The sequence below is a fragment of the Coregonus clupeaformis genome, chromosome 26 (genome assembly GCF_020615455.1).
Source record: "Coregonus clupeaformis isolate EN_2021a chromosome 26, ASM2061545v1, whole genome shotgun sequence".
In the NCBI taxonomy this organism is placed as follows: domain Eukaryota; kingdom Metazoa; phylum Chordata; class Actinopteri; order Salmoniformes; family Salmonidae; genus Coregonus; species Coregonus clupeaformis.
This window is the reverse complement of record NC_059217.1, coordinates 48,252,343-48,324,431: the sequence shown is the minus strand read 5'-3', so window position 1 is coordinate 48,324,431 and position 72,089 is coordinate 48,252,343. Positions and strand designations below refer to the sequence as shown.

Below are 72,089 nucleotides of genomic sequence, written 5' to 3'. Positions count from 1 at the left end.
AGACTGGTAATAGTGGAGCTATAGATTGTCATAGTGATGACAGACAGACTGGTAATAGCGGAGCTATAGCTTGTCATATTGGTGACAAACTGGTAATAGTGGAGCTATAGCTTGTCATAGTGATGACAGACTGGTAATAGTGGAGCTATAGCTTGTCATAGTGATGACAGACAGACTGGTAATAGTGGAGCTATAGCTTGTCATAGTGATGACAGACAGACTGGTAATAGTGGAGCTATAGCTTGTCATAGTGATGACAGACTGGTAATAGTGGAGCTATAGCTTGTCATAGTGATGACATACTGGTAATAGTGGAGCTATAGCTTGTCGTAGTGGTGACATACTGGTAATAGTGGGGCTATAGATTGTCATAGTGGTGACAGACTGGTAATAGTGGAGCTATAGCTTGTCATAGTGATGACAGACAGACTGGTAATAGTGGAGCTATAGATTGACATAGTGGTGACAGACTGGTAATAGTGGAGCTATAGCTTGTCATTGTGATGACAGACAGACTGGTAATAGTGGGGCTATAGATTGTCATAGTGATGACAGACTGGTAATAGTGGAGCTATAGCTTGTCATAGTGATGACAGACTGGTAATAGTGGAGCTATAGATTTTCATAGTGATGACAGACAGACTGGTAATAGTGAAGCTATAGATTGTCATAGTGATGACAGACTGGTAATAGTGGAGCTATAGATTGTCATAGTGATGACAGACTGGTAATAGTGGAGCTATTGCTTGTCAGACTGGTAATAGTGGAGCTATAGCTTGTCATAGTGATGACAGACTGGTAATAGTGGTGGTTATAGATTGTCATAGTGATGACAGACTGGTAATAGTGGAGCTATAGATTTTCATAGTGATGACAGACTGGTAATAGTGGAGCTATAGCTTGTCATAGTAGTGACAGACAGACTGGTAATAGTGGTGGTTATAGATTGTCATAGTGATGACAGACTGGTAATAGTGGAGCTATAGCTTGTCATAGTGGTGACAGACTGGTAATAGTGGAGCTATAGATTGTCATAGTGATGACAGACTGGTAATAGTGGTGGTTATAGCTTGTCATAGTGATGACAGACTGGTAATAGTGGAGCTATAGCTTGTCATAGTGATGACAGACTGGTAATAGTGGAGCTATAACTTGTCATAGTGGTGACAGACTGGTAAAAGTGGTGGTTATAGATTGTCATAGTGATGACAGACTGGTAATAGTGGAGCTATAACTTGTCATAGTGATGACAGACAGACTGATAATAGTGGAGCTATAGCTTGTCATAGTGATGACAGACTAGTAATAGTGGAGCTATATTTTGTCATAGTGATGACAGACTGGTAATAGTGGAGCTATAGATTTTCATAGTGATGACAGACTGGTAATAGTGGAGCTATAGCTTGTCATAGTAGTGACAGACAGACTGGTAATAGTGGTGGTTATAGATTGTCATAGTGATGACAGACTGGTAATAGTGGAGCTATAGCTTGTCATAGTGGTGACAGACTGGTAATAGTGGAGCTATACCTTGTCATAGTGGTGACAGACTGGTAATAGTGGAGCTATATATTGTCATAGTGATGACAGACTGGTAATAGTGGTGGTTATAGCTTGTCATAGTGATGACAGACTGGTAATAGTGGAGCTATAGATTGTCATAGTGATGACAGACAGACTGGTAATAGCGGAGCTATAGCTTGTCATATTGGTGACAGACTGGTAATAGTGGAGCTATAGCTTGTCATAGTGATGACAGACTGGTAATAGTGGAGCTATAGCTTGTCATAGTGATGACAGACAGACTGGTAATAGTGTAGCTATAGCTTGTCATAGTGATGACAGACAGACTGGTAATAGTGGAGCTATAGCTTGTCATAGTGATGACAGACTGGTAATAGTGGAGCTATAGCTTGTCATAGTGATGACATACTGGTAATAGTGGAGCTATAGCTTGTCGTAGTGGTGACATACTGGTAATAGTGGGGCTATAGATTGTCATAGTGGTGACAGACTGGTAATAGTGGAGCTATAGCTTGTCATAGTGATGACAGACAGACTGGTAATAGTGGAGCTATAGATTGACATAGTGGTGACAGACTGGTAATAGTGGAGCTATAGCTTGTCATTGTGATGACAGACAGACTGGTAATAGTGGGGCTATAGATTGTCATAGTGATGACAGACTGGTAATAGTGGAGCTATAGCTTGTCATAGTGATGACAGACTGGTAATAGTGGAGCTATAGATTTTCATAGTGATGACAGACAGACTGGTAATAGTGAAGCTATAGATTGTCATAGTGATGACAGACTGGTAATAGTGGAGCTATAGATTGTCATAGTGATGACAGACTGGTAATAGTGGAGCTATTGCTTGTCAGACTGGTAATAGTGGAGCTATAGCTTGTCATAGTGATGACAGACTGGTAATAGTGGTGGTTATAGATTGTCATAGTGATGACAGACTGGTAATAGTGGTGGCCATAGATTGTCATAGTGGTGACAGACTGGTAATAGTGGAGCTATAACTTGTCATAGTGGTGACAGACTGGTAAAAGTGGTGGTTATAGATTGTCATAGTGGTGACAGACTGGTAATAGTGGAGCTATAGATTGTCATAGTGATGACAGACTGGTAATAGTGGAGCTATTGCTTGTCAGACTGGTAATAGTGGAGCTATAGCTTGTCATAGTGATGACAGACTGGTAATAGTGGTGGTTATAGATTGTCATAGTGATGACAGACTGGTAATAGTGGTGGCCATAGATTGTCATAGTGGTGACAGACTGGTAATAGTGGAGCTATAACTTGTCATAGTGGTGACAGACTGGTAAAAGTGGTGGTTATAGATTGTCATAGTGGTGACAGACTGGTAATAGTGGAGCTATAGATTGTCATAGTGATGACAGACTGGTAATAGTGGAGCTATTGCTTGTCAGACTGGTAATAGTGGAGCTATAGCTTGTCATAGTGATGACAGACTGGTTATAGTGGTGGTTATAGATTGTCATAGTGATGACAGACTGGTAATAGTGGTGGCCATAGATTGTCATAGTGGTGACAGACAGACTGGTAATAGTGGAGCTATAGCTTGTCATAGTGGTGACAGACAGACTGGTAATAGTGGAGCTATATCTTGTCATAGTGGTGACAGACTGGTAATAGTGGAGCTATAGATTGTCATAGTGGTGACAGACTGGTAATAGTGGAGCTATAGCTTGTCATAGTGGTGACAGACAGACTGGTAATAGTGGAGCTATAGCTTGTCATAGTGGTGACAGACTGGTAATAGTGGAGCTATAGATTGTCATAGTGGTGACAGACTGGTAATAGTGGAGCTATAGATTGTCATACTGATGACAGACAGACTGGTAATAGTGGGATTATAGCTTGTCATAGTGATGACAGACTGGTAATAGTGGAGCTATAGCTTGTCATAGTGATGACAGACTGGTAATAGTGGGGCTATAGCTTGTCATAGTGATGACAGACTGGTAGTAGTGGTGGTTATAGCTTGTCATAGTGATGACAGACAGACTGGTAATAGTGGAGCTATAGATTGTCATAGTGATGACAGACTGGTAATAGTGGAGATATAGCTTGTCATAGTGATGACAGACTGGTAATAGTGGAGCTATAGCTTGTCATAGTGATGACAGACTGGTAATAGTGGAGCTATAGATTTTCATAGTGATGACAGACAGACTGGTAATAGTGGAGATATAGCTTGTCATAGTGGTGACAGACTGGTAATAGTGGAGCTATAGCTTGTCATAGTGATGACAGACTGGTAATAGTGGAGCTATAGATTGTCATAGTGATGACAGACTGGTAATAGTGGAGCTATAGATTGTCATAGTGATGACAGACTGGTAATAGTGGAGCTATAGCTTGTCATAGTCATGACAGACTGGTAATAGTGGTGGTTATAGATTGTCATAGTGATGACATACTGGTAATAGTGGAGCTATAGCTTGTCATAGTGATGACAGACTGGTAATAGTGGTGGTTATAGCTTGTCATAGTGGTGACAGATTGGTAATAGTGGAGCTATAGCTTGTCATAGTGATGACAGACTGGTAATAGTGGAGCTATAGCTTGTCATAGTAATGACAGACTGGTAATAGTGGAGCTATAGCTTGTCATAGTGATGACAGACTGGTAATAGTGGAGCTATAGATTGTCATACTGATGACAGACACACTGGTAATAGTGGGATTATAGCTTGTCATAGTGATGACAGACTGGTAATAGTGGAGCTATAGCTTGTCATAGTGATGACAGACTGGTAATAGTGGGGCTATAGCTTGTCATATTGATGACAGACTGGTAGTAGTGGTGGTTATAGCTTGTCATAGTGATGACAGACAGACTGGTAATAGTGGAGCTATAGATTGTCATAGTGATGACAGACTGGTAATAGTGGAGCTATAGATTGTCATAGTGATGACAGACAGACTGGTAATAGTGGAGCTATAGCTTGTCATAGTGATGACAGACAGACTGGTAATAGTGGAGCTATAGCTTGTCATAGTGATGACAGACAGACTGGTAATAGTGGAGCTATAGATTGTCATAGTGATGACAGACTGGTAATAGTGGAGCTATAGCTTGTCATAGTGGTGACAGACTGGTAATAGTGGAGCTATAGCTTGTCATAGTGATGACAGACTGGTAATAGTGGTGGTTATAGCTTGTCATAGTGGTGACAGACAGACTGATAATGGTGGGGGAATATGGATTTATATATAGGCTGCAGTTTATGGATTGATGTGGTGTGAGACTGCCATCTACTGGTCAATTGTTAGAGCAATTCAAATTGTAGAGTGAAGGTATCGGCAGACTATTAAGATGCACCTTGCGGTCTAGTCTTCCTCCTCCCTCTCCTCTCTTTTATGCGAGGGTGGCTATCACGACCCAGGGTTGCCATGTTCATGATTTTCCTGATAATTGGGCTGCTTTGAAAATTATGTTGCAGTCGAAAATGTATTGGTCGTGAGGGATACTTTTCACTGTGACCTGTTCCTGCTGACTATCGGGCAGTGTGGCAGGCTGTTGATGAGGGAGGGAGTGGTGGTGGGGAGGGAGGGAGGAGGAGGAGGAGGGCCGGAGGGGTGTGTATGTGTTGAGCACAGCCATTGGTGTTGAGAGAGTGCTGCAGTAGGCAGTCATGACAAGTGATGTGACAACAACAAACTAATTAACTAGAACTAGCTAGCTTCAGACTCAACAAACAAATTAACTAGAACTAGCTAACTACAGACTCAACAATAATTAACTAGAACTAGCTAACTACAGACTCAGCAAACGAATTCACTAGAACTAGCTAACTACATACTTCCCCCACTTCCTGCCCTCCAGGACATATACAGCACCTGGTGACACAGGAAGGCCAAGAAGATCATCAAGGACCTCAGCCGTCCGAGCCAAGGCCTGTTTACCCCGCTACCATCTAGAAGGCGGAGACAGTACAGGTGCATCAAAGCTGGGACCGAGAGACTGAAAAAACAACTTCTATCTCCAGGCCATCAGATTGCTAAACAGTCATCACTAGTCGGCCTCCACCCAGTACTCTGCCCTGAACTTAGTCACTGTTACTAGCAGGCTACCATCTGGTACTCTACCCTGCACCTTAGAGACTGCTGCCCTATGTACTGTGGGGATCTATTTTCTTACAACTAGATGTGATGCCTAGCTTAGAAAGAATACATGAATGATTAAACATAATAGGTTTGTGCTGTACTGATATAGATTGTTTAACATAACAAGCTGTGATTAATGTGAGGAACCTTTTAGGGGGTAGGCTGAGACAGGCTTGTGACTCACACACACACTGCCTCTTTGTTAAACTGCTCAAGGACATGTGTTCTGCTACAATGAAGAAGAACAAACTATGTCTGAGGTTGCTGACTAGAGACAAGTTGTAAAGATAACAACTAATGCCTGGCAACAGTGAAGCGCCAAGGGGCTGGGACCAGCCTGTGCGCCATCGATAGGTTGGGTAAGTTTAAACCACACCCAGCCTCTACTCTGACAGGCCCAGCAGGGAGCGGGAACTATCTCTGACAGAGTATTTAAAGAAGAACTTATAACAATGGCTCAGTTCTCTGTCTGCCCTGCGTGGTGTTTCAGTGGGCCCGTATAGACGAACATCATATTTACCATTCAAGTGTTTGCATTAATTAAAATACTAGTCTATTTTAGAAGACGTGTATTGACCTCTTTTTGTTCCTAATACCAGATTTGAATTGACGCAACTTGAATGTTTACATACGGTTTTACCCACTTCATATGCATATACTGTATTCTAGAGAGAAAATGTTTGCCGTTTTTTTTATATGATAACTGATGATATATGGGCCCCAGCCCGGTCTGTAATACAAGTTTAGACAGCTGGTCTGTAATACAACTTTAGATAGCTGGCCGCTAGAATAATTTATCAATCTAAAAAAATGTTAGCTGACATGGGCTAATTGAGGTGACTGCTGATGCATAAACAAATTTCGAAATTGCACCTTGTGTATTCTATTATTCTAACTCTCAACAGGAAGTTGAAACCCGACTGAGTCCCCAACCCCCTCCCCCCCCCAAAAAAAATAAATAATAATAATGTATTTATTGGTGGGTGAAATTATCGCTACACCCGCAATAACATCTGCACAATATGTGTACGCGACCAATACATTTTGATATACAGTAATTCTTGTTTGCTCGTTCATTGTATCCTGACCGCCCCCTAGTCCTACCAATCATTACTAGAGACAACACAGAGAGAAACTGAGAAATAGTCATCCAACAGTTTCAGAGAGCAGGAGAGAGGATCGAACGGATGTGCTTTCTCTCTGGGTATATAGACAGGGCTCGAAATCAAGGGCGTCCAGTCGTCCCGGGGACGATAATTTTTTTATAAATGTCTGGGACGGTTTAAACAGACTCTGGGACAGTTCTGGGACGATAGGTCCGAAATTCATACAACTACTGTACATGAAAAATAAAAAAATAAAAAAGCAATGAGGCTAATGCACTACATCAGAACGTTTAGCTTAAAATGTTGCTAAACTATTATTTATTCACATTATTAGCGCAGCAATGCGCGCACGGCAGTATATGCACGAATGTTCCAAAATTCAATTAGCGGGAACTAAAGAGCACAACGCACATGCCAGCGGTTTCCTGTGACAGAAATGAAAATATCTGTTAGCAATGTAGAAAGAGGGGACATCTAAAGATGCAACAACTAGCATGGGGTTGCTAATATGACTAGGATTGTGTCTTTGTCTGATGGACAATGAAAGAAAGTTGATTTGAAAACCAATAGAACATAGAAATTCTGGTTTCAAAGGCATAAGGACGTTTTTATAAACAATTCCATCAACATTTCTATGGTCCGATTTTGGCTATAGGCTTCTTTAAAACAGGGTAAGACATGCCTCACAAAATGACATAAAAACTCCAGGTTTTAAACAGCTAAGTTTATGGTTAAATAGTCTCAGAATGCCGACTGCCTCCGCTCAGATTGTAAGGTGGGTGATGTGTGCCGTGCATAACAGGTCTATCTCTACACTCTCGTGACCATTTGATCTGAACGAACCGTGCCTCGAGTAAGTCAACAGAATCAAGCCTTCAGACCTTAATGTTAATTATCCTACATTATAATTGTCAAACATGACTGGCGTTTAGCCTATATTTAAAATAAAGTCTCATTAAAGTTTTTCTGGAGCCTTCCTCATGTCAGCATCGATGTGGGCATGAGACGGTGTAGCCAATGTGCATTTAACTTTGGCTACACTTTTACATGTAGGCTAATTATTTATGTAGATTTCTGCAAAACAGATTTCAATATTATTCCAATGTTAGCCTTTTTAGAGACCATTTTTTAAAACGTGAATGTCTGGCTCTGTTGACAGCCCCATTTCTCTAGTTCAGCAGTAAGATACTCTTATTAGCCTTTGAAACATAAAAAAAAAGCTATTTTAATTTGGGACGATTCATCTTCAGTTTGGGGTGGTTTTAATTGCACTTCGGGATGATTCTGGGAAGGTGATGAAAACAGTTAGTCTCGAGCCTAGCTGACTCAACTCAACGATTTATGATGGAATAGAGTGGCGACTGTGGGCGGACTGGAGTTCCGACGTCAAATAAAATGACATTTCTATCAAAAACTACTGATTTCAGCATCCAAAGAATAGCCCACAATTGTGTAAAAACGTTTAGTTTAATCAGCTATCTCGAGGCCTCTACATAGTAAGTGTGACACCCTTAAGGTTATGGTATCACATTGTATGTAGAAAACATGTTTTAGATATTGTTGTTGGAATCCACTCTTATTTTGGGCGAGTCCTCTAAGGATTTCTATTGGAAATTGTTTATGCCCTGTTCCCCTCTACATTTTAGTCATTTAGCGGACGCTCTTAACCAGAGCGACTTACAGTTACAAACGCCATGCTCTATCAACTGAGCTACACGGGACTACACTAGAAAAAACGCCTGTGACACCTTTAACAGTTTTCTCCTGTCTCCCTTCTATTTATTCTGCTTAACAGGTACAGTGCCTTGCAAAAGTATTCATCCCCCTTGGTGTTTGTCCTATTTTGTTGCATTACAACCTGTAATTTAAATGGATTTTTGTTTGGATTTCATGTAATGGACATACACAAAATAGTCCAAATTGGTGAAGTGGAATGAAAAAAATAACTTGTTTCAAAAAATAAAATAAAAAAAGAATGGAAAAGGGGTAAGTGCATACAGTTGAAGTCAGAAGTTTACATACACCTTAGCCAAAAAAAAATCTCATTTTGTCTGTCATAGTTGACATGTACCTATGATTAAAATTACAGGCCTCTCTCATCTTTTTAAGTGGGAGAACTTGCACAATTGGTGACTGACTAAATACTTTTTTTCCCCACTGTATTTGTACAGTTGAAGTCGGAAGTTTACGTACACCTTAGCCAAACACATTTAAACTCAGTTTTTCACAATTCCTGACATTTAATCCTAGTAGAAATTCCCTGTCTAAGGTCAGTTAGGATCACCACTTTATTTTAAGAATGTGAAATGTCAGAATAATAGTAGAGAGAATGATTTATTTCAGCTTTTATTTCTTTCATCACATACATACACTCAATTAGTATTTGGTAGCATTGCCTTTCAATTGTTTAACTTGGGTCAAACGTTTCAGGTAGCCTTCCACAAGCTTCGCACAATAAGTTGGGTGAATTTTGGCCCATTCCTCCTGACAGAGCTGGTGTAACTGAGTCAGGTTTGTAGGCCTCCTTGCTCGCACACGCTTTTTCAGTTCTGCCAACAAATGTTCTATAGGATTGAGGTCAGGGCTTTGTGATGGCCACTCCAATACCTTGACTTTGTTGTCCTTAAGCCATTTTGCCACAACTTTGGAAGTATGCTTGGGGTCATTGTCCATTTGGAAGACCCATTTGCGACCAAGCTTTAACTTCCTGACTGATGTCTTGAGATGTTGCTTCAATATATCCACATCATTTTACTTCCTCATGATGCCATCTATTTTGTGAAGTGCACCAGTCCCTCCTGCAGCAAAGCACCCCCACAGCATGATGCTGCCACCTCCGTGCTTCACGGTTGGGATGGTGTTCTTCGGCTTGCAAGTCCCCCCTTTTTCCTCCAAACATAACGATGGTCATTATGGCCAAACAGTTCTATTTTTGTTTCATCAGACCAGAGGACATTTCTCAAAAAAGTACGATCTTTGTCCCCATGTGCAGTTGCAAACCGTAGTCTGGCTTTTTTATGGCGGTTTTGGAGCAGTGGCTTCTTCCTTGCTGAGCGGCCTTTCAGGTTATGTCAATATATGACTTGTTTTACTGTGGATATAGATACTTTTGTACCTGTTTCCTCCAGCATCTTCGCAAGGTCCTTTGCTGTTGTTCTGGGATTGATTTTTACTTTTCGCACCAAAGTACGTTAATCTCTAACAGACAGAACGCGTCTCCTTCCTGAGCGGTATAACGGCTGCGTGGTCCCACGGTGTTTATACTTGCATACTATTGTTTGTACAGATGAACGTGGTACCTTCAGGCGTTTGGAAATTGCTCCCAAGGATGAACCAGACTTGTGGAGGTCTACAATGTTTATTCTGAGGTCTTGGCTGATTTCTTTAGATTTTTCCATGATGTCAAGCAAAGATGCACTGAGTTTGAAGGTAGGCCTTGAAATACATCCACAGATACACCTCCAATTGACTCAAATGATGTCAATTAGCCTATCAGAAGCTTCTAAAGCGATGACATAATTTTCTGGAATTTTCCAAGCTGTTTAAAGGCACAGTCTGAAATAATCTGTCTGTAAACAATTGTTAGAAAAATTACTTGTGTCATGCACAAAGTAGATGTCCTAACCGACTTGCCAAAACGATAGTTTGTTAACAATACATTTGTGGAGTGGTTGAAAAACAAGTTTTAATGACTCCAACCTAAGTGTATGTAAACTTCCGACTTCAACTGTATGTATTCACCCCCTTTGCTATGAAGCCCCTAAATAAGATCTGGTGCAACCAATTACCTTCAGAAGTCACATAATTAGTTAAATAAAGTCCACCTGTGTGCAATCTAAGTGTCACATGATCTGTCACATGATCTCAGTATATATACACCTGTTCTGAAAGGCCCCAGAGTCTGCAACATCACTAAGCAAGGGGCACCACCAAGCAAGCGGCACCATGAAGACCAAGGATCTCTCCAAACAGGTCAGGGACAAAGTTGTGGAGAAGTACAGACCAGGGTTGGGTTATAAAAAAAGATCAGAAACTTTGAACATCCCACGGAGCACCATTAAACCATTATAAAAAAATTGAAAGAATATGGCACCACAACAAACCTGCCAAGAGAGGGCGGCCCACCAAAACTCACGGACCAGGCAAGGAGGGCATTAATCAGAGAGGCAACAAAGAGACCAAAGATAACCCTGAAGGAGCTGCAAAGCTCCACAGCCGAGATTGGAGTATCTGTCCATAGGACCACTTTAAGCCGTACAATCCACAGAGCTGGGCTTTACGGAAGAGTGACCAGAAAAAAGCCATTGCTTAAAGAAAAAAATAAGCAAACACGTTTGGTGTTCGCCAAAAGGCATGTGGGAGACTCCCCAAACATATGGAAGAAGGTACTCTGGTCAGATGAGACTAAAATTGAGCTTTTTGGCCATCAAGGAAAATGCTATGTCTGGCGCAAACCCAACACCTCTCATCACCCTGAGAACACCGTCCCCACAGTGAAGCATGGTGGTGGCAGCATCATGCTGTGGGGATGTTTTTCACCTGCAGGGACTGGGAAACTGGTCAGAATTGAAGGAATGATGGATGGTTCTTGAGGAAAACCTGTTTCAGTCTTCCAGAGATTTGAGACTGGGACGGAGGTTCACCTTCCAGCAGGACAATGAGCATACTGCCTTACGGGGGCTGTTAGCTCCTCACTCGCTTTGATGAGCATGTGACTGTGCAGGCACTGTGCCGCCAGGGCGCCTTCACAGACCCGTGGTGCGTGTCCCCAGTGCGGTAAGGCCTGTGCCTGCTCCTCGCACCAAACCAGTGGTGCGTGTCTCCAGTCCGGTATGGCCTGTGCCTGCTCCTCGCACCAAACTAATGGTGTGTGTCTCCAGTCCGGCACGGCCCGTGCCTGCTCCTCGCACCAAACCAGTGGTGCGTGTCTCTAGTCCGGCACGGCCCGTGCCTGCTCCTTGCACCAGACCAGTGGTGCGTGTTCCCAGCCCGGTGCGGCCCGTGCCTGCTCCTCGCACCAGACTAGTGGTGCGTGTCCCCAGGAGGTTCACCTTCCAGCAGGATAATTACCCTAAGCATACTGCTAAAGCCACACTTGAGTGGTTTAAGGGGAAATATTTAAATGTCTTGGAATGGCTTAGTCAAAGCCCAGAACTCAGTTCAATTGAGAATCTGTGGCATGACTTAAAGATTGCTGTACACCAGCGGAACCCATCCATCTTGAAGGAGCTGGAGCAGTTTCGCCTTGAAGAATGGGCAAAAATCCCAGTGGCTAGATGTGCCAAGCTTATTGCTGCAATTGCTGCAAAAGGTGGCTCTACAAAGTATTGACTTTGGGGGTGGGGGGGTGAATAGTTATGCACGCTCAAGTTTTCTGTCTTATTTCTTGTTTGTTTCACAATAAAAAAGATGTTGCATCTTCAAAGTGGTGGGCATGTTGTGTAAATCAAATGATACAAAGCCCCAAAAAAAACAATTTTTAATTCCAGGTTGTAAGGCAACAAAATAGGAAAAATGCCAAGGGGGGTGAATACTTTCGCAAGATCACATTATCTACAGGAAATGTTAGAGTCGAAATGGTTATCTGAGAGATACTTACTGTGACACTCTGGCTCCACGGACCTTGATATTTGAGCCAGGGTTGTTTAGTTTCATTGTTTGGGTGTATTTCTATGTTGGGGATTTCTGGTTGTGCATTTTCTATGTTTGGTTAATTGTTCTTGATTAGTCGTATGACTCCCAATCGGAGGTAACGAGTGTCAGCTGTCGGCTCGTTATCTCTGATTGGGAGCCATATTTATACTGTGTGAGTTCACTTTGTGTTGTGGGTTATTGTTTCTTTGTTGCTGTTAGTAGTATTCAGTATAGAACTTCACGGATCGTCATTTGTTGTTTTCTTCGTGGTTGCTTTAAGTTAATAAAGTCATCATGTTCACTCGCAACGCTGCGCATTGGTCTCCTCCTTCAGACGAGCGTGACAGAATAACCCACCAAAAAAGGACCAAGCAGCGCGTCCAGGAGCAAGGGGTCTGGACACAGGAGTTATGGATGCCTCCTAAGGACTTTTGGACATGGGAGGAGATTCGGGCTGGAAAGGGTCCTTGGGCACAACCGGAGGAACATCATCGCCCTCGTGAAGAGCTGGAGGCAGCTGCAGCCGAGAGGAGGTGGTCTGAGGAGGAATATCACCGCCCTCGTGAAGAGCTGGAGGCAGCTGCAGCCGAGAGGAGGTGGTATGAAGAGGAAGCGGAGTCGAGGCTGGAAGCCCGTGGTTACTCCCAAAAAATTTTTTTGGGGGGCACATGGCTTAGGGCGCCTGGGCAGCAGGAGGCTGCCACAGGGAGAAAAGGAGAGAAGGCTATCGGATTACGGGAGCCATTGGCGAGTAGAGGGAGGGAAGTTGTTGTGGCACGGCATGAGAGACTGAAGTGTGTTCCCAGTCTGGTCCGGTCCGTTCTTGATCCCCAGTTAAGGCCAGTGGTGGGTGTTCCCGTGCACGGTCCGGCCTGTTCCTACTCCACGCACCAGGTCCACGATGTGCGTCGCCAGCCGGCCTGAACTGGCCGTCTGCCCAACGGCGCCTGAACTGCCCGTCTGCCCAACGCCCGTCTGAACTGCCCGTCTGCCCAACGCCGTCTGAACTGCCCGTCTGCCCAACGGCGCCTGAACTGCCCGGCTGCCCAACGCCGTCTGAACTGCCCGTCTGCCCAACGCCGTCTGAACTGTCCGTCTGCCCAACGCCGTCTGAACTGTCCGTCTGCCCAACGCCGTCTGAACTGCCCGTCTGTACTAAGCCTGCAAAGCCGCCCGTCTGCCATGAGCCTTCAGAGCCGTCCGCCAGACCGGAGCCGCTAGAGCTCTCCGCCAGACAGGATCAGCCAGAGCCTTCCGCCAGACAGGATCAGCCAGAGCCTTCCGCCAGACGGGATCAGCCAGAGCCTTCCGCCAGACAGGAGCAGCCAGAGCCTTCCGCCAGACAGGAGCAGCCAGAGCCTTCCGCCAGACAGGAGCAGCCAGAGCCTTCCGTCAGACCGGATCAGCCAGAGCCTTCCGCCAGACAGGATCAGCCAGAGCCTTCCGCCAGCCATGAGCAGCCAGACCCGTCAGCCAGCCATGAGCAGCCAGATCCGTCAGCCAGCTATGAGCGCCAGATCCGTCAGCCAGCCAGGATCCGCCAGAGCCGTCCTGCCAGGATCCGCCAGAGCCGTCCAGCCAGGATCCGCCAGAGCTGTCCAGCCAGGATCCGCCAGAACCGTCTAGCCAGGATCCGCCAGAGCCGTCCAGCAAGGATCCGCCAGAGCCGTCCAGCCAGGATCCGCCAGAGCCGTCCAGCCAGGATCCGCCAGAGCCGTCCAGCCAGGATCCGCCAGAGCCGTCCAGCCAGGATCCGCCAGAGCCGTCCAGCCTGGATCCGCCAGAGCCGTCCCGCCAGGATCCGCCAGAGCCGTCCCCGCCAGGATCCGCCAGAGCCGTCCCGCCAGGATCCGCCAGAGCCAGCCAGCCAGGATCCGCCATCTAGTCAGGTACTGCCCCTTAGTCCGGTACTGCCCCGTAGTCCGGTGCCGCCCTTAATCCAGTGGGGTTTAGTTGGGGGTGGTCATGAGGAAGGGAATACGGAAGCGGATAGTGACTAAGGTGGGGTGGGGACCACGACCTGGGCCAGAGCCGCCACCAGGGACAGACGCCCACCCAGACCCTCCCCGAGACTGTATGCTGGTGCGCCCGGAGGTCGCACCTTTAGGGGGTAATGTGACACTCTGGCTCCACGGACCTTGATATTTGAGCCAGGGTTGTTTAGTTTCATTGTTTGGGTGTATTTCTATGTTGGGGATTTCTGGTTGTGCATTTTCTATGTTTGGTTAATTGTTCTTGATTAGTCGTATGACTCCCAATCGGAGGTAACGAGTGTCAGCTGTCGGCTCGTTATCTCTGATTGGGAGCCATATTTATACTGTGTGAGTTCACTTTGTGTTGTGGGTTATTGTTTCTTTGTTGCTGTTAGTAGTATTCAGTATAGAACTTCACGGATCGTCATTTGTTGTTTTCTTCGTGGTTGCTTTAAGTTAATAAAGTCATCATGTTCACTCGCAACGCTGCGCATTGGTCTCCTCCTTCAGACGAGCGTGACACTTACCTTTCATGTGGAAATTGTCAAGTTTAAATGTATAAATTGATTGAGTGAAAACTGTTAGCGATCTAAGCAGAAATGAATGGGATTGCGTCTATGCTAGACTAGACAACAGAATAACATTAGACAAAATGGCGCCTGCTAATATTCTGGTTTGAACGTTTTGATCTTTAGCTCCTCTAAGATAGTATTGTGGTTTCTTTTCTACTTCATTTATATTGTAAAGGCCCTGACATCTCCCCACCCAAGTGTGATATATTACAAAGTTGTACTTTTAGAGAAATATATAACGCTAATGCTAAGCTAACGACGCTAATGCTAGCCTGATAAGCCTATATGGGTTGTTATTAGCTTAGCGACTAGCTGGTTAAAAACAGGCTTCCTTATTCTTGTATTCATTTCTATTTAAATGTAACGCATGTATGTTAACTTTTATCTGAGGTTATGATACACATTTTTTAAATACAAGTCAATGTATTAGTAGGACTATTTTAAATACAGAGGTTGTATTATATTTCTGCACTTTTTTTTCTCATGAGTTTCTAAAGGGAAGTTGAATGTATTTCATTGTGGATTCTCATATATGTGAATTTGAATTAGAATATTGGAATAGTAATTTGTACACACTTTTTGAACTCTTTTAACTTTATATAGTAAAGAAAACATGATTGAGTGCTTTATCAAACTAAAGGAGAATAAACACTAAAGGAACTTTAACAGTTTCCTCCTGTCCCTTTTATTTTTTATGTTTAACAGAAATACAACATTATCTGTACATTAGTCCCTGGGACCTGTAACAGATTTTTGGGGGGGCTCGTCCGGGGTCAGCGCCACATGGAGGACGTCTGATCCAGCGATATATGAACCTCGGGGCAATCGGCCTCAGACGAACACAGCGAGGGGCTACGGATGTGTCTAGACAGCGGCAGGTCCAGCGTGTAACTTGTACAAACAGATTGAAGAGGGAGTGAAAGAGAACCACAGTGAAAGTGAGATCATCAGAGGTGTGTTCCGCATTATAAAACCATGCCACTTCAAAAGACATGCAAAGATGATATGACTGTCGCAGAGCTGAAAATAGAAAAGTTTCCTCCAGGCCCACCTAAGAGAGAAGAGCAGCACTGAACTCTGGGCCTGGCATCACGACCATGACACACAGCAGTTTCTCTACAGCAGTGGTCGCCACCTGATCGATCTTCAAGGCAGTCCTAGTTGATCACCAAACATTTCTGTAGAAAAGCCAACGATAAAAACTTGCGCTCCTTTAAAAAAAAATATATTTTCGTGTTGCGTTGGTGGCGGTAGGTGCACTTGATTCAGAAGCCTTGCGCACCCGGTAAGCAAAGTGTTCAAATTTTGAACCATTTCATTTGACTGAAAAGACAAAGTCCTCCTACCCCGGCGGACCTGGAGATCTGTGGCTAACTCGATTCTGCCTACTGCACTAGCCAATCTGATAGCTCAAATCACCGTGCCTACAGCTTCCACTATTAAAACAATGACCAGAGAGAGACTGTCAAAGAATACAGGGAAGCGCTACTGTTTTTATGAGGGAGTTAATGTTTACGTTTTCATTCAGCAATGTCAACACTGTTTTTATTCAACACTATTACAAAAACATAAAAAACGGGCTTCTCCATACTTCCACTCTTGCTGCAGCTGCAACGAAAGCCCAGCGTTTTTTATTATTATTAGCAGCTTGTCGTGTCTATTTTAATATCGAGGAATATTTCACTTTCTCTGGTCATAGGAACAACGTGAGTTTGTGCATGAAGCGGATGCAATGCGACTTGAGTTTTGCTATCAGGTGGAAGACAGTGCCCCCTCTCTCTGGTCAGTCTCACCTGAGATTGACGTGTTGTTGAAAACAACTGGGAACTCGGAAATCTCCGACTTCCGACTTCAGTGTGTTCAAGACAACTGGGAACTGGGATCGGACTGGGAAAAATAGGTTTGAATGGTCATCCAACTCGGAATTCCAAGTTGCGTTCCCAGTTGTCTTGAAAGCGCAATAACGATCAGATGGAGGTACCATCAGCCCAGTAAAATAAAAAAGCAAATTATTTAAATTTATGCTCAGCTGTGCCTCGGAAGTGCTACACCCACTGATCTATTTTGTTATCAAAGCTCAAGTTCTGAAGTATAATATGGTCTGAGAAGAACATTATTGTCAGGCCAGGCATATAGTCAACAGCAACAGTCCCAGCCACAGTTTCAGAGACAGCAACAGTCCCAGACACAGTTTCAGAGACAGCAACAGTCCCAGACACAGTTTCAGAGACAGCAACAGTCCCAGATACAGTTTCAGAGACTGCAACAGTCCCAGCCACAGTTTCAGAGACTGCAACAGTCCCAGCCACAGTTTCAGAGACAGCAACAGTCCCAGCCACAGTTTCAGAGACAGCAACAGTCCCAACGACAGTTTCAGAGACAGCAACAGTCCCAGACACAGTTTCAGAGACAGCAACAGTCCCAATGACAGTTTCAGAGACAGCAACAGTCCCAGCCACAGTTTCAGAGACAGCAACAGTCCCAGCAACAGTTTCAGAGACAGCAACAGTCCCAGCCACAGTTTCAGAGACAGCAACAGTCCCAACGACAGTTTCAGAGACAGCAACAGTCCCAGACACAGTTTCAGAGACAGCAACAGTCCCAGCGACAGTTTCAGAGACAGCAACAGTCCCAGCGACAGTTTCAGAGACAGCAACAGTCCCAGCGACAGTTTCAGAGACAGCAACAGTCCCAGCCACAGTTTCAGAGACTGTCACAGTCCCAGCCACAGTTTCAGAGACTGCCACAGTCCCAGACAGAGCTAAAGAGAAGAGAGGCAATCCCGCTGTCCAAAGTGTGAAGAACAGGGCCTCACTATGTGCTAGCCATTGTTTGCTCTGTGGAGAAGACGGGCACTGAGCTGTGGGTTGCCAGAAGAAGCCCAAGTTTCAGGGAAACAGAGGGATAACCAGTGACTCGCCCCCACACAAAGAGCCCAGTCTGGAAGGTACCCTTCCTCGTGAGCAACATAGACTGGTGGAGGCCCATTGTAGGGTTCAACGTTGTCCAAGAGCTGATCAGGGGGGAAGAAAGAGTGAAACCCAGATCCTGTACACCATGGCCAGCCTTCTCAGTGCAGCAATGGAGAACGTTAACACCCATGGTAACCTCATCTAGGCCCAGAATATTCCCGATGAGCCAGCTCTGGTGAAAGTAGGGTTACAGGATGTTGTCATTCGCCCTGGCCATGTCGCTCACGTTCCGACGTCAAGATGACGTCTTCCTCAGAGTGACCTGACCACTGCAGCCTAGTGGGCCCATTGAGACACAACAATGTCAAAAAAATAATAATCATAATATGTTTAAAGGTAAATGGCAAATTATAGCACAACATAATAAAAATAAATAGTGTGTCTGGTTAATCAATAGGCCATGTCAAAATGGTGGTCCTCTGTAGCTCAATTGGTAGAGCATGGCTCTTGTAATGCCAGGGTAGTGGGTTCGATCCCCAGGACCACCCATACGTAAAAATGTATGCACACATGACTGTAAGTCGCTTTGGATAAAAGCGTCTGCTAAATGGCTTATTATTATTAAAATGTACATAGGTGATATTTGGGTGTCTGTGAATACGGAGGCAGTTGGATGTTGGTGAAGGTATATGTTGGTGAAGGTGGATATTGGTGAAGGGCTGATGGAGATCCACAACTCTGAAAACCCCTATGTTAAAGTTCCTACTGACAACCACACCATCTACAACATCACCCTGCCTCGAAGAACAGTCATGGGGAGTGTCCATCACCAAGATAACTGACACAGACCGAGCAGAGTACCAGGAGGCCATTGTGGAAATCAACAGCATGGACTCGCTGTAATGTGTCATTAGCACAGCCAAGCTGAACGCAGTGGGCCACAGATGGGTTGGAGAACTCGCTGACTTCTGCTTTGACATCAGATACAGACCAGGCAAAGTCAATGTCGACGTAGACACTCTCGTTGTCCCCTTAACATCATGAAGTACGTGGCTAAATGCACCGAAGAGCTGCCAGGTGACGTGCAACATGGGAAGGGAGCCAAGCAGCAAAAAATGAAAGATGTGGCTTGGATCGCAGCCCTCAATATCTCAAGAGAACACCACCACAGCGAACCCCTGTCAACCATCAACCCCAACGAGCTAGAGAGGGCTCAGAGAGAGGAACCAGCGATCGGAGAGCTCGTGAGGTTGAAAGAGACAAACAGAACCCTGACCAGCGATGCCGGACGAGGAGTGAGTGGCCATACCAGGAAACTGATGCATGAGTGGGGAAAAGCTGTACACCGACGATGGAATCCTATACCGGAAGAGCAACCAAAGAAGGCAGCTTGTCTGACCAGTCAATGAACAAGCAGACAGTCCTGAAGCACCTCCACGATGACATGGGTCATGTGGGAACAGAGAGAATCCTCAGCCTGGCAAGGGAAAGGTTCTACTGGCCATTCGTGAAGAGGGATATAGAGGAGCATGTGACTCGGAGGTGTCCCTGTATCAAACAGAAGAAGCCAGTCACACATGTAAAAGCACCTATTGGGCAGTGTCACATCAAGTTCCCCCCTGGAGCTGGTCTCTATTGACTACATGCACCTGGCAATACATCCTGCTAATACATCCTGGTGGTTGTAAACCATTTCACAAGGTTCGCCCCAAGCTTATCCGACGAAGAACAAATCCAGAAGAACAGCAGCTGAGAGATTCTTCAACGACTTCATACCGATGTTTTGGATACCGCTCGAAGCTACACCACGACCAGGGTAGAGAATTTGAGAACAAGCTTTTCAAAAAACCCCGCAGCAGCAGCAGCTGACAGGACTGAGTCACTCTACAGCATCACTGTACATCACTCTCAGGACAACGCAGCGGAACGTTGCGCCGGGGGTGAACGTTCGAGAAGAAGGAGGAGGAAAGATGCGGAGAACAGCTTCCACAAAACATACAACTGAAGGTCCACAGGATCCTCAGCCCTCTGCATGCTCTACGGTCGCCAGCCGCGCCTGCCGGTAGACCTGCTGACAGCTGAAGCGGAGACAAAACTCACCCAAAAGGCTATGTTGAATCAAATTAAATCAAATCAAATTTTATTGGCCACATGTTCCGAATACAACAGGTGCAGACATTACAGTGTAATGCTTACTTACAAGCCCTTAACCAACAATGCATTAATTTTTTTCATAAAAAAAAGTAGAATAAAACAACAACAAAAGTGTTGAGTAACAAAAAAAGAGCAGAAGTCAAATAAAATAACAGTAGGGAGGCTATATATACAGGGGGGTACCGGTGCAGAGTCAATGTGCGGGGTCACCGGCTAGTTGAGGTAGTTGAAGTAATATGTACATATATATACATGGGGGTACCGGTGCAGAGTCAATGTGCGGGGGCACCGGCTAGTTGAGGTAGTTGAAGTAATATGTACATATATATACAGGGGGGTACCGGTGCAGAGTCAATGTGCGGGGGCACCGGCTAGTTGAGGTAGTTAAAGTAATATGTACATATATATACAGGGGGTACCGGTGCAGAGTCAATGTGCGGGGGCACCGACTAGTTGAGGTAGTTGAAGTAATATGTACATATATATACAGGGGGTACCGGTGCAGAGTCAATGTGCGGGGCACCGGCTAGTTGAGGTAGTTGAAGTAATATGTACATATATATACAGGGGGGTACCGGTGCAGAGTCAATGTGCGGGGGCACCGGCTAGTTGAGGTAGTTGAAGTAATATGTACATATATATACAGGGGGGTACCGGTGCAGAGTCAATGTGCGGGGGCACCGGCTAGTTGAGGTAGTTGAGGTAATATGTACATATATATATAGAGAAGTGGGCTGACAGAATACCAGTCATACAGAATAGCATCTGAGAACAGCAAGCAGTCAAGCGCAAGAGGGGGAAAAAGCACTGTGACCGACAGATGAAAGGTGGAGCCCTCCACCCAGGTGATTGAGTCCCTGGTCCAGAACATGAATGAAAGAGGTGGTCCTGGAAAACTAAGGTGGTACTGGGAGAGAACCATCTACGTTGTCAAGTGAGTGACGACAAAGTATTTCCAGAGTCTGCTGGAATGAAGATCTGCACCCTCCATGGAAACCTGCTCCACCTCGCTAAAGGACCTAACCTGTTGACTTACCTGCACAGTAGACTGCAGATTAATACAATCCTAGAAGAGCATCCAGAGAAATCCCGCCCACCCGAATCAACCTGAAAGAGAAATACAACCCGAGGGAGAGAGAGAATCAGAGGAAGAATACCTGCCTGTTGAGCGAGCACTGTCTGATCCAGAGAGCAACTGTGGAGATGATACCCGACCTACAAAGGAAGAGAGCCTAACACTGACCCCCCCCCAACAAATGACCCTCAGACTTATCCAGTCAGAAGATCTACAAGAGACCGAAGACCAACGCAGACACTGACATACCAGTTCATACCAGTTCCTTGGCTTCATTCATACCAGTTCCTTGGCTTCATTCATACCAGTTCCTTGGCTTCATTCATACCAGTTCCTTGGCTTCATTCATACCAGTTCATACCAGTTCCTTGGCTTCATTCATACCAGTTCCTTGGCTTCATTCATACCAGTTCCTTGGCTTCATTCATACCAGTTCCTTGGCTTCATTCCAACCACACACAGCAGTTAATACTGTAGGGGTTTATGGGGCACCGACTAAGCCAGTTTGGGGACTCCCGCCTCACTACATCCCACCCCCTTTCACACCCTATTCACCTTCATTCTTACCATCCACACCTTAACACACCTTGCACCCCTTACCACACCTTCACACCTTACCACGTTACCACACCTTCACACCTTCACACCTTACCACGTTACCACACCTTCACACCTTACCACGTTACCACACCTTCACACCTTACCACACCTTGCACCCCTTACCACATCTTCACCCCTTACCACCGCTTACCACCTTACCACACCTTCACACCTTACCACACCTTCACACCTTCCCACCTTACCACACCTTGCACCCCTTACCACATCTTCACCCCTTACCACCGCTTACCACCTTACCACACCTTCACACCTTACCACACCTTCACACCTTCCCACCTTACCACACCTTGCACCCCTTACTACATCTTCACACCATACCACACCTTCACACCATACCACCTTACCACACCGTCACACCTTACCACAGACACGTTCAAAATACGTTCAAAATACCAAATCCAACTGTGAACCCACTATATTAATTTGGGGACGGGTCGAAACACACATGAAACATTCATGGACATTTAGCTAGCTTGCTGTTGCTAGCTAATCTTTTTTTGACCCATTTTGAGTCATACAAAATCATGTGTCTTCTACTCCGACATTCAATCCACAGAACAAAGGGGAGAATTAGTTATATTGTAGCGCCTGGCTGCGGTCGAGCAGTTTGGATGAAATGATTGAATAACATGTATGTGTTCATTTATTTTGCAATGCTCACTCATGCAATGTGGCCGGTTTGGTCAGCGTTTAACACTATTGCCACTTTACAGTTTTTCTCAATTGCTAAAACACTAAACCCTATTGTCTGAACCAAATGCTCAGTCGCCTGAACCCACTGATTGAATCAATCACTCTTTTGGCAAAACCATAAGCACTTTTCACCTGTTTAGACATAACTTGCCAACACATTTTCATTGTGATGCACCCGTGCTGCATAATGGTGAGCACAGGTGACAAAAGTCAAACACAATTAGAGCACAGGTGTCACCACTTGAACACAACAACTCAAAATTGATCACACTTGTGGCTAATGATGTGAGGGAACATATACAGTTCAGAGAGCACTGGTTTGTGAGGCCCTACAATGGATAGAAATCTGAGAGGAAGAGTTCGTGTGAGAGGAGGTCGAGGTGGTCAGCGAAGACAAAGAACAGTAATATCTGATGAAATCAGAGCTACTGTGATTGACCATGTTCTTGTCCATGGTATGAGCATGAGGGAGGCTGGACAAAGGGTACAACCAAACATCAGTAGATTCACTGTGTCCACCATAATCCGAAGATTTAGAGAAGAGAACAGGTAATTACCTTTTTTTGACATTATAGTACAGTATGTAAATGTTGACAGCAATTACTGTATGACATACTATATACTGTACCATAGTATACTGTAAGTAAATATATGTTTCAGTACATCACTGTACCAATGTACTGCAGTATTGTAATGGAAGGTTGGTCTAACTGTTTGTAGGCCTAGTATTCCATGTATATTTTTTGTAACTCCATGTTCTCTTTTTGTAGAATTGAAAGACTGCCACATGGGGGTGGGAGGACAGGTATGTTCTCCCCACACCAAGAGACCCTAATTGTTGATATGGTCCGTGAGAACAATGCCATTAAACTGAGCGAAATTCAGCAGAAGATCATTGAGGACCATTTACATTTTGAGGGTATCAACAGTGTCAGCCTCTCTACTGTTGATCGTGTCCTCAAGCGCAACAGACTGCGCATGAAACAGCTATACAGAGTGCCCTTTGATCGCAACTCAGACAGAGTCAAAGAGCAAAGATTCCAGTATGTACAGGTTGGCATATATCCAGACACATTCAATGTTGATTACTCTAAGTAGTGATTTACTGTAGTGGCCTAAATCACTTTTTCCGTATCACTTACAAAACTATATCTATTTCTACAGAGGGTTTTTCAACTGGATGCAATGGAAAGACCCCATCAATACATCTACATGGATGAAGCTGGGTTTAATCTCACCAAAAGGAGAAGGCCGTAATGTGATTGGCCATCGGGCCATTGTTGGTGTTCCTGGCCAGCGTGGTGGCAATGTCACATTGTGTGCTGCCATCAGCAATCATGGGGTTGTCCACCATCATGCCAACCTGGGGCCCTACAACACTCACCAGCTCCTCATTTTCCTCAATCAAATGCGAGATGCTTTGTTAGGGCAGCAGGATGAGCATCCCATATATGTTGTTGTTTGGGACAATGTGAGTTTTCACAGAGCCCTCCAGATTAGAGAGTGGTACAATATGAACCAAGGTTTTATCAATCTTTGCCTTCCACCGTACTCCCCTTTCCTAAACCCCATTGAGGAATTCTTCTCCTCATGGCGGTGGAAGGTATATGAACGCCAACCTTACACCAGGGTAAATCTCCTGCAAGCCATGGGACTTGCCTGTGGTGACATAGGTGTGGAGGCATGCCAAGCCTGGATACGGCATGCCAGGGGTTTTTTCCCCCGTTGCCTGGCCAGACAAAATGTGGCCTGTGATGTGGATGAAGTCCTGTGGCCTGACCCAGTACGGAGACATGATGCTGTGGCTGAGTAATGCACTTATTTGTATATTTTTGTACTTTATTTTTACATGGGCTTACTGTACACAAGTGGCAAACGCATTAGATTTCTGTTTGTTTTTACAAGTGCTACATGTCAATGCACAAGATTTCTGTTTTAGTCTTTTTGTACAAGTGCTAAATGCACAGTTTTTTTTTGTTTTGCAACATGCATTTAGCCTACAGTGAACAATAAACATTTATTTCTCCAGCTTCATGTCCTGAGCATTGTGTTTTCTATTTTTCTACGTAGTGTTTAGTGACTTTTCAGTAGTGTTTTTTATTTTGATTGACTCGGGGCACGATTTGACAACATAGTTCAGTTTTGAGCACAGATTGAACTGTTTTGAGGTGAAAGTTTGGTTTTGCAAGAAGAGTCTGAGGTTTTGTGAATGTAGCTTGAAAATTGGGTTTTGTGTTCACAGTTAAGAGAAAAGGAGAGCAGCTTTCAAGAAATGTGTCTTAGCAATCGAGAAACTGTAAACGTTTAAAAACAGACTTCCTTATTCTTGTATGCATTTTTATTTAAACACGCGTGTTCGTAAACTTTTATCTGAGGTTATGATAAATACTGAAAAGTCATATTTTTAAATGCAAGTCAATATATTAGTAAGACTATTTTAAATACAGATGATTTTGTTATATCGCTGCACTTACAGTACTTTCTAGTTGTTGTTGTTTTTTTACAACGACTGAAGTCTTAGTTTCTAAAGGAAACATAGACAAGTTGAATGTATTTCATTGTGGTTTCTCATGTATGTGAATTTGTATCAGAATATTGGAATAGTAATTTGTACAGATTATCTTTTTGAACTTGACATAGTAAAGAAAACATGCGCGCTTTTTCAAATGAAAAGAGGATAAGCACTAGAGGAAGATGCCTGTGACCACTTTAACTGTTTCCTCCTGTCTCCCTTTCATTTCTTCTGTTTAGCAGAAACACAACATTAGTCCCCCCGCCACCTGGGGATCTGTAACACGAGGTAGCTAGCTAACGTTGGCCAGAAAGTTGAAGTCAGAGGAGAAAGAGACGGCGCCGCAGGGAAACGAGAGGAATCGTTTAACTCCATTACTGACTATCAAATTATAATAGTAGTGATTGATTGATTGATTGATTGATTAATAGTAGAATAAAACTCCCTTGATGTAACTGGGCTCATGGTGGATCTCCTCTCTTTCCTTTCCATCTTGCTCCAGAGGGATGGATGACTGGGACATCAGGCTGCCTGCAGCCACACATTAATTGAAATGTTGTATTAAACAGAAGGCGGCAATAGGCAAACTGTTGGGGCGTTTCTATATATATATATTTTTTTTTTTTTGAGCAATGTGACTTCCCACTGGGCACACACTGGTTGAATCAACGTTGTTTCCACGTCATTTCAATGAAATGACGTTGAACCAATGTGGAATAGACATTGCATTGACATCTGTGCCCGGTGGGTTGTATTAACACAATTTCACACTAATGTTTTTTTTTTTTAAACATACGTATATAATAATAATATGCCATTTAGCAGACACTTTTATCCAAAGCGACTTACAGTCATGCGTGCATACATTATTTTTTGTGTGTGTATGGGTGGTCCCGGGGATCGAACCCACTACCTTGGCGTTACAAGCGCCGTGCTCTACCAGCTGAGCTACAGAGGACCACACGTCTTAACCATTCACTATCAATCACTTCTATAGTTCAGATTTAATCATTTGGTGTGATGAACCAATAACAAAGGGAGAATTGCAGAAAACAAGGTAAAGCAATTTTACCAGTTGTATAGAGTACCACAGTATGAGTCATAATACCCATAAAACCTAGCTGTCAAACAGGGAAATGGTTCCAATAGTTTTTTTCACCATGCATTTTAGAAACACTTAAAATAAGGGCTGTTTTTTTGTGTAGGCTTAGCCTGGCGTGACGTCTTGATAACAGTGTAAGGACAAGGTGACTTCGCCAGTATTTACCCCTCAGCCCAAAATGAAATGCTAATTAGCCGCTAATGTGGCTATCATAAAGAACTACAAATGCCATGATGATCTGGACAAGACTGCCGAATGGAGGCAAAGGTAAGAATCTCTGGATTAACTATCTAATGTTAGCTAAATGTAGTAATGAATAAATTGGCAACATTTCTTTAAATTGACAATTCTGTGAACTGTCTTGTGCAACTTTAAATTGACACAATACCTGTTAGCAAAGGTGCCAGCTAGCGATGACGTGCAGGAGCTTGCAGGGATTTGTAGTTTTGCATGATGTCTACTTTGATGCTAATTAGCATTTTCGAATCTGAGAGTAAATAGAGCTTAATATATTGATAACGAAACATAGCCCTTATTGGAAGTGTTTCTAAAATCCCCTATGGGAAATATGAATGGTGGAAAAACGACTGGACCCATTTCTCTGTTTGACCTTTAGGTTTTATGGGTATTATGACACCACCACTGTGGGACTCTATATCCTGTAGATTGTCATTATAATATAATATAATATGCCATTTAGCAGACACTTTTATCCAAAGCGACAAGTCATGCGTGCATACATTTTTACGTATGGGTGGTCCCGGGGATCGAACCCACTACCCTGGCGTTACAAGCGCCATGCTCTACCAGCTGAGCTACAGAGGACCACCCTATTGACACCAATTGGATAAATGTGGCTTGTCCTCACTTGATGCGAAACATTTTTTTGGGGGCCTAGTTTTCAGTCATTGTGCGCGGGTTTTGAGTGTTCATTGAACTAGAAATTTTGCTAGACCTGGCACTGGCAACCCTGATCACGCATGCGCTCAGAGTTACAAGATGGCGGAGAGTGCGCAACTGAAGGTAAAGCGTATCCCAAAATAACAAATGACAAAAAATGATGTATTGTGTATTAAAGTAATCTCCATGGGTTACATATAGTTGGAATCTAATTTATTTGAGGATTTACTGGATTTGTTGTAGGGTATGTTTTTCATTTTTTGTACAAACGGTACAGTGGAAGTCGTAGCTAGTATTGTTATTGTTGGCTAATAGCTAACGTTACGATGTTGAGTCTTGCCTGCCTCGCAGCTTGATGCTAACTAGCTGTGTGGTTAGCGAGCTAGTTGTTATGTGGTTAGCGTACCAGTTTCGCCAGTTAATGTTTCATAGACGTGTGTGATTCATTGCCAGAACCTTGTTATACTTACCAGAACTGCATATTCTCTATCCGCCAGTGAACATTTTCTAGCCAAAGAGCCATTGTTCGGAACCAAGTGTTATCTCGTAAGCTAGCTAGCTAGTTAGTTAGCTAGCTAACTTGCCAGAAGATACCAATCCTATCATCACGCGTGTTTACACTGAGCTGCACTGGGGTCGGAACTCAATCGTGGTTACATAAAGACACAGTAGAGCCGGCGTGAAATATGGGTCGGAAAACATACCTCAATGCAGGGATGGGATATGCCACTGTACTCCAAATTTTACCTTATTCCACACGGCTTCATTGAGAATATTGAAATACTGCCAGTTTCTGGAAAAATGCCCTTTTCCTCCTCATGCTAGCAAGCAGTAGCCACAGCAGCCATATTATGGAATGGAAGGTTGAACAACAAAGGAGCTGATTGGCTGACACTGTTATTCCAAAGTGGCTACTGCTTGCTAACATGAGGACGAAAAAGGGCAGTTTTCACCGAAAACTAGCAGTATTTCAATCTTCTTTGATGTATCAGTGTGGATTAAGGTAAAAATTGGAGTACAGTTACGTAGTTAGCATGTATTAGTTGGCACGTTATCTAGCTACAGTCTAACCGGGAGAATCAGCCTGGACCAGACTGCCCTAAAGATGTGTAGCTAGCTAGCTTGCCAATAACGTCCAGTTGAAGGTGTCAACTTCTCTTCTCTCCCACGATGAGCAGTTATCTAAATAGCTAATAGCTGCTTAGCTAGCTAATTACGAGAGTGATGTCAAAGTTGGTCATTACAGGTCGGTGTCAAAAAGATAGCTAGCTACCACAGTTAGCCAAAACATCTAGCAAACTATTATGCAGAATGTGTCACTTTGAAATTCTAAGTTTGCCTTTCGCTAAAGTCTAGGTTGATGATGGCAAGCCCAACCTATTTTAATGTAAAGCTATAACGAAACTGAAATGAGTTGTTGTGAGCCAAAGAGTTAAGCCTTGATATTTAATGCAATTTAAGTTACCGTTCTAGGATATGTACTGTATATGGGCCTGCTTCTGATGTGAAGTGTGAGTGGAGGCTGTAAAGAAATGCTTGTTTCTCTGTTGTTGATTAAGTATATTTATTACATGTTAGTTTTGGGGGTTGGCTTCTGACCCCCTGTGCTTCCCTGTAATCCCACCTATCTCTAGTTATTTAGGGCATTCTGATCCCTGTGCTTCCCTGTAATCCCACCTATCTCTAGTTATTTAGGGCATTCTGATCCCCTGTGCTTCCCTGTAATCCCACCTATCTCTAGTTATTCAGGACTTCTGATCCCCTGTGCTTCCCTGTAATCCCACCTATCTCTAGTTATTCAGGGGCTTCTGATCCCCTGTGCTTCCCTGTAATCCCACCTATCTCTAGTTATTTAGGGCATTCTGATCCCCTGTGCTTCCCTGTAATCCCACCTATCTCTAGTTATTCAGGGGCTTCTGATCCCCTGTGCTTCCCTGTAATCCCACCTATCTCTAGTTATTCAAGGGCTTCTGATCCCCTGTGCTTCCCTGTAATCCCACCTATCTCTAGTTATTCAGGGGCTTCTGATCCCCTGTGCTTCCCTGTAATCCCACCTATCTCTAGTTATTTAGGGCATTCTGATCCCCTGTGCTTCCCTGTAATCCCACCTATCTGTAGTTATTTAGGGCATTCTGATCCCCTGTGCTTCCCTGTAATCCCACCTATCTCTAGTTATTTAGGGCATTCTGATCCCCTGTGCTTCCCTGTAATCCCACCTATCTCTAGTTATTCAGGGGCTTCTGATCCCCTGTGCTTCCCTGTAATCCCACCTATCTCTAGTTATAGTTCATCAGGGGCTGTGTGGTGAATCTGATCTGTTTTTGAAGCTTGGTTGGTAGCATGTGCTGATCTAGGATCCATTTAGCCTTTTTTATCTTAATTATGAAGATTTTTACAGACAGGTGGTACCTGATCCTAGATCACCACTCCTACTCTAAGATGCTTTATGGATATGGGCCCTGGTCTCTGGACTGGAGTCTGGCCTGCGTCCTCCTGATTCACAGGCTGTCTCTGCTACTCTTAACGTGTCTGGTTAAAGGAGTAGTTTGATTCTTTTTACAACTTGATGTTAGATGGTTCCTCAACCTGAAGAAGTGAAGGCAGGGGTGCTTCTCCAGCACAGTCTGCAGCTTGATGGATCATGCGGCCATGGAACAACAGTGCACGAGAGCCTGTCTTCCTCTAGAAGCTGCCCCAGCTGTTCTGCCACACTCAAACTGCATCTGCAGGTCCTCCAGCTTGCTGGCGACGTTGTGGGCTGTTGGCACAGAGGTCTCCTCCAGCTTTGTCAGGTTAGCCACTATCTCCACACTATGCTCCACAATGAACACTGCCTTGGCACTTCAGCTGGGCGTTGTGTTCCCTCAGCAGCTCACGAAGGTCCTGGGCACACTTAGCCGTTACTGGTAAGGTCGAAGTGATGTCGGTGAGCACATCCATGTACTCTGCCATGTACTCCACATCAGTCATCCAGGAGCCCCACCTGGTCTACACAGCATAAACAGGCATCACAGGAGAATGGTCATTTCCCCAGCATGAATGATCTCTGCTCCACACGACGTTGGGGTGCCTGTGAGAACACCTTCTTCACCAGAGCGCACCGCCTGTTCACGTCCTCAAACACCTCTGGATAAACCTCCGGCACCAGGTGATGAGCAAAGCAGGTGACGTGTCCGGAGTTGGGGAAGAGGCCCTTCAAGATGCTGTCGAAAGCCTTCATGTAGCCAGCTGAGTCGCTTACGAAAGCCCACGCGTTGTTAAAGTCAACCCCGTTGTTGTTGTTGACGTGATCTTGACAGCTTCGGACACAGTGGTAAAGTTTGCTTTATCCAAGAATGCCAGGTCTGCTACAACAGATCGGTCGCTCCACTGGCTGGGAGTAGGATGACGCGTGCACATCTTCCAAAGGCATCGGTCGTCTCATCAAGGATGACATAAATGTCCTTTCCCTCTACGGCGTCTTTGATGTCCTGCTCATATTGTGGATGGAGCTCTGTACGCAGATGGGATATCGCTGGGATAGACCCTCCCTGCCTGCAGTGTTTCTTCAGAAATGTGGAGAACTTGGGCCCCATCTCAAGAGGTATATCTCCTTTGATTAATGTTCTTGTGAAGTCCAAGATTAACTCCATTCTCTCAGCTGTGGAGAGGGTCTTTGCCAGACAGGAGGCCAGGGTCTGTGTTCTTGTTTGCACTGAAAATAAATGTAGAAAATAATAAAGAACAATGGTTAAATTTGGTAAATGAAGAATTCTCAGGTTGAGTTCAATAGCAGGCCTACAGTGTTTCTCCAGCGCTGAAGCTAAGCTAAACTCTATCCTGAAGCCGCACGCAGCTCATACAGTATGTATCGCACACAAATACAATTTAAAACAATGATGCTTAACTTAAAAAGTCACCAAAAAATATGTCTGTTACTTGCTGCTTTTGTAATTCCTAACTTTGTCACTTGTTTTGATAGCCAAAGTGACGTGGTGGAGTTAGCTGAAGTAATGTTAGCTAACAAGTTAAGTTAGCTAGCTAGCCTAAATGACGTGGTGGAGTTAACTTGTTAGCTAGCTAACATTACTTCAGCTAAGTTAGATAGCTAGCCTAAATGACGCGACGGAGCTGAAGTGACAACATGGGAAGCTTGCCAGGCTAACGTTAGCTAGCTAGCTAACTTGCCACCTTATGTAGATACAGACAAAAATGTAATAGTCAAGAACAGAGATTAGCTAACTAGAACAAACCTGCTAGTTAATATACAGTGAGGGGGGGAAAAAAGTATTTGATCCCTTGCTGATTTTGTACGTTTGCCCACTGATGGGGCGGCGCACAATTGGCCCAGCGTCGTCCAGGGTAGGGGAGGGAATGGCCGGCAGGGGATGTAGCTCAGTTGGTAGAGCATGGCGTTTGCAACGCCAGGGTTGTGAGTTCGATAAAATAATGTATGCGCTAACTGTAAGTCGCTCTGGATAAGAGCGTCTGCTAAATGACTAAAATGTAATGTAAATGTAATGATCAGTCTATAATTTTAATGGTAGGTTTATTTGAACAGTGAGAGACAGAATAACAACAACAACAATCCAGAAAAACACATGTCAAAATGTTATGAATTGATTGGCATTTTAATGAGGGAAATAAGTATTTGACCCCTCTGCAAAACATGACCTAGTACTTGGTGGCAAAACCCTTGTTGGCAATCACAGAGGTCAGATGTTTCTTGTAGTTGGCCACCAGGTTTGCACACATCTCAGGAGGGATTTTGTCCCACTCCTCTTTGCAGATCTTCTCCAAGTCATTAAGGTTTCGAGCCTGACGTTTGGCAACTCGAACCTTCAGCTCCCTCCACAGATTTTCTATGGGATTAAGGTCTGGAGACTGGCTAGGCCACTCCAGGACCTTAATGTGCTTCTTCTTGAGCCACTCCTTTGTTGCCTTGGCCGTGTGTTTTGGGTCATGCTGGAATACCCATCCATGACCCATTTTCAATGCCCTGGCTGAGGGAAGGAGGTTCTCACCTAAGATTTGACGGTACATGGCCCCGTCCATCGTCCCTTTGATGCAGTGAAGTTGTCCTGTCCCCTTAGCAGAAAAACACCCCCAAAGCATAATGTTTCCACCTCCATGTTTGACGATGGGGATGGTGTTCTTGGGGTCATAGGCAGCATTCCTCCTCCTCCAAACACGGCGAGTTGAGTTGATGCCAAAGAGCTCGATTTTGGTCTCATCTGACCACAACACTTTCACCCAGTTCTCCTCTGAATCATTCAGATGTTCATTGGCAAACTTCAGACAGGCCTGTGTATGTGCTTTCTTGAGCAGGGGGACCTTGCGGGCGCTGCAGGATTTCAGTCCTTCACGGCGTAGTGTGTTACCAATTGTTTTCTTGGTGACTATGGTCCCAGCTGCCTTGAGATCATTGACAAGATCCTCCCGTGTAGTTCTGGGATGATTCCTCACTGTTCTCATGATCATTGCAACTCCACGAGGTGAGATCTTGCATGGAGCCCCAGGCCGAGGTAGATTGACAGTTTCTTCCATTTGCGAATAATCGCACCAACTGTTGTCACCTTCTCACCAAGCTGCTTGGCGATGGTCTTGTAGCCCATTCCAGCCTTGTGTAGGTCTACAGTCTTGTCCCTGATATCCTTGGAGAGCTCTTTGGTCTTGGCCATGGTGGAGAGTTTGGAATCTGATTGATTGAGTGCTTCTGTGGACAGGTGTCTTTTATACAGGTAACAAGCTGAGATTAGGAGCACTCCCTTTAAGATTGTGCTCCTAATCTCAGCTCGTTACCTGTATAAAAGACCTGGGAGCCAGACATCTTTCTGATTGAGAGGGGGTCAAATACTTATTTCCCTAATTAAAATGCAAATCAATTTAACATTTTTTACATGCGTTTTTCTGGATTTTTTTTATTGTTATTCTGTCTCTCACTGTTCAAATAAACCTACCATTAAAATTATAGACTGATCATGTCTTTGTCAGTGGGCAAACGTACAACATCAGCAGGGGATCAAATACTTTTTTCCCTCACTGTATTTGTAGCTAGCTAAAGCATCAATGTTCACCTGGTCCAATAGCTCTCCTGTTTTTGTGTCGGAGTGACCCCAGGTGCACCACCGCAGTTTGACGCCGTATGTAGTCGATTTGAACGCTGACAGACTTTGCAGAAGTACTCCTCCATCCTCGTACAGTTCAGCTGGAAACTCCCTGTCTGTGTTTCCTCCTCAGCTCCTCTGCTGTAAATCTGGCCATTTTTTGTTAAGAAACTTTTCTCCTCAGATAGCTGTCATTCATTCACGGAGCTGTCTGCACCCTGCCCCTCTCACTCACACGGGAGGGGCTACATCAATGAAAACAGAGGGGAAAACGTCTTAAATTCCACAACAAGTCAATTTTATTTAACTTTTATCAGCTGGCAGCTTATTTTTTGCTTTAGAATTCTATTTGAAATTCCACCGATTGTCGTCGGAATTCTGTGAGCTTAGTTAAACTGTCATACCCCATCCCAAAATATATGCTCGTTTTACTCCAATGTTTGTGAACGCCTCAAAACACGGTTAAAACTATAATTTGTATATAATTAAATGGTCAATCCTTGCATCCGTAGCTCTGTCTATGAATATGAGCTTTTGACCGAACCAGCGGTGGGGAGGCCACTTGGTTATTTATACTGCTGATTGCAGGTTTAAAGACAACTGAACCGTGGATTACAGTTTCTCTTGGCCCATAGACTACTTTCAGGGTGAGGAACCATCTAACATGAAGTAAAATAGTGAACTAATTTGGCTGTAGAGGAAGTAGCCTGCCAGCCTAGACGTTGTAGTTGTGATTATTTCATTGTTTTAAAATAGCTGTGGAGTAGGATATTTATTCATTCAAACAAGATATTCGCCATAGTTTCCACCATTGAGGTTAGACCAAATCCAGTCTAACCCAGCCTGTTCCAGAGCATGACATTCACTTTTTCTAGCCATTGTCCTTTGGACAAGTAGGACAGATTTTTGTACCACTTTACAAAATAAAATGCGTTACTGTATTTTTGCCATAGAGAATCAGACAAATGTAGGCTACACTCTGCCTATTGGCTTCTCTGCACATTCAAGCCCGTCTCAGAATACAACACTGCCTGTTACGTTCCCCAGCAAGAAATCCAAAAATTGTCGCTCAAACAGAAAGGGGAACTAAAAAAAGTCAGTGACCACAACCAAAAACGAAACCAGGGAAGATCAGACAAAGGAATGTTTTTCTAGAAATCAAATAGGGAGAGCCAACTAAAGGTGTTGACCCTCCACCTCCTCTCAAGACAACTGGACCACTGGGCCAGCACAGGTGTAACACATACTGACTAACGTGATAAAAGTCCAACCTCAAAACATAAATGGAAAAAACCTAAGTCTGTAACATGCCCCCTTTTTTTAAAGTCTCTCCTGGAGTATAGTTTGCCACCCTTGGTAGCTTTATAAAATATTGCATCATTACAATTACAATCAAATACTTTTTATGTTTTTATGAAATAATTCCCTGCAGGGTTCGAGATTGATGTCGTCCTGTTGTCCCTGGGAGACGACAGATCCAAAATTTATAAAACCACTGCACATTTAAAAAAAAATAATTTTAGAAAAGCAATGAGGGTGATGCAACGAAACATATCATATCATATCATATATACAGTGCTATGAAAAAGTATTTGCCCCCTTTCTAATTTTCTCTACTTTTGCATATTTGTGATACTGAATGTTATCAGATCTTCAACCAAAACCTAATATCAGATAAAGGGAACATAAGTGAACAAATAACACAACAATTACATATTTATTTCATTTATTTCATAAACAAAGTTATACAACACCCAATTCCCCTGTGTGAAAAAGTAATTGCCCCCTTACACTCAATAACCGGTTGTGCGACTTTTAGCTGCAACGACTCCAACCAAATGCTTCCTGTAGTTGTTGATCAGTCTCTCACGTCGCTGTGGAGGAATTTTGGCCCACTCTTCCATGCGGAACTGCTTTAACTCAGTGACGTGTGGGTTTTCAAGCATGAACTGCTTGTTTCAAGTCCTGCCACAACATCTCAATTGGGATTAGGTCTGGACTTTGACTAGGCCATTCCAAAACTTCCAATTTGTTGCTTTTTAGCATTTCATGTAGACTTAATTGTGTGTTTTGGATCATTGTCTTGCTGCATGACCCAGCTGCGCTTCAGCTCACAGACGGATGGTCTGACATTCTCCCGTAGAATTCTCTGACACAGAGCAGAATTCATGGTTCCTTCTATTAAAGCAAGTCGTCCAGGTCCTGAGGCAGCAAAGCATCCCCAAACCATCACCACCATGCTTGACCTTTGGTATGATGTTCTTACTGTGGAATGCAGAGTTTGGTTTTCGCCAGCCATTACTGGAACCATGTCGTCCAAAAAGTTATACTTTTGAATCATCTGTCCACAGAACGTTCTTCCAATAGTCTTGATGATCATCCAGGTGCTTTTTGGCAAACTTGAGTCAACTTTTTGGACGAGATGGGTCCCATTATGCCTGGCGAAAACCAAACACTGCATATTTTTTAAAGAAATTCTAGCAGAAAAGCTATATTTTGGTGGTACATTCTAATGCTAGATTGTATTTTCAACCAGCAACTATTTGGAAATAACACATCTAATTTTTTCACACTTTTAGTGTTAGTTTCATCAGCTGTTGTAAAATATCAAATATATAAAGTGTTGGTACCATGTTTCATGAGCTGAAATAAAAAGATCCCAGAAATGTTCCATACGCACAAGAAGCTCAAGAAGCTTATTTCTCTCAAATGTTGTGCACAAATTTGCTTACATCCCTGTTAGTGAGCATTTGTCATTTGCCAAGATAATCCATCCACCTGACGGGTGTGGCATATCAAGAAGCTGATTTTAAACAGCATGATCATCACACAGGTGCACCTTGTGCTGGGGACAACAAAAGGCCGCTCTAAAATGTGCAGTTTTGTCACACAACTCAATGCCACAGATGTCTCAAGTTTTGAGGGAGCGTGCAATTGGCATGCTGACTACAGGAATGTCCACCAGAGCTGTTGCCAGAGAATTGAGTGTTAATTTCTCTACCATAAGTCGCCTCCAATGTCGTTTTAGAGGACTTGGCAGTACGTCTCTCTTTATTCCGCTATTAACAGGCTACATGTGGTTGTGAAATGTATTAAAAAGCTGTGTAATACAATTTAGCAAAGCTAGTCCTTACTCTATTCTTTAGAATTGCATTAATTTTTTTATTCTATGTATGTATTTGGAAAGTATTCAGACCCCTTCCCTTTTCCCACATTTTGTTACGTTACAGCCTTAGTCTAAAATTGATTTAAGATGTTCGATCGGGTTCAAGTCTGGGCTGGCTGGGCCACTCAAGGACATTCAGAGTCCCGAAGGCACTCCTGCGTTGTCTTGGCTGTGTGCTTAGGGTCGTTGTCATGTTGGAAGGTGAACCTTAGACTGGGGCGGAGGTCCTGAGCGCTCTGGAGTAGGTTTTCATCAAGGGTCTCTCTGTACTTTGCTCCGTTCATCTTTCCCTCGATCCTGACTAGTCTCCCAGTCCCTGGCGCTGAAAAATATCCCCACAGCATGATGATGCTGCCATGCTTCACCGTAGGGATGGTGCCTGGTTTCCTCCAGACGTGACGCTTGACGTTCAGGCCAAAGAGATCAATCTTGGTTTCATCAGACCAGAGAATCTCATGGTCCTTCATGTCTTAAAGTAATGATGGAATGTCATTTCTCTTTGCTTATTTGAGCTGTTCTTGCCATAATATGGACTTGGTCTTTTACCAAATAGGGCTATCTTCTGTATACCCCCCTACCTTGTAACAACACAACTGATTGGCTCAAATGCATTAAGATGGAAAGAAATTCCACAAATTAACTTTTTAAGAAGGCACACTTGTTAATTGAAATGCATTCCAGGTGACTACCTCATGAAGCTGGTTGAGAGAATACCAAGAGTGTGCAAAGCTGTCATCAAGGCAAAGGGTGGCTATGATTTGTTTAACACTTTTATTTGTTGTTTACATGATTCCATATGTGTTATTTCATAGTTTTGATGTCTTCACTATTATTCTACAATGTAGAACATACCCTTGAATGAGTAGGTGTGTCCAACATTTTGATTGGTAGTGTACATATGAAGTGGGTAAAACAGTATTTAAACATTTATTAAAGTGGTTCTACTCATCCTATTATCCTCTGTGTTTGTAATACTGTGTAGTACTGTGTAGTACTGTGAAGTGCTAGTGCTGATTTGAATTGTATTTTCTTCCCTCCTCCCAAAGCAAATGGTGATGAGCCTTCGTGTTTCAGAGCTACAAGTGTTACTAGGCTACGCAGGACGCAACAAGCACGGCCGCAAACACCAGCTGCTGACCAAAGCCTTACACCTCCTCAAGGCCGGCTGCAGCCCCGCTATCCAGATGAAGGTGAAGGAGCTCTACAGACGCCGCTTCCCCACCAAGATGGTGTCTCCGGTGGACCTGGCCCTGCCCAGTGTCCACTCCACCTCCAGCAGCCTGCCTGGAGGCCTCACCTCGCTGGGGTTTGACAACCACGGGTCCCCCTCGCCCCTCTCCCTGCCCGTCTCCCTGCTGGGCCTGCATCCCTTGCACCCTGACGTAAAGCTCCAGAGGCTGCCCTTCTACGACATGCTGGATGAGCTCATCAAACCCACTAGCCTGGGTGAGTGGTGCATGTACCGAGTGTACAAAATATTAGGAACACCTTCCCATCTCTGATAACCCACAGCATAACCAGCATTGTAATGGCTGTAACTGAAGTTAATAGTCTAGTTTTCAGTTGTGAACGTCTCCATTTTCTACTGTCAGTGTTCTTTCTTGTGGGGGGGGGTAGGGTAGGTAGGTAGGTAGGTAGGGTGATCTAATTCCTTCTCTCTCGTCCTCAGCCTCGGACAACAGTCAGCGGTTTCAGGAGACGTGTTACGCCTTTGCGTTGACGCCCCAGCAGGTCCAGCAGATCAGCAGCTCCATGTAAGACTGAGAGGAGGAGGAGACTGACTGCTGTACATGGTGCCCCTGTCTAGACCACTAAAACACACCCAATCACTGAGAACGTTTTGCGTCGTCAGTGTCTCTCTCCTGCTGGCAGAAACAGGATGTGGCTGGTTTCAATTCATATACGCACTGGGCGTCGTTTTTCGATAGATGTGTACAAACAATACGGTTTTAATAAACTGCAAATCGATGCATGCAATACACATGATCCAATTGCGAGTCACGATATTTGGAACCTGCATTGGATAATGGAATAACAGATGCCTTCCCATCTATTTCTCATTTCTATGGTTATTTTAGCTCACTCACCATTTTGCTCGTGCAAAACATTGTCAGCTGACTTCTCACCTAAACCTTATGTCTGTCTGTCTGTTTACAGGGACATCTCTGGGACCAAGTGCGACTTTGCAGTCCAGGTTCAGTTAAGGTAGGTTAAGTTGTGGTCCTCTGTAGCTCAGCTGGTAGAGCACGGCGCTTGTAACGCCAGGGTAGTGGGTTCGATCCCCGGGACCACCCATACGTAAAAATTTATGCACACATGACTGTAAGTCGCTTTGGATAAAAGCGTCTGCTAAATGGCATATTATTATTATTATTAAGGTAGGCTCACCTGTCTTCATACAGGGCCTTCAGAAAGTGTTCACACCCCTTGACTTTTTCCACATTTTGTTGTTACAGCCTGATTTTTAAAATGGATTAAATTGAGATTTTTTTTGTCACTGGCCATCACACAATATCCCATAATGTCAAAGTGGAATTATGTTTTTAGAAACTTTTGCAAATTATAAAAAAAAAAAAAAAGATGAAATGTCTTGAGTCAATAAGTATTCAACCCCTTTGTTATGGCAAGCCTAAATAATAAAAGCAGACATTGAATATCCCTTTGAGCATGGTGAAGTTATTAATTACCCTTTGGATGGTGTATCAATACACCCAGTCACTACAAAGATACAGGCGTCCTTCCTAACTCAGTTGCCGATGAGGAAAGAAACCACTCAGGGATTTCGGCATGAGGCCAATTTGTGACTTTAAAACGGTATCAGAATAAATCAAAAATCAAAAGCATCCTGTTTGCAACAAGGCACTAAAGTAATACTGCAAAAAATGTGGCAAAACAATGTAACTTTTTGTCATGAATACAAAGTGTTATGATTGGGGCAAATCCAATACAACACATTACTGAGTACCACTCTCCATATTTTCAAGCGTAGTGGTGGCTGCATCATGTTATGGGTATGCTTGTAATCGTTAAGGACTGGCCAGTTTTTCAGGATAAAAAAATTAATGGAATGGAGCTAAGCGCAGACAAAATCCTAGAGGAAAACCTGGTTCAGTCTGCTTACCACCAGACACTGGGAGATGAATTCACCTTTCAGCAGGACAATAACCTAAAACACAAGGCCAAATCTACACTGGAGTTGCTTACCAAGAAGACGGGGAATGTTCCTGAGTGGCCGAGTTACAGTTTTGACTTAAATGTACTTGAAAATCTATGACAAGATTTGAAAAGGGTTGTCTAGCAATGGTCAATAACCAATTTGACAGAGCTTGAAGAATTTTGAAAATAATAATGGGCAAATATTGCACAATCCAGGTGTGGAAAGAATTTAGATACTTACCCAGAAAAACAATATGACAAAGGTGCTTCTACAAAGTATTGACTCAGGGGTGTATGGCGTTAGATGTAAATTAGATTTCTGTATTTCATTAGCAAAACATTTCGAAGCATGTTTTCACTTTGTCATTATGTGGGGTATTGTGTGTAGATGGGGGGATTCCTCCATTTTGAATTCAGGCTGTAATACAACATAATGTGGAGTAAGTCAAGGGGTCTGAATACTTTCTGAAGACGCTGTATGGTGTTGTAACCTGCTCTTGTTTTCACTTCTTTTGACAATATGACTTGTTCACTAAGTAAAGTTGAGAAAAGCTACAAAGGGCTCATCTCCCAAAGACAGAAAATTGGATATTTTTTGGGAGATGCCATCACTCTTTTTTTTTTATTATTATTTTTATTTTTATAAATCAGTTGTTTATTGATGTGTCTGTGGTTTGAATTGGTTATTAATCTCTGTGGTATTCCTATTGATTATTGCTCTCTGGTATTGGTTATTGATCTGTGGTCCTCTCCCAGGTTTTGTCTATCAGAGACAAGCTGTCCCCAGGAGGATCATTTCCCTTCTAACCTCTGTGTTAAAGTGAACAGCAAGCCCTGCAACCTCCCGGTGAGTCTGACAGCCAACTGCCGTTTTTATAGGGTGTCCAATCAAAAATGCATATTTTTTTTACCAATGGGTAAAATAATGTTCATTGTGTATATAATCCTCGTAAGAAAACCAATGTCTCTGTCGTAATCCGTTCAGAAGTTTTTACGCTTGTAGGATGGCCAAAATTAGTTGCTAAATCAATGGATTCCTGTGGGGGGGGGGGAAAGTGATACAAAAAATAAGGACAAATAAAGATTTTACTGCGTCGCTGGATGACTGGCTGGGAAATGTCGACGGAGCACTGAGTGTACCGGAAGCTTTTTATTTTCAAAGCCTTTTTTTCCCCCAGCACATGTCATGCAAATGTTGCATTTTGTGACCCATGGAAACATGCAAAATCCTCAAAGTTGCTGCGAGAAATCTGATCGCAGAGCTCGGCGTTTATTATCAGATGTATTAGGTTACGAAATCTGACTTTTTTTGGATATAACGTTAATGATATGGTAGAGGAAAAACTCCACTGAACGATTCAGAACATTAATTATCGTATTTGTCTTGGTAAAATATATTTTATAGCATAAATATGTGAAATTTCATAACTAATACCCTACTCATTAAACCATTTTGTTTCTCAATCCTGGTCCTGGGGACCTACAGGGTTGCACGTTTGTTTGTCTTTGTACTAACACACATTATTCCACTAATCACTGAACAAAAAATATAGACGCAACATGAAAAGTGTTGGTCCCATGTTTCATGAGCTGAAATAAAAGATCCCAGAAATGTTCCATACTCACAAAAAGCTTCTTTCTCTCAAATGTTGTGCACAAATTTGTTTACGTCCCTGTTAGTGAGCATTTCTCATTTTCCAAGATAATCCATCAACCATGACAGCTGTGGCATATCATTTTATTGTGCTGGGGACAATAAAAGGCCACTCTAAAATGTGCAGTTTTGTCACACAACACAATGCCACAGATGTCTCAAGTTTTGAGGGAGCGTGCAATTGGCATGCTGACTGCAGGAATGTCCACCAGAGATGTTGCTGAGAATTGAATGTTAATTTCTCTACCATAAGCCGCCTCCAACGTCGTTTTTAGATGTGTAACCACACCAGCCCAGGATCTCCACATCCGGCTTCTTCACCTGCGGGATTGTCTGAGACCAGCCACCCGGACAGCTGATCAAACTATGGGTTTGCATAACCAAAACAATTCTGCACAAACTGTCAGAAACTGTCTCTGGGAAGCTCATCTGCGTGCTCATCGTCCTCACCAGGGTCTTGACCTGACTGCAGTTCTGCGTCGTAAATGATTTCCGTGGGGAAATGCTCACCTTCGATGGCCACTGGCACACTGGAGTAGTGTGCTCTTCACGGATGAATCCCGGTTTCAACTGTACCGGGTAGATGGCAGACAGTGTGTATGGCGTCGTGTGTGCGTGGCGTTTGCTGATGTCAACGTTGTGAACCGAGTGCCCCATGGAGGGGTTATGGTATGGGCAGGCATAAGCTACGGACAACGAACACAATTTCATTTTATCGATTTGCAAATTGAATGCACAGAGATACAGTGACGAGATCCTGAGACCCATTGTCGTGCCATTCATCCGCCGCCATCACCTCATGTTTCAACATCATAATGCACGGCCCCATGTCGCAAGGATCTGTACACAATTCCTGGAAGCTGAAAATGTCCCAGTTCTTTCATGGCCTCCATACTCACCAGACATGTCACCCATTGAGCATGTTTGGGATGCTCTGGATCGACGTGTACAACAGCGTGTTCCAGTTCCTGCCAATATCCAGCCACTTCACACAGCCATTAAAGTGAGTGAGACACCACTGGTGACATCTTAAACAGCCACTACTCTTTATCTATCTTCTGAGTAAAAACTCCAAACACAATGCCCTTTACATGTGGCTGACTAGATAATTGTTCATGTAATGCCCTCCTCTAGAATGGTGTGATGCAGTGGAGGCTGGTGGGAGGAGCTATAGGAGGACGGGCTCATTGTAATGGCTGGAATTTGATTTAATGGAACGATATCAAACGTATGGAAACCATACATACATACATACATACATACACTACATGACCAAAAGTATGTGAACACCTGCTAGTCGAACATCTCATTCCAAAATCATGGGCATTAATATGGAGTTGGGCCCCCCCCTTTGCTGCTATAACAGCCTCCACTCTTCTGGGAAGGCTTTCCACTAGATGTTGGAACATTGCTGCGGGGATTTGCTTCCATTCAGCCACGAGCATTAGTGAGGTCGGGCACTGATGTTGGACGATTAGGCCTGGCTCGCAGTCGGCTTTCCAATTAATCCCAAAGGTGTTCAATGGGGTTGACGTCAGGGCTCTGTGCAGGCCAGTCAAGTTCTTCCACACCGATCTCGACAAACCATTTCTGTATGGACCTCGCTTTGTGCACGGGGGCATTGTCATGCTGAAACAGGATAGGGCCTTTCCCAAACTGTTGCCACAAAGTTGGAAGCACAGAATCTTGTAGAATGTCATTGTATGTTGTAGCATTAAGATTTCCCTCCACTGGAACTAAGGGGTCTAGCCCGAACCATGAAAAACAGCCCCAGACCATTCATTATTCCTCATCCATTTGGCACTATGCATTTGTCGGACTGCCAGATGGTGAAGCGTGATTCGTCACTTCGCGGCTGAGCCGTTGTTGCTTCTAGACGTTTCCACTTCACAATAACAGCACTTACAGTTGACCAGGGCAGCTCTAGCAAGGCAGAAATTTGAAAGGTGGCATCCAATGACGGTGCCACATTGAAAGTCACTGAGCTCTTCAGTAAGGCCATTCTACTGCCAATGTTTGTCTGTGGAGATTGCATGGCGGTGTGCTCGATTTCATACACCTGTCAGCAACGGGTGTGGCTGAAATAGCCGAATCCACTAATTTGAAGGGGTGTCCACATACCTTTGTGTGTATATATAGTGTACTTCAGTCTGAGACTGACGTTGTTTGTGGTGACGTAACAACGAGGGGGCGTTGTACAAAACAAAGTCATCAGCGATTGGATCATCTCTAACCAATCAGAGTATCAAAGCAAATGACGAATTGGTATCTGGGACCAATCAGAACCGTTAGAATTTGTTTGCATTCTAGGAAATGTGTCAGAGGTAATCAGATCCGGACTCGTTGCGGAGAAGAAACTATCGTCCGTGGGTGTGGCGTAGCGTTTGGCCGAAGCAAAGGAGTCTGGGTAGTCAGTCAAGTGTATGGCTGTTCGATGTGTCAACTTTACCCTTGAAACTCCCCCAGTCACTCAACCATTCAGCATATTTACATAATGTATGAAAAGCAGTGTGGGCTGACTGAGGTGGTCAAACGACATAGGAACTGTTGCTAAGGCCCTGCACATTTTTTATCGTAAACACTGCCTGTGCCTGGATAAAGTATGATTAGGACACAATTGTTTTCCTGGTTAACAACATCTCTCTAAAGCCATTGACCCCTGGGGCAGCAGTGTGACAAGGAGACATGAAGACCTCTTACCTGCTCCCCATTTATACCTTCAGGCCGCTCTTTCTTTATTAACAATAATAAATCAATACAAAGTTAAATGGGGAGCACAAGTATTCATAAGGAGTATATAGGGCCCCGTGTAGCTCAGTTGGTAGAGCATGGCGCTTGCAACACCAGGGTTGTGGGTTCGATTCCCACGGGGGGGGCAGTATGAAAATGTATGCACTCACTAACTGTAAGTCCCTCTGGATAAGAGTGTCTGCTAAAATGACTAAAATGTAAATGCAAGACGAGTGAGTGGGACAAAAATTCCATACGCCACAATCAACAGCCTGATCAACTTTATGCGAAGGAGCTGTGTCGTGCTGCATGGGGCAAATGGTGGGTATATTGGATGCTGGTTTTCTGATCCGCGCCCCTACTTGTTTTTGTTTTGTTATCTGTGACCAACAGATGCATATCTGTATTCCCAGTCATGTGAAATCCATAGATTAGGGCCTAATGAATTTATTTCAATTGACTGATTTCCTTCTATGAACTGTAACTCAGTTGCGTTTTTATATTTTTGTTCAGTGTATGTGATCCCTGTGGGACTTGAACCCACTATTCTTGGCGTCGTTAGCCTCGCGTCCTGCTCTTACCAACTGACATTGACCCAGTTGTCTCGCCTCTTCTTCCTCAGGGCTACCTTCCTCCAACCAAAAACGGAGTGGAACCCAAACGGCCGAGTCGCCCCATCAACATCACGTCACTGGTCAGACTGTCCACCACAGTGCCCAACACTATCGTGGTGTCATGGACCTCGGAGATAGGCAGGGTAAGGTATCTATCGTGGTGTCATGGACCTCGGAGATAGGCAGGGTAAGGTATCTATCGTGGTGTCATGGACCTCGGAGATAGGCAGGGTAAGGTATCTATCGTGGTGTCATGGACCTCAGAGATAGGCAGGGTAAGGTATCTATCGTGGTGTCATGGACCTCAGAGATAGGCAGGGTAAGGTATCTATCGTGGTGTCATGGACCTCGGAGATAGGCAGGATAAGGAATCTATCGTGGTGTCATGGACCTCGGAGATAGGCAGGTTTTTTTAGAATCGCGGTTGGAAAACTCCCGGAATCAGATAGGAATAAGCAAGAAATCCAGAATTCTCCAACCAGGATTTCTGGAAATTTGGGAACATGACCAGCATTTTGCAACCCTAAGGGTGGCTGGCTGGCTGACAAACTACTGAAATGGATGTCGGCAAAGACTGTTGGAAAAAGCTGTGGCTATTATATGGAGATATAGCCCATGTATTATGTGGTTGCCGCTGTGAAGCCACAAAGCATGGATAGTGTTAGTCTGTTCCGTCTATTCCATTGTATGGTTTTGTGTCATCGTGGTTCGTTGTGATAACCTCCGTCCTGTTGTGTGTCTCTCCTCCCAGAGTTTCTCCATGGCACTATACCTGGTGAGACAGCAGACATCCACCACCCTGCTACAGAGACTACGGGCCAAAGGCATCCGGAACCCAGACCACTCCAGAGCTCTCAGTAGGTGGTGCCGCCGGGCCTGGTCCCACATCTGTTGGTACTGTAAACCCAAGTCCCTAATGGCCATAAGCTCTCTCAGTAGGTGCGCTCTGGTTTTAGATGTGCGCCGGGCCTGGTCCCAGATCTGTTTATTACCCAAGTCCCTAATGGCCATAGGAGCTGGCTTCCTTTGCTGGGGCCTGGTCCCAGATCTGTTGGTACTGTAAACCCAAGTCCCTAATGGCCATAGGAGTTGGCTCAACAGCACCAGGATAGGGGAGTGGAATGGGAGAATGTCATCTTTATTGGTGGCATCCAGCTCATTATGTTCTGTGTGTTGTGTCTCTCTCCACAGTCAAAGAGAAGTTAACACCAGAGGCTGACAGTCAGATTGTGTTGTGTCTCTCTCCACAGTCAAAGAGAAGTTAACACCAGAGGCTGACAGTCAGATTGTGTTGTGTCTCTCTCCACAGTCAAAGAGAAGCTGACAGCAGACCCTGATAGTCAGATTGTGTTGTGTCTCTCTCCACAGTCAAAGAGAAGTTAACACCAGAGGCTGACAGTCAGATTGTGTTGTCTCTCTCCACAGTCAAAGAGAAGCTGACAGCAGACCCTGATAGTCAGATTGTGTTGTGTCTCTCTCCACAGTCAAAGAGAAGTTAACACCAGAGACTGACAGTCAGATTGTGTTGTGTCTCTCTCCACAGTCAAAGAGAAGCTGACAGCAGACCCTGACAGTGAGATTGCAACCACCAGTCTACGAGTCTCTCTTCTCTGTCCGGTACATACACTTATTTACATTTTAGTCATTTAGCAGACGTTCTTAATCAGATTGACTTACAATCAATCAGTGCATTCAACTTGGGTAAAGTAGGTACAGATTTGTAGATGTAACACATCACAATCATTGCAAAATGTCTCATCTTACTTGGGTGGCTTAGTTAAATGTCCTTCTCAGTCCTCATGATGTTGACGTGTATTCATCTTTCTGTTTCCTATGTGTTTGTCTAGCTGGGGAAGATGCGTCTGATGATCCCGTGCAGAGCGTTGACGTGTTCCCACCTCCAGTGTTTCGACGCTACGCTTTACATCCAGATGAATGAGAAGAAACCCACATGGGTGTGTCCTGTCTGTGATCAGAAGGCCCCGTACCAACACCTCATCATCGACGGGTTAGTTCTGCTGCTGCACCTCTCGCTCTCTCTCCCCCCACCCTTTCACCTCTCTCTCTCCCCCCACCCTTTCACCTCTCTCTCGCTCTCCCCCACCCTTTCACCTCTCTCACCTCTCTCTCTCCCCCTCTTTCACCTCTCTCTCTCGCTCTCCCCCCACCCTTTCACCTCTCCCTTTCACCTCTCTCTCTCCCCCCCTCTTTCACCTTTCTCTCTCCCCCCCTCTTTCACCTTTCTCTCCCCCCCTCTTTCACCTCTCTCTCTCCCCCCTCTTTCACCTTTCTCTCCCCCCTCTTTCACCTCTCTCTCTCCCCCCTCTTTCACCTCTCTCTCCCCCCCACCCTTTCACCTCTCTCTCTCCCCCCACCCTTTCACCTCTCTCTCTCCCCCACCCTTTCACCTCTCTCTCTCACCTCCTCTCTTTCACCTCTCTCTCGCTCTCCCCCCACCCTTTCACCTCTCTCACCTCTCTCTCTCCCCCTCTTTCACCTCTCTCTCTCCCCCACCCTTTCACCTCTCCCTTTCACCTCTCTCTCTCCCCCTCTTTCACCTTTCTCTCCCCCTCTTTCACCTCTCTCTCTCCCCCTCTTTCACCTCTCTCTCTCCCCCTCTTTCACCTCTCTCTCGCTCTCCCCCCCCCCTTTCACCTCTCTCTCCCCCCTCTTTCACCTCTCTCTCTCCCCCCTCTTTCACCTCTCTCTCTCTCTCTCTCTCTGGGACATTCCACCAATTCAGTGCATTTTGAGGTGTGTAACTCGGTCCACATTTTTGTTTTGATGTCACCTAATTTTAACGTTCTGTCATACAGAGCACATGTTCAACTTCATATTAAAGAGATTCTCCAGTACTTTTGTATACTTTTCAGCCAGTAGTTCTGGAAGAAGAGTCCACGAGCCAAAAGTGGTCGCCGACAATTGTGTTCTACGTCATTTTATATTTACATTTTAGTAATTTAGCAGACGCTCTTATCCAGAGCGCCTTACAGTAGTGAATGCATACATTGTTTTTACTTTTTCATACTGGTCCCCCGTAGGAATCGAACCACAACCCTGGTATTGCAAGCCCCATGCTCTACTAGCTGAGCTACACGTCACATTTGTATTTGTATTTATTAAGGATCCCCATTAGTTCCTGCCAAGGCAGCAGCTACTCTTCCTGGGGTTTATTATGGATCCCCATTAGTTCCTGCCAAGGCAGCGGCTACTCTTCCTGGGGTTTATTATGGATCCCCATTAGTTCCTGCCAAGGCAGCAGCTACTCTTCCTGGGGTTTATTATGGATCCCCATTAGTTCCTGCCAAGGCAGCAGCTACTCTTCCTGGGGTTTATTATGGATCCCCATTAGTTCCTGCCAAGGCAGCAGCTACTCTTCCTGGGGTTTATTATGGATCCCCATTAGTTCCTGCCAAGGCAGCAGCTACTCTTCCTGGGGTTTATTATGGATCCCCATTAGTTCCTGCCAAGGCAGCAGCTACTCTTCCTGGGGTTTATTATGGATCCCCATTAGTTCCTGCCAAGGCAGCAGCTACTCTTCCTGGGGTCCTGCAACATTAAGGCAGTTATATACAATTTAATATTACATGACATTTCATAACACTTTACCCAACACATTAAGTGTGTTCCCTCAGGCGACTACTCCACTATCACATATCTACAATACAATATCCATGTGTACGTGTGTGTAGAGTGCGTGTCTTATCATGTGTATGCGAGTCTGTGCCTGTGTGTGTCTCTTCACAGTCCACGCTGTTCCACAAGGTGTATTTTTACCTGTTGTTTTAAATCTGATTCTACTGCTTGCATCAGTTACTTGATGTGGAATAGAGTTCCATGTAGTCATGGCTCTATGTAGTACTTTGCGCCTCCCATAGTCCGTTCTGGACTTGGGGATTGTGAAGAGACCTCTGGTGGCATGTCTTGTGGGGTATGCATGGGTGTCCGAGCTGTGTGCCGGGATTTCAGACAGACAGCTCGGTACATTCAGCTCGTCGACACCTCTCACAAAAACAAGCAGTGATGAAGTCAATCTCTCTTCCACTCTGAGCCAGGAGAGACTGACATGCATGTCATCAATGTTAGCTCTCCATGTGCTTTTAAGGGCCAGCCGTGCTGCCCTGTTCTGAGCCAACTGCAATTTTCCCAAGTCCCTCTTTGTGGCACCTGACCACACGACTGACCAGTAGTCCAGGTGTGACAAAATAAGGGCCTGTAGGACCTGCCTTGTTGATAGTGCTGTTAAGAAGGTAGAGCAGCGCTTTATTATGGACAGACTTCTCCCCATCCTAGCTACTGTTGTATCAATACGCTTTGACCATGACAGTTTACAATCCAGGGTTACTCAACTTGCTCAATTTCCACATTATTCATTACGAGATTTAGTTGAAGCTTAGGGTTTAGTGAATGATTTGACCCAAATACAATGCTTTTAGTTTTGGAAATATTCAGGACTTGCCACCCATTCTGAAACTAACTGCAGCTCTTTGTTAAGTGTTGCAGTCATTTCAGTCACTGTAGTAGCTGACGTGTGTAGTGTTGAGTCATCTGCATACATAGACACACTGGGTTTAGTCAAAGCCAGTGGCATGTCGTTAGTAAAGATGGAAAAAAGCAAAAGTAAAGGGCCTAGACAGCTGCCCTGGGGAATTCCTGATTCTACCTGGATTATGTTTGAGAGGCTTCCATTAAAGAACACCCTCTGTGTTCTGTTAGACAGGTAACTCTTTATCCACAATATAGCGGGGGGGGTGTAAAGCCATAACACAGGTTTTTCCAGCAGCAGACTATGATCGATAATGTCAAAAGCCACACTGAAGTCTAACAAAACAGCCCCCACAATCTTTTTATCATCAATTTCTCTCAGCTAATCATCAGTCATTTGTGTAAGTGCTGTGCTTGTTGAATGTCCTTCTCTATAAGCATGCTGAAAGTTTGTCAATTTGTTTACTGTAAAATAGCATTTTATCTGGTCAAACACAATTTTTTCCAATAGTTTACTAAGGGTTGGTAACAGGCTGATTGGTCGGCTATTTGAGCCAGTTAAGGAGGCTTTACTATTCTTAGGTAGCGGAATGACTTTTGCTTCCCTCCTGGCCTGAGGGCACACACTTTCTAGTAGCCTTAAATTGAAGATATGGCAAATAGGAGTGGCAATATCGTCCGCTATTATCCTCATTACATTTCTGTCCAAGTTGTCAGACCCCGGTGGCTTATCATTGTTGATCGACAATAATACATTTTTCACCTCTTCCACACTCACTTTACGGAATTCAAAATTACAATGCTTGTCTTTCATAATTTGGTCAGATATATACAGTGGGGAAAAAAAGTATTTAGTCAGCCACCAATTGTGCAAGTTCTCCCACTTAAAAAGATGAGAGAGGCCTGTAATTTTCATCATAGGTACACGTCAACTATGACAGACAAAATGAGAAAAGAAAAATCACAGAAAAGGTTTTCACACACTGTTGCTGGTATTTTGGCCCATTCCTCCATGCAGATCTCCTCTAGAGCAGTGATGTTTTGGGGCTGTCGCTGGGCAACACAGACTTTCAACTCCCTCCAAAGATTTTCTATGGGGTTGAGATCTGGAGACTGGCTAGGCCACTCCAGGACCTTGAAATGCTTCTTACGAAGCCACTCCTTCGTTGCCCGGGCGGTGTGTTTGGGATCATTGTCATGCTGAAAGACCCAGCCACGTTTCATCTTCAATGCCCTTGATGATGGAAGGAGGTTTTCACTCAAAATCTCACGATACATGGCCCCATTCATTCTTTCCTTTACACGGATCAGTCGTCCTGGTCCCTTTGCAGAAAAACAGCCCAAAGCATGATGTTTCCACCCCCATGCTTCACAGTAGGTATGGTGTTCTTTGGATGCAACTCAGCATTCTTTGTCCTCCAAACACGACGAGTTGAGTTTTTACCAAAAAGTTCTATTTTGGTTTCATCTGACCATATGACATTCTCCCAATCCTCTTCTGGATCATCCAAATGCACTCTAGCAAACTTCAGACGGGCCTGGACATGTACTGGCTTAAGCAGGGGGGACACGTCTGGCACTGCAGGATTTGAGTCCCTGGCGGCGTAGTGTGTTACTGATGGTAGGCTTTGTTACTTTGGTCCCAGCTCTCTGCAGGTCATTCACTAGGTCCCCCGTGTGGTTCTGGGATTTTTGCTCACCGTTCTTGTGATCATTTTGACCCCACGGGGGTGAGATCTTGCGTGGAGCCCCAGATCGAGGGAGATTATCAGTGGTCTTGTATGTCTTCCATTTCCTAATAATTGCTCCCACAGTTGATTTCTTCAAACCAAGCTGCTTACCTATTGCAGATTCAGTCTTCCCAGCCTGGTGCAGGTCTACAATTTTGTTTCTGGTGTCCTTTGACAGCTCTTTGGTCTTGGCCATAGTGGAGTTTGGAGTGTGACTGTTTGAGGTTGTGGACAGGTGTCTTTTATACTATAACAAGTTCAAACAGGTGCCATTAATACAGGTAACGAGTGGAGGACAGAGGAGCCTCTTAAAGAAGAAGTTACAGGTCTGTGAGAGCCAGAAATCTTCCTTGTTTGTAGGTGACCAAATACTTATTTTCCACCATATTTTGCAAATAAATTCATTAAAAATCCTACAATGTGATTTTCTGGAGAAAAATTCTCAATTTGTCTGTCATAGTTGACGTGTACCTATGATGAAAATTGCAGGCCTCTCTCATCTTTTTAAGTGGGAGATCTTGCACAATTGGTGGCTGACTAAATACTTTTTTCCCCCACTGTACTTGGATGTGTAGTGTCAGCGTTTGTTGCTGGCATGTCATGCCTACGTTTGCTAATCTTGCCAATGAAAAAAGTATTAAAGTAGTTAATAATGGTCATATGTGTGCACCATGTCATTGCTCTCTCTCTCTCTCTCTGCTGTGTGTGATTCTTGCTAGCTGTCACTCAAATGGCGAGGGGCTGAAGCTCATTAGCTTTCACTCGAATTGCTAGGATGGCTGGCCCACGTGGGGGGAAATGGTACCGCACAACTTCCAGTAAACAATTGCCTTCAAATTGTTTACTGGATTTAGTGGCTAATTGAGGTAAGACAGTAATTCTGCTCATAGATGATGCCATAAATCCCCTTGTGACAGGGGGAATGGAAGCTTGTTGTGTGCAACAGGAAGTGGCAGTCTAATGCAAGCTTCACAAAAAAAAATGAAATTGTTACAACATTTCTAACCTGTATTCACCTATGGGTGAAAGGGTTGACGTGTTATGCTCGACCCAGTCAAGTTTTCCATCACAAAACACCAGAACATTTCCGAAAACATTAGAACCAGCTCACCTACTACCTTCTCTAGACCACCTTTACTCCACACACAGAGACGCATACAAAGCTCTCCCTCGCCCTCCATTTGGCAAATCTGACCATAACTCTATCCTCCTGATTCCTGCTTATAAGCAAAAACTAAAGCAGGAAGCACCAGTGACTCGGTTAATAAAAAAGTGGTCAGATGACGCAGATGCTAAGCTACAGGACTGTTTTGCTAGCACAGACTGGAACATGTTCCGGGATTCTTCAGACAGCATTGAGGAGTACACCACATCAGTCACTGGCTTCATCAATAAGTGCATCGATGATGTCGTCCCCACAGTGACCGTACGTACATACCCCAACCTGAAGCCATGGATTACAGGAAACATCCGCACTGAGCTAAAGGGTAGAGCTGCCGCTTTCAAGGAACGGGACTCTAACCCGGACGCTTATAAGAAATCCCGCTATGACCTCCGACGAACCATCAAACAGGCAAAGAGTCAATACAGGACTAAGTTTGAATCGTACTACACTGGCTCTGACGCTCGTCGGATGTGGCAGGGCTTGAAAACTATTACAGACTACAAAGGGAAGCACAGCCGCGAGCTGCCCAGTGACACAAGCCTACCAGACGAGCTAAACCACTTCTATGCTCGCCGAGGCAAGCAACACTGAAGCATGCATGAGAGCACCAGCTGTTCCGGATGACTATGTGATCACGCTCTCCGTAGCCGATGTGAGTAAGACTTTTAAGCAGGTCAACATTCACAAGGCCGCAGGGCCAGACGGATTACCAGGACGTGTACTCCGAGCATGTGCTGACCAACTGGCAAGTGTCTTCACTGACATTTTCAACATGTCCCTGACTGAGTCTGTAATACCAACATGTTTCAAGCAGACCACCATAGTCCCCGTGCCCAAGGACACTAAGATAACCTGCCTAAATGACTACCGACCCGTAGCACTGACGTCTGTAGCCATGAAGTGCTTTGAAAGGCTGGTCATGGCTCACATCAACAGCATTATCCCAGAAACCCTAGACCCACTCAAATTTGCATACCGCCCCAACAGATCCACAGATGATGCAATCTCTATTGCACTCCACACTGCCCTTTCCCACCTGGACAAGAGGAACACCTACGTGAGAATGCTATTCATTGACTACAGCTCAGCATTCAACACCATAGTGCCCTCTAAGCTCATCACTAAGCTAAGGATCCTGGGACTAAACACCTCCCTCTGCAACTGGATCCTGGACTTCCTGACGGGCCGCCCCCAGGTGGTAAGGGTAGGTAACAACACATCTGCCACACTGATCCTCAACACGGGGGCCCCCTCAGGGGTGCGTGCTCAGTCCCCTCCTGTACTCTCTGTTCACCCATGACTGCATGGCCAGGCACGACTCCAACACCATCATTAAGTTTGCCGACGACACAACAGTGGTAGGCCTGATCACCGACAACGATGAGACAGCCTATAGGGAGGAGGTCAGAGATCTGGCCGTGTGGTGCCAGGACAACAACCTCTCCCCTCAACGTGACCAAGACAAAGGAGATGATTGTGGACTACAGGAAAAAAAAAGAGGACTGAGCACGCCCCCATTCTCATCGACGGGGCTGTAGTGGAACAGGTTGAGAGCTTCAAGTTCCTTGGTGTCCACATCACCAACGAACTATCATGGTCCAAACACACCAAGACAGTCGTGAAGAGGGCACGACAAAGCCTATTCCCCCTCAGGAGACTGAAAAGATTTGGCATGGGTCCTCAGATCCTCAAAAAAATTATACAGCTGCACCATCGAGAGCATCCTGACTGGTTGCATCACCGCCTGGTATGGCAACTGCTTGGCCTCCGACCGCAAGGCACTACAGAGGGTAGTGCGTACGGCCCAGTACATCACTGGGGCAAAGCTTCCTGCCATCCAGAACCTCTATACCAGGCGGTGTCAGAGGAAGGCCCTCAAAATTGTCAAAGACTCCAGCCACCCTAGTCATAGACTGTTCTCTCTGCTACCGCACGGCAAGCGGTACCGGAGTGCCAAGTCTAGGTCCAAAAGACTTCTCAACAGCTTCTACCCCCAAGCCATAAGACTCCTGAACAGCTAATCATGGCTACCCGGACTATTTGCACTGCCCCCCCCACCCCATCCTTTTTACGCTGCTGCTACTCTGTTAAGTATTTATGCATAGTCACTTTAACTCTACCCACATGTACATATTACCTCAACTACCTCAACTAGCCGGTGCCCCCGCACATTGACTCTGCAACGGTACCCCCCTGTATATATAGCCTCCCTACTGTCACTTTATTTTACTTCTGCTCTTTTTTTTCTCAACACTTTTTTTTGTTGTTGTTTTATTTTTACTTTTTTTGTTTAAAATAAATGCACTGTTGGTTAAGGGCTGTAAGTAAGCATTTCACTGTAATGTCTGCACCTGTTGTATTCGGCGCATGTGACCAATAAAATTTGATTTGATTTGATTCTCTATGATTTGACTATAATGCCTTGTTCACACTGCAGGCCTTAATGCTCAAACCAGTTGCCATGGACGTTTCCCAGTTGCTTTGAATGTTCAAAATCATAGTGTAAGAACACATTTTAAAGCCTCAAAAGGATAAGATGATCCAACTTTCAAAACGTGTCCTTTTCGGCTAGCCACAGCAGTCAACTAGCTAGCTTGGTGGCTGTTTAGCTTTCTAGCACATTCACAAACAATTAACAAGCTAGTTAGCAACCGCACGTTCTTGGCAAACTGTCAACCAAGTAGCTAGCAAGCAACAAGACATGGGGAATAACAGTCTAAAAACAAATAAATCAGATTTCACCATTCTGAGTCACATGGCCAGGAATCACATTTGCATCCGATTTCAAACCACCTGCGTGAAATGTGGCTGGAAATATCCTATTCCTTGTGCTTTTTGGCTGTTCAGACTGCGGGAAAAAGAACTGATTTCAAATCAATTAATAAAATTTTTGACATGCGTTTTTCTGGATTTTTGTTGTTGTTATTCTGTCTCTCACTGTTCAAATAAACCTACCATTAAAATTATAGACTGATCATGTCTTTGTCAGTGGGCAAACGTACAAAATCAGCAGGGGATCAAATACTTTTTCCCCCCCCTCACTGTAGGGTTTGAGTCACTTCAATCTGCCAATGTGAACAAGGCTTTATATTTTCAACGTTTGTTTCGAAATAAATATTTTAAAAATTATAGTTTCACAATAATACAATTATTATTATATAATAATAATAATAATAACAACAGGGGTTGACCTTTAAAATGAGGGACATACGTAAATCAATCACTAATCAATCACATGAAATAAATAATCTTCAGAGATGACTGTCAAAAGCAACTAAAACTAAACTAACTAAAATAGCTAGGGCTTTACAATGATGGTGAAACTTCGAGACATTTTTCCATGTCAAAATGCAGCATTTTGGCACTTTAACAAGCCTTTAGTCATATTAAAAATCATATTTATTGAGTTCTGTGTTTTTATTGAAATATGTGTTCACTTCGTTTAATATAACAGGCTTTTTAAAATTCAAAATTGATGCCCAAGTTCTACAAAAAAATATCAAAAGGGACCCAAATCTTTTTGTGGAACGATCTCTCGGTCCGCTCGCTCTCACATCTTTTTTTTTCTTTTTCTTTCTGTCTCTTGCTCTCTCTGACAGGGATACCACAAACAAACACATTAGTTTTATCCTATCATTATATATATATATAGCAGTACAGTAGCACACACTATTTCTAAACACCCCTCCCTCCCTGTGTGTGTCTCTTTAGGTTGTTCATGGAGATCCTGAACAGCTGTGAGGACTGTGATGAGATCCAGTTTAAGGAGGATGGAAACTGGTATCCAATGAGGTCAAAGAAGGTCACAGAGGTGTCTGATGGTAAGTGGCCAGTAGTTCCCAGACCTCTCCCTCAGGGGGACCCTTCAGACCTTTCACGGTGTTGTTCTAGCCCTAAATTAGGTCACCCGATTGACCTAGTCAAGGGCTTGATGATTAGTTGAATCAGGTGTGCTAGATGTGGCATAGTCCAAATACAGTACTGGTGGCTCTCCAGGAACAGTTTTGAGGACCACTGCCCTAGTTTCAAAGCACTTGAAGTATCATAGCACTCAATGCGTGCACACGGCCTTTGTGTTTATTGATAGACGGATTGATAGAACTCTTCACTCTCTGTAGACTCGTGTCGGACAGTAGAATCGGAGCACCACAGGAACGGCTCCTCCCACAGCAGTAGCAGTAAGGTGGTGGTGATCGATCTGACTCTGGACAGCTCTTCAGACGATGACCCGGATGATGAACCTCCTCTCAAGAGACCCTGTCCCTCCTCCTCCTCCCTGTCCCCTGCCTCGCCGCCTATCAGCAAGGGGTACGTCACCTCCTCTGATGTCATATCCTGCTGTTGTGCCTTTTGAGAAAGGCACTTAACCCCTAAACTGTTCCAGGAGCGTTGTGTTATGGCTAGCCCTGTTTTATAACCTGTTTGTTATGGCTAGCCCTGTTTTATAACCTGTGTGTTATGGCTAGCCCTGTTTTATAACCTGTGTGTTATGGCTAGCCCTGTTTTATAACCTGTGTGTTATGGCTAGCCCTGTTTTATAACCTGTGTGTTATGGCTAGCCCTGTTTTATAACCTGTGTGTTATGGCTAGCCCTGTTTCATAACCTGTGTGTTTTTGAGGAGTTGGGATAAATTGAGAACACACTAATTTCTGTCGGACATTGTTCAGTACGTAATCTTCATCTTCTCCCTACAGTGTTTTGAACCTCCGTAGCCAGGTGTCTCCGGTGGCCAGAGCTCCCAGCATGCCTCCTGTTGAGACCAGCTACATCCCCCCTCCTCCCCCCCTCATACAGGATTACAGCCACTACTACCACACCCCCAGCGACCTGGACCTCAACTTCTTCTCCTTCCTCCAGGGAGACAACCATCAGGTAATGACTTCACAGAGTAGAACCAGACAAAACACAGGGTTACAATCATCATAGAAGTAGCATCACCCACTGCTTTTAGAGACATTTCTAGAGCCAGTCTGGTTCCACCCGGTACAGCCAGTCTGGTTCCACCCGGTACAGCCAGTCTGGTTCCACCCGGTACAGCCAGTCTGGTTCCACCCGGTACTGCCAGTCTGGTTCCACCCGGTACAGCCAGTCTGGTTCCACCCGGTACAGCCAGTCTGGTTCCCCCGTACAGCCAGTCTGGTTCCCCCGGTACAGCCAGTCTGGTTCCACCCGGTACAGCCAGTCTGGTTCCACCCGGTACAGCCAGTCTGGTTCCACCCGGTACAGCCAGTCTGGTTCCACCCGGTACAGCCAGTCTGGTTCCACCCGGTACAGCCAGTCTGGTTTCTTCTCTGGAGCTCTTCTTTTTTTATTTCTTTTTTTACATCATTGTGCTTCTGCTGGTTTGGGTCCATGTTACTGTAATGCATTGATTTGACCCTCCCTCCTCTCTCTCCTGTCTGTAGCATTACAACATGGTGATGACCCTCCCTCCTCTCTCCTGTCTGTAGCATTACAACATGGTGATGACCCTCCCTCCTCTCTCTCCTGTCTGTAGCATTACAACATGGTGATGACCCTCCCTCCTCTCTCTCCTGTCTGTAGCATTACAACATGGTGATGACCCTCCCTCCTCTCTCTCTCTCCTGTCTGTAGCATTACAACATGGTGATGACCCTCCCTCCTCTCTCTCTCTCCTGTCTGTAGCATTACAACATGGTGATGACCCTCCCTCCTCTCTCTCTCTCCTGTCTGTAGCATTACAACATGGTGATGACCCTCCCTCCTCTCTCTCCTGTCTGTAGCATTACAACATGGTGATGACCCTCCCTCCTCTCTCTCTCTCCTGTCTGTAGCATTACAACATGGTGATGACCCTCCCTCCCCTCTCTCCTGTCTGTAGCATTACAACATGGTGATGACCCTCCCTCCTCTCTCTCCTGTCTGTAGCATTACAACATGGTGATGGCTGCAGCAGCGGCGGCCTCGGCCTCCGATGACCACGACTTGCTCCTGAACCGCTTCCTGCCCTATAGCTCCTCCCAGATGTTCCTGGACCAACCAGGGACCACTGGGGGCGGGAGCAGCGCCCTTGGAGCAGCCAATGGGAACAGCAACAGCGGCAGCAGCTCCAGTCTGGTGTCATCAAGTAGTTTGAGAGAAAGGGACCGAGACAGAGACAGGGACAGAGACCGAGACAGAGACAGGGACAGCCACTCTAGCAGGTCGAATGCAGCTGCAGCGGTCATGTATGGCTCCATCCCAGACGTGATCTCATTAGACTGAAGCGAGGGGGATCTATCCATACAGAACTGGAAAAACAACTTGAGGGAGAAAATATAAAACAGAAGGGTTTTTTTTGTAAATAGAAGAAAAACAAAGGGAACAGTGCTATGTACTGAGAGGAAAATATATATTTTACATGTTCTGGTTAGAAACCTTAAAACAGGATGCTGCCAGAATCCTGCTGACGATGATGAGAAACTTCAGTAGATTTTTTTTTTTTCTGTGGATACTGAAGATTTTTTTAAAACTGCCTCTTTCTTCACGTGCTCCTCCTTTTGATTATATTACCTTTTGTACTTTTAGTTTTTACCGTTTTATTTCAATATTCCATGTTCGACGGCATTATTTCTCTCAACATGTTTTGACTGCGCTTCGACGCGAAAAGAGGATCTGTCCGTTTGTTTTATCACTGTAGATTATATTTTCTTTCAAACATTAATTCATACTGTGGTCAATAATATTGTATTTAATTATTTTCAAGGTATTATTTATGATCAATGTGTGCTGTTTTAAAAGCATTCCTTATTCTCCCCCCGCTGCATGTTATTGTTGCCACTAGGAATACACAGGCTAGCCTGGGTACCAGTCTGTTTGTGCCGTCATTCCACTCCTCGTCATCACCAAACAATAAGTGTTGAGGAGTGGAAGGATGGCACAAACTGACTGGTACCCAGGCTATACACAGGCCGGTTATAGATCCACTACTGTGGTTGCTCTGGGTTCTACTCCTCTCATCTCTTTTATTTAGCGGAGGAAACCTCATTTTCCTGCAGTGTCCATCCTTTAGTTGTAAAATAGTGATGAAATAGCTGCCATAAACACCTAGAGAAAAGGTACATTTTGTGGGGAAGGGAGGAAACACAGTGATCCTGTCTATTGGTATGGTGCCTTTTTATATTAAATGTAAGCACATCTTTTCATGCAGGGTGCATCTTCGACTCATTCTTTCTCACAATTCACAAACGTATTTTTGAATGAAACAGAGACTTTAAATGCTTAGCTTTGCATGTGTAGCAGATGGAGATCTGTAAAAAACTCACTCCTCAGCCTGAAGTGTCTCCACTTGCGCTGCCGATTTTAGCTAGCTTTTCTGTAGCACGACTGGGTAAGACGCTTCAGGAGGGAGTCACGTGTGTTTGCGAGGCAGAGGTCCTGGGTTCGAGCCCCGGTGTGAGCCGACTCAAGAGGAAATGGGACTCTCTAAGCAAGCGGCTTGACGTCCTTTACACATGCCTGCTATCTCTGTCTCACTGTCTTTTTTCCTCTTGTGTTCTGTCACCTCAGTGGATCTGTAACCACCCTGCTTATGGTCTGATGAGGTTGTCGCTGTTGCTCAGTGTGAATGCTGAATACCTGATGGCAGCGTCGTATGTCTGATCCGTACTGTGCTGGCTCGGATATATTTTCACATTGTCCGTTTTCAGCAACTATGGTGGATGTGGAACCAGGCGAGCCCAGTAGAGCTTGGCTTCCCTTCCTGTGTCAGTTCTGGTGGTCCCCTCTTCCCTTCCTGTGTAAGTTCTGGTGGTCCCCTCTTCCCTTCCTGTGTAAGTTCTGGTGGTCCCCTCTTCCCTTCCTGTGTAAGTTCTGGTGGTCCCCTCTCCCCTTCCTGTGTAAGTTCTGGTGGTCCCCTCTTCCCTTCCTGTGTAAGTTCTGGTGGTCCCCTCTTCCCTTCCTGTGTAAGTTCTGGTGGTCCCCTTCCTGTGTAAGTTCTGGTGGTCCCCTTCCTGTGTAAGTTCTGGTGGTCCCCTCTTCCCTTCCTGTGTAAGTTCTGGTGGTCCCCTCTTCCCTTCCTGTGTGCATGGTTAGTATTTATTATTTCCTCTTATTTCTGGTGGAGTCATTGTATATGAGATTTATTTAGTAATTCTATGATCCATGCTATTTAAAAGACAATTGTTCCTTGATATGCATCATTGTAGCAAGTCTTCTGTTTTAGTTTTGTCTTCTGTCTGTTTTACTATTCAATGCTGACATCACAATAGAGGCTTTGACTCTCTCTGGCGTCTACTCTACTTGGCTGTCAACCTTCGGGTGGCATTCTGCCTTCTCCCTACACTTTTCTGTGCATAGCTTCACCCACCACTACCTCGTGAACTACAATCCCGACGCTGTGTTTTTAAGGTTTCGAAACTTCAATAATCATTGCTTACTAATACTGTTTTTGTAACATATGGCCTTTATCTTTCATCAGCGAGAAAGAATCCTTCAAATAAAAAAATACACTGACTGTAGTTTATGCACAGATCCACACAGCTGTGGGGCCTCCAGCTGACAAACTACACTTCCTGAGTTACACTTCCTGAGTTACACTTCCTGAGTTACGCTTCCACACAGGTGTTCAGAGCACGCTAGATTAGATCATTAGCACAGGTGGTCGCCTCTGTCTTCCTTCTGTAAGCAAACGCTGTAACATGGAGAGATGACCGTGTGGGAACACTAACCCTATAAAGGTGTGTATCAATTTAACCTTTTGTTTTTTTTAGTATAATTTATCGCTGATATGAAAGATAAGGTCCTCATGCTTCCAAAACCGTACCACAAGTGTTGCTTGTTAAAATGTTCAGACTGAGCGTCGGGGCTCTTAACAAAACCCTCCCATACGAAAGACGCCTTCGTTCAATGACTCTAATGTGTAATGTAACCTAACGTAGCCGCCGTAAAAGGGAAACACCTGAAACTAAATCCCTACATACTGGTCTTTTGACGAGAAGAAGGAAAAACTGTCTGGGGGTGTTCTCTTCTGCACTGTTCAACCAATCCAGTAAATGTGGAGGAGGAGTTAAGATGGGAGTGTCGCTTTGTTAACGTCCAAAAGCGGAAGTCGCTTCACAGGCTCTCTTTCCATTTCCCCTGAAAACCGGAACATCCGATTTGTTGAGGACTCGGCCGAGAGTCATGATCAAGGGCTGTTGATAATTGTATAAATTAAAACCGATACAAGACAACCAAGTGACAGTATGCTATGGCCTCTTTGCAAAAATATAACTATACAGTCAAATCATGTCTGTTAAAGGGTGTTTGAGAGGTTGAATCAAGGTGCTTTTGCAGAAGTAATTATGTTTCTGTTCTTGAATGCTTCTCGGATTTGAAGTTTTTTTTTTTTTATGCAACAATCATTCTTAAGGTAGCCATGTGATGGCGAGGAATATACATCACGTTTTGATGCCTTTTAATGTTTCTGCCTGACCATAAAATAGCTTGGTGATGCCTGGATTTGATTTTTCATATATTTTAAGTTAAAATCCTGAGTGGCGCAGTGGTCTAAGGCACTGCATCGCAGTGCTAACTGTGCCACTAGAGATCCTGGTTCGATTCCAGGCTCTGTCGCAGCCGGCCGCGACCGGGAGACTCATGGGCGGCGCACAATTGGCCCAGCGTCGTCCAGGGTAGGGGAGGGAATGGCCGGCAGGGATGTAGCTCAGTTGATAGAGCATGGCGTTTGTAACGCCAGGGTTGTGGGTTCGATTCCCACGGGGGGCCAGTATGAAAAAGATAGGTATTGCTTCCAATACCTATCTAGGTATTGCTTCTGGATAAGAGCGTCTGCTAAATGACTAAAATGTAAAATGAAAAGGTACCAAACGCACAGCAGACATGTTACATCACCACGACAACCCCTACGTCATTTATTGGTAATGACATTACCTTCCCACAACGTTGATTTCATTGGGGCGGCAGGTAGCTTAGTGGTTAAGAGCGTTGTGCCAGTAACCGAAAGGTCACTGGTTCTAATCCCCGAGCCGACTAGGTGAAATCTGTCTGTGCCCTTGAGCAAGGCACTTAACCCTAATTGCTTCTGTAAATCGCTCTGGATAAGGGCGTCTGCTAAATGACTAAAATGTAAAATGTAAATAACATTACATATTGGCCCCGAATCCCGACTATACCCATGGAGAACGTCACAGTATGACTGATATGGGGTTTTCAAGGCTGAATGCACATTTGCATTGCTGCGTTTATGAAATCATTAGGTGTGCTTGCTAAAGGCAAAACTTTAGATTTCTTATTCAGTATTATAATATGTATTCCCCTCGCTCTAGTACTTAAACGATTTAAGCTATTAACACAAAACTAGCTTCCAGATGTCCAGACTGCCCCAACTCAAAATATTTTTGATAGCATTTATACTTTAAAAAAAATCTTTAACAATATTTAAATGAGCGCCCAATGCATATCAATTGCAAAGGCTTTTTGCTAATTATGTATACATTCTGAACTATAACGATTTTACATTTAAATTTTAAATGTGCATAAATTCACATGGGTTTAAATGAGAACCACAGGAATACAGAGGTAGCTTTTCAAATTGGTCCTGATCCTTGGACAATTAACCTACAAGACCAACTTTAAAACATTCAGGCTATCCTAACTTCAAATCCTTATCAACTATAACAACAACATTTGCATAAAATAACTCAACAGGATCTCTTGAACCGTTCAAGTTGGAGACACCAAACCAATTTTCACATGTTCAGGCTATCCTATCAATCACACCACTTTTCTAGTTTGGTATTCCAATTGCTTTATGGCTCACACACTGAGATGAGAAGCATCCACTGCAAATTTCTTTTGAATGCATAGATATACGGTTTCGGTCAATTCAATGTATAGATTGGTTTTTAAGTAACAAGTTCTCCCTCTATTTTCAGAATCAGAGCATATATTCCATATTTTCAGCTGGGGCGTCAATATTTAATGCTACCACTAGAGGGAGACGTCCAGTGTGTTGCTACTGCCTGCGCTGCTCTTCTTCACATTGAGAAGAAGCAACAATAAGCACACTGACTCTCCCGTCTCGTTCATTTATCCTGTTTTACAGGTTTGTAATATAAGCATATATTTTCGTCTTTGAAATCTTCAAATACCATGTTCAACATAACTGTGGTGAGTTGGTGTCATTTAGACCTGTTCAAGTGTTCTGACCGAGTGAAAACTGAAAAGATTTTTCCATTCAAAGTGAATGAAGCCAGGCTAGCTGGATAGTTTTGTATATAAATCAGTGAGACAAAATGGCGACCACAATGATTTTTGTTTTAACAATGAACGAAACGAAGGATCACATTATTTCTATTTTATATTTTATGAGAATTGTTAGTTACAGTGCCTTCAGGAAGTATTCATACCCCTTGACTTATTCCACATTTTGTTGTGTTACAGCCTGAATTCAAAATGGATTTAATATACTTTTTTTTCTCAACCATCTACACACAATACCCCATAATGACAAAATGAAAACATGATTTTAGAAATGTTTGCAAATGTATTGAAAATGAAATCTCATTTAAATAAGTATTCACACCCCTGAGTCAATACTTTGTAGAAGCACCTTTGGTGGTGATTTACAGCTTTGAGTATGTCTGAATCAGCTTTGCACATCTGGATTTGGGGATTTTCTCAAGCTCGGTTAGATGTGGAGCTGCGGTGAACAGCAATCTTCAAGTCTTTCCACAGATTTTCAATGGGTTTCAAGTCTGGGCTTTGGCTGGGCCACTCAAGGACTTTCACATTCTTGTTCTGAAGCCATTTCAGCATTGCTTTGGCTGTATGCTTGGGGTCATTGTCCTGTTGGAACGTAAATATTTGCCCCCAGTCTAAGGTCATTTGCACTCTGAAGCAGGTTTTCATCAAGGATTTGCATGTATAAGCTCCATTAATTATTTCCCTTATCCTTACCAGTCTCCCTGTCCCTGCCGCTGAATAGCATCCCCATAGCATGATGTTGCCACCACCATGCTTCACGGTAGGGATGGTGTTAGACGGGTGATGAGCTGTGCCTGGTTTCCTCAAGATGTAGCGCTTTGCATTCAGGCCAAGCAGTAAAATGATTGTCTGATCAGACCACAGAATCTTTTGCCTTATGATCTCGGAGTCTTCCAGGCTTGCTGTCATGTGCCTTTTTTTCGGGAGTGGCTTTCGTCTGGCCACTCTCCCATAAAGCCCAGATTGGTGAAGTGCTGTGGACACTGTTGTGCTTCTGGCAGGTTCTCCCATCTTAGCCAAAGGAATCTGTAGTTCTGTCAGAGTGGTCATTGGGTTCTTGGTCACCTCCCTGACCTTGAGGTCCTTCTTGCCCAGTTGCTCAGTTTGTTCAGACGGCCAGCTCTAGGCAGAGTCTGGATAGTTCCATATTTTTTCAATTTCCCAATGATGGAGACCACTGTGCTCTTGGAAACGTTCAACACTCTAGAAATTATTTTATACCCTTCCCCAGATATACACTGAGTATATCAAACATTAGTAACACCTTCCTAACATTGAATTGCACGTCAACGTCAACAGTGAAGAGGCAACTCCGGGATGCTGACCTTCTAGGCAGAGTTGCAAAGAAAAAGCCATATCTCAGACTGACCAATAAAAAGAAAAGATTAAGATGGGCAAAAGAACACACACACTGGACAGAGGAAGATTGGAAAAAAGTGTTACGGACAGACGAATCAAAGTTTGAGGTGTTCAGATCACAAAGAAGAACATTTGTGAGATGCAGACCAAATGAAAATACGCTGGAGGAGTGCTTGATGCCATCTGTCAAGCATGGTGGAGGCAATGTGATGGTCTGGGGATCTTGAAGAAGGAAGGCTATCACTCCATTTTGCAACGCCATGCCATACCCTGTGGACGGCGCTTGATTGGAGCCAATTTCAAGTTGGACAATGACCCTACAACAGGACAATGACCCAAAGCACAGCTCCAAACTATGCAATAACTATTTAGGGAAGAAGCAGTCAGCTGGTATTCTGTCTATAATGGAGTGGCCAGCACAGTCACTGGATCTCTACCCTATTGAGCTGTTGTGGGAGCAGCTTGACCGTATGGTACGTAAGAAGTGTCCATCAAGCCAATCCAACTTGTGGGAGGTGCTTCAGGAAGCATGGGGTGAAATCTCTTCAGATTACCTCAACAAATTGACAACTAGAATGCCAAAAGGTCTGCAAGGCTGTAGTTGCTGCAAATGGAGGATTCTTTGACGAAAGCAAAGTTTGAAGGACACAATTATTATTTCTATTAAAAATCATTATTTCTAACCTTGTCAGTGACTACATTTCCTATGCATTTTGCTATATTTCCCATTCAAACTAATTTCATGTATGTTTTCATGGAAAACAAGGACATTTCTAAGTGGCCCCAAACTTTTGAACGGTGGTGTATGTGAATGAGATATTTCTGTATTTGTATTTCAATACATTTGCAAACATTTCTAAAAACATGTTTTCGCTTTGTCATTATGGGGTATTGCGTGTACCACTGTAAAATAAAAAAAGGTGAACACCACCCATTCCACTACTTTGACCCTAACTGATCCTACCAGACTGACGGCTCTCATTTGTTCAATACACCTCGTAACTCCTCTGCAGTAAAACTCAAGTACTTCTCTGCAGCTGCCACCACAACATCTATTTTCTGTGATTTACGTTCCATTTCACCAATACAGTTGGTAACCATGGCAATGAAGGCTAAGAAATCCAACCTTACTGAAGCACTAAATTGGTATCACTCTGTATCGACCTAGACCTACTGCTCACCCTTGACCCATCATCCTCTGCTCTCTTCACTGCCTCAGCATACGCCACCTTCTGTTCTACTCTGACCCTGGCAACCTCACGAATTGAAGTTGCCAAGAAATGTTATAGTCATCATAGTAATTTTGTACCAACAAAATAAATCAGCTCCTCCCTTGACGGTGTTCGATCAACTTCAAAAAATTTTTGCATCGGCCCACCACCTATATGTGTATTTAAAGTGTTAGAGAAAATGTGCATATTTTGATCAAAACATCTGCCCCCACCGCTGTGAACATCACACAGAGCTCTAGCCTGGCTTCCCGGACGTGATAGGAACACACTTTTCATCTCATAGTAATATTGTCCGTCTATGGATAAAATAAAGTTTTTTTTATTTTATTTTTTTATCTATGGATTATTTTACATTACTTTGATCAGGTTGGCTATAAATCGATCTCTGAAAGTGACGAAACCACTCTCCTGCTGCGCTACGATGTAAGGATTGCAGCCATGTGCTTTGTCGTTGGCTGTGACGTAAGGTTCAGCCAGGAGTTGATGGACATCATCGATTCCCAGTCGGAAGAGCAAATTAAATGGTAGCTTCAAGTGGTGTCAGGTTTCACATCCTACGTCACACAGGCGGAAAATATATACTCGCGTCCCGTCCACAAAATGTTATTCCGTAGAAAGGTGGTTGGCAATTTCATGAATATTCGTGAGTCTCGAAAATAGAACCCGTCGGGTGATCAGTTGAGCCTTCTTGAGTGCGTGATGTCACACAGATGCTCTACGGAGCCGTCTGTAGGGTTGCCATGGCAGCTGTTTTCCCGCAAATTGGGCTACTTTGAAAACTATGTTGCGGGTAAAAATGTATTGGTCGCGGGTTTTTTGGGCTACTTCTAAATTACACCGCGGCCGCCATGGTATTTCTCTTTAAAAATATGTATTAAGTGAGGAGGCTGTTAGTGAGTGACTGAGGAGGCTGTTACTGAGTGAGTGACTGAGTGAGTGGGAGGGAGGAGGGCCGGAGGGGTGTGTATGTGTTGAGCACAGTCATTGGTGTTGAGAGAGCACTGCAGCAGGCAGTCATGACAAGTGATGTGACAACAACAAACTAATTAACTAGAACTAGCTAGCTTCAGACTCAACAAACAAATTAACTAGAACTAGCTAGCTACAGACTCAACAATAATTAACTAGAACTAGCTAGTTAAAGACTCGATGAACAAATTAACTAGAACTAGCTAGTTACAGACTTCTCCCTCATTATTCTAGTTTGCCTCGTTCGTTCCCGACTGCCCCCCAGTCCTACCAATCATTACTAGAGCCAACACAGCAAGGGAGAGAATATGAGAAATAATAATCTAACCGTTTCTGAGCGCGGGAGAGAGGATCGAACGATGTGCTTTCTCTCTGGGTAATATCCAGGGCTTGAAATCAAGGGCGTCCGTCTGGGACGGTTCAAACAGACTCTGGGACAGTTCTGGGACGATAGATCCCAAATTCCTACAACTACTGTGCATCAAAAAAAAATTTTTTTAAAGCAATGAGGCTAATGCAACAGATCATAATGTTTAGCTTAAATTCTGTTTGGTGCTTAACTTTTGGGAGCACTGTGTGTGTGTGTGTGTGTGTGTCTGTGTGTGAGAGAGAGAGAGAATGAGAGTGGTGTGTGTGTTTGTGAGTGAGCGAATGTGATATGAGAGGGAGTGAGTGAGCGAGAGGGTGTGTGTCTGTGAGGGAGGGAGGGAGGGAGGGAGGGAGAGTGTAGGCTACAGATGGTTTCATATAGACCTACTGTGTTTTCCCCTTACTGCCACAATGACAATGTAGATCATTATGCATTTACACTCACCGGACAGTTTATTAGGTACACCCATCTAGTACCAGCTCGGACCCCCTGTTTGCCTCCAGAACCGCCTGAATTCTTCGGGCCACGGATTCTACCAGGTGTCGGATTCTTCAAGGTGTTGTTCATTGCTCAGATGGTATCAAGGGACCTAACGTGTTCCAGGAAAACATTCCCCACTCCAGTACACCACCGCCGCCAGCCTGTGCCAGATTGGATGGGTCCATGGACTCATGCCGCTTACGCCAAATCCTGACACTGCCATCAGCATGACGCAACAGGAAAGACGTGTAGAACGTAAAAAAAACAAAAACAGGAGCAGGCGTCCTGGTGGGGCGGGGCCTAAGGCACTGCATCAGTGGTCTAAGGCACTGCATCGCAGTGCTAACTGTGCCACCAGAGATCCTGGTTCGAATCCAGGCTCTGTCGCAGCCGGCCGCGACCGGGAGACTCATGGGCGGCGCACAATTGGCCCAGCGTCGTCCAGGGTAGGGGAGGGAATGGCCGGCAGGGATGTAGCTCAGTTGATAGAGCATGGCGTTTGCAACGCCAGGGTTGTGGGTTCGATTCCCACGGGGGGCCAGTATAAAAAAAATATGTATTCACTAACTGTAAGTCGCTCTGGATAAGAGCGTCTGCTAAATGACTAAAATGTAAATGTAAATGTAATGTAAATGTATCATGATACTTGGTATTGTGGTACTTGGCCTGGTATCACATAGTTAGTAAAATGTTGTATTATGACCACCTCATTCTGAAAATAGGCTAATTATCTTGCAGTTTACACAGATTCTCCGCGTGTTTCTGTGCAAAAAAGAATGTGATACCTTTTTTGGGCCCTCACCGGTTAGCATCCCTGTTGATAACAACAACTAACGTACATTATTTAGCAGGAGGCTGTATTATGCTAAGATGTTCATTTCTCATTAGACTATGAATACTTGGATAATCATGTTTTATTGTGCATTTTGATAAAACATCATGGGAGGTATGTTTGTTGTAAATCCTGATTATTCCAATACACATTTTCACAATTCATGTTGACAATTTATTCACCAAGATGAAGGATTTATACCCAATGAGAAGAGACTCTCTTCCAAGTATGACTGGCTTTCGTTACCGTAGAGTGTAGGATACTCCTTCATGCATGTCACGCCCTGGCCTTGAGAGGCCTGTTGTCTTTACATTTACATTTACATTTAAGTCATTTAGCAGACGCTCTTATCCAGAGCGACTTACAGGAGCAATTAGGGTTAAGTGCCTTGCTCAAGGGCACATTTACGTCATTTAGCAGACGCTCTAGTCCAGAGCGACTCACAAATTGATGCATTCACCCTATAGCCAGTGGGATAACCACTTTACAATTTTTTGGGGGGGGTAGAAGGATTACTTTATCCTATCCCAGGTATTCCTTAAAGAGGTGGGGTTTCAAATGTCTCCGGAAGGTGGTGAGCGACTCCGCTGTGTGTGGGGGGGGGTAGAAGGATTGCTTTATCCTATCCCAGGTATTCCTTAAAGAGGTGGGGTTTCAAATGTCTCCGGAAGGTGGTGAGTGACTCCGCTGTCCTGGCGTCGTGAGGGAGCTTGTTCCACCATTGGGGTGCCAGAGCAGCGAACAGTTTTGACTGGGCTGAGCGGGAACTATGCTTCCGCAGAGGAAGGGAGCCAGCAGGCCAGAGGTGGATGAACGCAATGCCCTCGTTTGGGTGTAGGGACTGATCAGAGCCCGAAGGTACAGAGGTGCCGTTCCCCTCGCTGCTCCAAAGGCAAGCACCATGGTCTTGTAACGGATGCGAGCTTCAACTGGAAGCCAGTGGAGTGTGCGGAGGAGGGGGTGACGTGAGAGAACTTGGGAAGGTTGAACACCAGACGGGCTGCGGCATTCTGGATGAGTTGTAGGGGTTTAATGGCACATGCAGGGAGGCCAGCCAACAGCGAGTTGCAGTAATCCAGACGGGAGATGACAAGTGCCTGGATTAGGACCTGTGCCGCTTCCTGTGTGAGGCAGGGTCGTACTCTCCGAATGTTGTAGAGCATGAACCTGCAGGAGCGGGTCACCGCCTTGATGTTAGCGGAGAACGACAGGGTGTTGTCCAGGGTCACGCCAAGGCTCTTCGCACTCTGGGAGGAGGACACAACGGAGTTGTCAACCGTGATGGCGAGATCATGGAACGGGCAGTCCTTCCCCGGGAGGAAGAGCAGCTCCGTCTTGCCAGGGTTCAGCTTGAGGTGGTGATCCGTCATCCATGCTGATATGTCTGCCAGACATGCAGAGATGCGATTCGCCACCTGGTTATCAGAAGGGGGAAAGGAGAAGATTAGTTGTGTATCGTCAGCGTAGCAATGATAGGAGAGGCCGTGTGAGGATATGACAGAGCCAAGTGACTTGGTGTATAGGGAGAAAAGGAGAGGGCCTAGAACTGAGCCCTGGGGGACACCAGTGGTGAGAGCACGTGGTGCGGAGACAGCTTCTCGCCACGCCACTTGGTAGGAGCGACCGGTCAGGTAGGACGCAATCCAGGAGTGAGCCGCGCCGGAGATGCCCAGCTCGGAGAGGGTGGAGAGGAGGATCTGATGGTTCACAGTATCAAAGGCAGCAGACAGGTCTAGAAGGACAAGAGCAGAGGAGAGAGAGTTAGCTTTAGCAGTGCGGAGAGCCTCCGTGACACAGAGAAGAGCAGTCTCAGTTGAATGACCAGTCCTGAAACCTGATTGGTTTGGATCAAGAAGGTCATTCTGAGAGAGATAGCAAGAGAGTTGGCTAAAGACGGCACGCTCAATAGTTTTGGAAAGAAAAGAAAGAAGGGATACTGGTCTGTAGTTGTTGACATCAGTGGGGTCGAGTGTTGGTTTTTTGAGAAGGGGAGCAACTCTCGCTCTCTTGAAGACGGAAGGGACATGGCCAGCGGTCAAGGATGAGTTGATCAGCGAGGTGAGGTAGGGGAGAAGGTCACCGGAGATGGTCTGGAGAAGAGAGGAGGGGATGGGGTCAAGCGGGCAGGTTGTTGGGCGGCCTGCAGTCACAAGTCGCAGGATTTTATCTGGAGAGAGAGGGGAGAAAGAAGTCAAAGCATAGGGTAGGGCAGTGTGAGCAGGACCAGCAGTGTCATTAGACTTAACAAACGAGGATCGGATGTCGTCAACCTTCTTTTCAAAGTGGTTGACGAAGTCATCCACAGAGAGAGAGAGAGGGGGGGGGGAGGATTCAGGAGGGAGGAAAATGTGGCAAAGAGCTTCCTAGGGTTAGAGGCAGATGCTTGGAATTTAGAGTGGTAGAAGGTGGCCTTAGCAGCAGAAACAGATGAAGAAAATGTAGAGAGGAGGGAGTGAAAAGATGCCAGGTCGGCAGGGAGTTTAGTTTTCTTCCATTTCCGCTCCGCTGCCCGGAGCTCTGTTCTGTGAGCTTGCAATGAGTCATCAAGCCACGGAGCTGGAGGGGAGGACCGAGCCGGCCGGGAGGATAGGGGACACAGAGAGTCAAAGGATGCAAAAAGGGGGGAGAGGAGGGTTGAGGAGGCAGAATCAGGAGATTGGAGGGAGAAGGATTGAGCAGAGGGAAGAGATGATAGGATGGAAGAGGAGAGAGTAGTGGGAGAGAGAGAGCGAAGGTTGCGGCGGCGCATTACCATCTGTGTAGGGGCAGAGTGAGTAGTGTGGGAGGAGAGCGAGAGAGAAAAGGAAACAAAGTAGTGGTCGGAGACATGGAGGGGAGTTGCAGTGAGATTAGTAGAGGAGCAGCATCTAGTGAAGATGAGGTCAAGCGTATTGCCTGCCTTGTGAGTAGGGGGGACGGTGAGAGGGTGAGGTCAAAAGAGGAGAGGAGTGGAAAGAAGGAGGCAGAGAGAAATGAGTCAAATGTGGACATAGGGAGGTTGAAATCCCCCAAAACTGTGAGGGGTGAGCCATCCTCAGGAAAGGAACTTATCAAGGCGTCAAGCTCATTGATGAACTCTCCAAGGGAACCTGGAGGGCGATAGATGACAAGGATATTAAGCTTAAATGGGCTAGTGACTGTGACAGCATGGAATTCAAATGAGGAGATAGACAGATGGGTTAGGGGAACAATTGAGAATGTCCACTTGGGAGAGATGAGGATTCCTGTACCACCACCCCTCTGACCAGATGCTCTCGGGGTATGCGAGAACACATGGTCAGACGAGGAGAGAGCAGTAGGAGTAGCAGTGTTTTCAGTGGTAATCCATGTTTCCGTCAGCGCCAGGAAGTCGAGGGACTGGAGGTTGGCATAGGCTGGGATGAAGTCAGCTTTGTTGGCAGCAGAACGGCAGTTCCAGAGGCTGCCTGAGACCTGGAACTCCAGGTGTGGGGTGCGTGCAGGGACCACCAGGTTAGAGAGGCAGCAGCCACGCGGTGTGGTGCGTTTGTGTAGCCTGTGCAGAGAGGAGAGAACAGGGATAGGCAGAGGCATAGTTGACAGGCTGTAGCAAATGGCTACAAAAATGCAGAGGAGATCGGAATGAAATGAGCTAAGCATCTGGGAGAGGAGTGAGCAGGGCCTCCCTCACCAAAAACTTCTACCTCAGAAACTAAAATTGTTTCACTGAACCACCCGAACAAAAACTCTCCCAACTTCCACCTTTAGAAATCAGAATTGTTGTGAACCACAGCGGTTCAATGTTTAAAGGAATAGACTCAACCCACTTTATTCAGCTAGCTAACTATGACACCATAGCTAACTAGCATGATAGCATCCAATAACAATAACACACAGTTTAGCACCAACACTTGGTCACAACAAACCACCAATAGTGAGTTAACTAGCTAACTAGCATGCTAGCATCCAGTAACACACAGTTTAGCACCAACACTT

The 72,089-nt window shown here is 44.7% G+C and overlaps 1 protein-coding gene across 2 annotated transcripts; it reads left to right on the top strand.

Moving 5' to 3' along the window:
- The first annotated feature begins 27,000 nt into the window (after window positions 1-27,000).
- On the top strand, window positions 27,001-59,909 carry pias1b (protein inhibitor of activated STAT, 1b). 2 transcript variants are annotated; one of them, XM_045207902.1, is made up of 13 exons: window positions 27,001-27,021; window positions 37,197-37,596; window positions 37,820-37,904; window positions 38,308-38,355; window positions 40,063-40,153; window positions 44,313-44,447; window positions 45,056-45,161; window positions 45,848-45,921; window positions 46,152-46,312; window positions 55,396-55,505; window positions 55,803-55,992; window positions 56,380-56,557; window positions 57,575-59,909. In XM_045207902.1, exons 2-13 carry the CDS (start codon window positions 37,200-37,202, stop codon window positions 57,908-57,910), a joined length of 1,911 nt encoding a protein of 636 aa, XP_045063837.1. In that variant the 5' UTR covers window positions 27,001-27,021; window positions 37,197-37,199; the 3' UTR covers window positions 57,911-59,909. The 2 variants fall into 2 exon arrangements, with proteins under 2 accessions (XP_045063837.1, XP_045063836.1); XM_045207901.1 differs by lacking the exon at window positions 27,001-27,021 and adding an exon at window positions 36,859-36,897.
- Window positions 59,910-72,089: the final 12,180 nt, after the last annotated feature.

Bases quoted from the DNA above. Each gene is read 5' to 3' on its own strand.
- pias1b (XM_045207902.1), top strand. From the start codon at position 37,200: ATGGTGATGAGCCTTCGTGTTTCAGAGCTACAAGTGTTACTAGGCTAC. The intron at 40,154-44,312 runs GTGAGTCTGACA...CTTCTTCCTCAG, and splicing joins GCAAGCCCTGCAACCTCCCG to GGCTACCTTCCTCCAACCAA. The intron at 44,448-45,055 runs GTAAGGTATCTA...CTCTCCTCCCAG, and splicing joins GGACCTCGGAGATAGGCAGG to AGTTTCTCCATGGCACTATA.